Source organism: Papaver somniferum, chromosome 8 (assembly GCF_003573695.1).
Source record: "Papaver somniferum cultivar HN1 chromosome 8, ASM357369v1, whole genome shotgun sequence".
Classification (NCBI taxonomy): domain Eukaryota; kingdom Viridiplantae; phylum Streptophyta; class Magnoliopsida; order Ranunculales; family Papaveraceae; genus Papaver; species Papaver somniferum.
In genome coordinates, this window is record NC_039365.1 from 5,086,288 (window position 1) to 5,158,376 (window position 72,089).

The window sequence follows — 72,089 nt, forward strand, 5'->3', positions numbered from 1 at the left end:
ACCAAAATCAATAATTCCTGGGTGAAAAAGACATCTAGATTTTGATACCGTTTAAATGGACAAAAATGTAAAAATAGTCAGGATGGAAACAGTTTCATCCTACCCATGTTCAAATGTTTTTTCTTATTTTTAATTTACATCAGGATGCATCCAGTTTCATCCTTGATATTTTTTTGTGTGTCCATTTCACCCATACTAATTTTTACTTGTCCATTAGAACCATGTTTTAAAAGTATTTGGATAGATGACCTATTTTCCGAATTATTATTGTTTTTCAAAAATAAAAAAAATAAAAAAGAAGATAAAATCAAACCAAGAAGCCATGCTACAACCATCAAATCTTTTCATTTTTTGCATTTATTACAATTACAAGTTGTAGCGGTAGTGTTGTTTTCTAGCAACTAATTTTGCTTTGCTAGATATATCTACACACTAATAGAAGTTTGAAGACTCCAAACCGCCCAACAAATCTATATCTATAAAATCATATATATACATCGATGCATAACACCATTTATTTCCTTTTTTCCAGATTTCCTTTTCGGTTCAGTGACTTCACTCTCACCGGTTGCAACAAGTTCGTTTCATTTATTTCCTTTTATCATTTCTTGTCTTAAATTATTAAAGTTATCTTTTTTGAATTTACGTATAAGTTTTATGAAATGATAAATCATTTTCAGTTTTGTTATACGTTAACGTTATGATATATCTTTTTGCCATGAAAAAGCTATACCTTGTCTTGTTAACAATAAAACCAAAAATGAATAATGCATCCAATTTGACCCTCTTTAATTAGTCCTACTATTTGATCCCCACAGTTGCATCATGTCACTTCTCGATCTCTCTTTTAGAAAAACCAGTGGATGGACGGACGGATAAAAAATTTCTGGTTCTGAACTTCTTCTGATAAGAGTGATTGATGGATGATAAGATTAGGTGTTGTTGTCGTTGAGAAGACTAATGTCAAACGACGTGACTAATATACCTAACCTAAAGGTCCCATGCATATTCTACTCCCATGCGCAAGTGTGGTGGGTTTGATGTTTAAGTATGGGAGTCGACATATCTCTACAAAATCCTATGTTACAAAATATCTCATAATGTTCAAGAGTTACGTTTTGCAGTTTACTGCCCAATGCCCACTGTTCTATGTTTAAATGTTTCTATAAGATTCTTTTCAGTTTTCATTTATATGCAAGTGGTAAATAATAGGTGTACAAACATGGTTCATTCTCAATAACCTATATGCTACCAACCCACCACCGCCAATATCAATACTAGCATCTTTGAAATTGAAGATCTATCTCCCAATATCTAAAGTTCCTCTCAAAGTCTCTATATATATATATAGTTGCTTAATTATTTTACTGTTACAAGTTGACAAACTTCACGCAAAGAATATTTCTTTTGTGTACTAGCTTATATACAGAGTAGGTGCAGATTACACCGGCATTCTTCCACGGGCATTTGAGAATATTATTGAGAGCAGTGCATGGAACTTCTCAGCATGGCCAACAACAATAGAAATGGGATATGGAATACCATTAGCAGCATCGATATATGTATGTAGGTGTTTTACGTTTGGGAGATTATTCCTTTTTTGTCTTTTTAAACTGTCGAGTGCTGTCTCAGATCTGGTATTTCACACTAATACGTAATACTAACTAATAGGCTTATTATTGAGCCCCTCTTGTAATTTGTTCAAAAAGACATTTAGCCTATCTTATATTACTGAGCTAGGAAGCAAATAACAATGCCAGAAACCGCTGGAAGATAAATACGAGTTGGCCCCAAGTGCAAATCATGGTGGTGGGTCTTCAGGCACCGCCGACAATAAATGCAGCCAGAGCTAAAACCAAAGACAGATGACACTCATTGGACTTGTCGTTGACCCAAATTCATTATTCTTCTCTCTATGGACAATAGTACCATTTGCATTCTGAAGATCACCCGCTTAAGCGTTGCACATTAATTGGCCTTACATATTCCATTTGAGATAGTTTTTGGCATCCATTTGAGATCGTTTTTGGCATCTTCTCTGTTTTCGCAGAAATGGCATGTGATTACTATTTGTTGGTTTCGCACAACCAAAATATTATATTTCATGGATTTGTATGCACTATGGAGAAAAGAGTTGATCAGCTCAACCACAATAAGTTCATTTAGCTTGTCTGTGCAATTCATCCACTTCAAGTCTCACGACAACTCTATGAAGTAGTACGAACAGTAGCTCTCCCCCGTAAAATGCTGTAGAAGAGTCAGTGGATATAGTTGCTTCAGTTTTCGAAAGAGTAACATTCTCTTTGAGAAAACAATAAAGAGTGGGACCAAACAGAACCGTTGGATTCATTTAATTATGGATGGATGGCATTCAACAATAATTGATTAATCATACCAAAAATAAATAGGCTTTGACCCTCTGACACTTTTTGGTACTACTATTACAGTATGTGTGTAGTTATTTTAACATTATTACTTTGACTCGCAGTGAGATTTGTCAGAATCCATGGATAACAATTAAAAAGAAGAAGAAGAAAAGACAAACTAACTAAACTGTAAACTGAATCTATCTTCATTGAATGAATGAATGAGGTAATTTTTGGAGTTTGTGTGTTTTTCTTTTTGATACTATGCTTGTTGTTTGTTTTGGTTTGCTGAAAAGTCATTGCTAATGTGTTTGTCTACTTCTCTTGTTTTCACGGATCACAAGTGATAATGTTACGAACTAGATGGTCCCTCATTTTGTAACAACAAAAATACACTGGTTATTGTCGGGATGACTCATGAAATGTTCCAAGGTAATTGTGAGACTTATCTTTTTCGTCTTACGAAGTTAGACTAAAAACTCATTAACACTGCATCATATTTGTTGGAAGTTAGAGGTATTTATGAAAAACATTGAAGTAGAATTTTTTGTTTATTATCTAAAAAATCATAACAGAAGAACCAATTTAGGTATAATAACATTCCTATATACCAAGGGAGAAAGTTGGGAAAGTGTATGCTTTTTACAGCAGTACCCATACTTTTAGTGATACAGACATACTTCTAGTGATACAGTAGTACCCATACTTCTAGTTATAAGTTATCACTGATTTATCTTTTTCAGTAAGGAAGATACTAAAATCACATTTTTTGTTGATGGAAAAAGTTTATGTGCCCGCATCTAGATTGTAAAGTATGTCGTTCCAGCATGAGCACGACATAACACAACACGTTATAATTTGATCACAACAAAGTACAACATGACACCTGGAACAACAAGATAATTTAGTATCATATTTGAAAAATAGATGGTACAAAGTACGCTACCGATTAATTCTAAAACTTGAATGGACAAACTTATCTCAATCAGTAGCAAGGATCAATAGTAAAGATGCGATATGTGATATGAAGACAAGTTTAACATGGACGATTTCAAAAATCAATATCCAAGTAATAACCTAATATGTACCCGAACTGTTACAAAACCAAATTCCAACAAGAACAAATCTTGTAATCTTTATTTCAAGATACAAATTCTCAGGAATAAATCTTGTAGGTTCGTATAGTCTTTTAGGCATAAAATTTGCCTAGATTACTTAAAGAACTACTTGTGATTTTTTTTTCTTTTTCAAAATAAGCAGTATAATGTTTAAAAGAAATAACACAAGGCACGAGAAATTTTATCAACGAGGAAAACGGCAAAGCACAAAACCTCGGGACTCAGTACAGAACCTGAACACCCCACTACGTTAAGCCGCTACAGACACTACCGTACCATCAGACTTCAGACTGGAATGTAGTTGAGAACGAGTCGAACCTACGAGTAATTCAACTTTAGTTGTGGTCCTTTACGTCTCTTGGATCTCGCAAGACCTTACACAACACGATTCTCCTAGCTGACATCCTTTACAGGCATAAGAGTTGTTTTAACCTAAGTGGAAACTTTTATGAGTATTGTTCCTTTAACAAAATGCCTGTTTGATTTCCTTCAGACAGATATTTGATCAAGGTATATTTGAAAATCTATATACTTATGAGGGTTCTTCAAGACAAGAAGATATCTAAAAAACCCAGTACTAAGATGAACTTCTCTTCAAATCTTATAGAGATCCCTAATCAATTCTACCTCATAAGAAAAATCTAAACAAATCAAACAAGAAGTGATTTGGATATATCTATCTTGTGGAATTACAAAATCTGAGATGAAGAGTACTTTGTGATTTCTCTATCTATCTTGGTCCCGATATAAAGTTTGACTATAACGATCGATTAGTAAGAACAAGATCCGGACAACAAGAACTATCAGGTAAAATATAGGATGACCAGGCTTCACGATATTCTTAGTGAATTCTTTGAAAATCGTAACCTAATATAGTTTCACCATAGGAAACTCTGGTTTCAAGGAACAATTCTAGCCGCAACTAGGACACAGAAGTACTAGGATTAAGATTCTAGTGTGCAATGAGTCCCCTAGTTATATTGATGAACAATGCAAAACAAAGAAAGTTCATCATGAACTAGTTTCCATGTTGACGAATTGATTTGTTGTTAAGCAAGCTAAAATTCTCCATATAGATAATGCATGAAAGCATATGAAAAGTTTTCTTTAAATTACAAATAAGATGTGCGCAACCTTGGGCACCAAGTGGTTTTCCAAAGATCCACGGTTAAGTAGTTCTGGAACTGATAAGCATAAGTAGGGTATATATCACAAGACTAAATCAGTTGGAGAAATATCAAAACAGTTTGTGAACTCAAATTGGTCATTAACTCAGGAACCTATTGATACAAGTTCGTGAAATGTCAAAATAGTTTGTGTACTTGAAAACAAAAGGTGTACAAGAAACATATAAAATCATCTAGTTTGGAACTGTATGAATTGGTTCGTGTATTTTTGAATGAAATAATATCCAATATTATCTCAAAACCGCCTTGTTCGCGAATTGAGCAATTCAGTTCTTGCACACGAGTTAATTGGAATTTAAATGTCAAGTCTTTATACTATAAGTTCAAGTTTGTGAGTTGGTAAAACAGTTTGTGAACTTTAAGAACTAGCTTGACTATTCCTTATAGATTGAATTTTTCTTTACAATGTTCCTTATTATACTAAAGTCTTAAGACTTGTCTTACGACGTAGATAAAATGGTAGATAATACGAGCAAATAGGTCTTCACACACCTATGTCGATGAAATTTCCGTAATACCGTTTTTAGTCTTGAATATCCAAGGACGATTGGAAAATTCTCATACTCAACTATCCTGTCTATTCCTAATAGATGACTAACTGTAGAATATTATAAATCAAGTGTAGTTTTGATAAACTAAAATTGACAACAAGCTTGACATACCAAACCTTGTAAGTTTTTCCAAGCGATGCTCTAACATTATCGTCGTCCCTAATCGACACACTAGCACGACACAACACGTAACACAAATACCAAGGTACGGCATGCGGCACGAATAAGCACAACTCGCAACACGAGGTAAAACACGACATAATACATTATATCACATTATATCACATGTATGTTTCACAAATAGTATTTATCCTAGCAAATTATGGACCATTTCATTTTTAATTTGTTGTGTTAACAAATCTGTATGGCCATACATAGTACATTATAATTTATAAATAGAAGTGTTTTGTGTTTTCTCACCTCTAAAGTTGTGTAGTTTGCATTACCTTCCTTAAAGATGGCTAATCAACAAAATCTCCCGTTGTTAGGTTGTTCGTTGAGTGATTCATGATCAATTTGCACTGCCTTCCCTTTGTAGAATCTATAATGTCTATTACTTCCGACCTTAAGGCGTTAATTTTGATTTCAATCATGTAGCTAGATAGTTGGACACGAAATCATTAAAATAAGTTGAATGTTGATGTTGTTCACGTTGATGCTGATAATGTTGTTGTTGATGATAGGAAGGGTAAGCTTGTTGGTAGTTAAATTGTATGGAGATCATCGTCTGGGGTTACGGTGATGGAAGACTAACCCATAAAGAGACTACTATTATTAGGTTGCAATAGAGCTGAACCTCCCGTTTGCTTGGGATGAGGCAGAAGTGTTTGGTCATCGTCGATTGACGTGGGTGGTGATAGCATTATTGACGGGTGGTGGTGATAGCATTAGTATGGTAGAGGTTACCGTAGAATTTTGGTGTAACTAAATGTATGGTTAGCGAATCCTAGAGTTGTTCAAGTATCAGTGGTGGCACTGGCGCTGGCATTGCTGCTCTCCCATCAAGTTCATGTGAATTTTCCAGTTCCATTGGTGCATGTGGTAGCGCTGGACTTTATTGTTCGGTGTGGAATGATTAACCATGTTGTGTTGTTTTTTCTCTCGTGGCATGATTCCTTCCGATGAGGACAGGGTGACTACTCCGACTCTTTTGTATACTCGGCAAAGTGAAACTCCGCTTAAAATCAAAACAATTGCTTATGTGATCTTCTGAATGAACGAAAGATTGAAAGATAAATAGATGGGAGTGATCAAATGATATATATAAGTTAGTTGTCCTTAAAAAGATTTTTGCTCAAGCAGAGCAATTCAATAATTGAAGTATTATTACATGATAGACGCCATTCCTTATTCATGTACGTACCTCATTCATCGATCATGCTCTATATACATGTGACCATGTCCATAATCTTCTAGATAGAGCAATAAGGACTTCATATTGAAACCTTAATCTCTAACTAGCTAGGTAATATACAAATAGACGAAGCTTGAAGAGAGAAGAAATCAAACTTATCCCTGCATATTTCACCCCCTAATTCATGTTCATTTGTAGCAAGCCAAGTTCACTTTGAGAAATTGAAATACTAAGAAGCTCTAGTACTAGTACTCATCAGCTCATCAAATTGTTTACAAAACGATGATAAGACAATTGGGCATATTAAATTATATGGTTTATGTACAACTTCGTCTTCACGTGAGTAATCAAATTGTTTAAAAAAATGATGATAAGACAATTGGGCATATTAATTTATATGGTTTATGTACAACTTCACGTGAGTATGTACATGCTAGAAGTATACCTTATTTTGGTATCGATCAGTCTTGTCTTGTGGTAATCGATACTCGTTCATGATCCAACTTGTTCTGATACCTTTAGGTGCCTTACCAATTAACCAATAGACCTACCACTTTCATTTCTAATCATTCGATCGGCACCAGTAGCCTTCTAGTATCCAGAAGGGGTTACGCGGTTCGGTCTATCACCATTCCTATACTCTCGATCTCTAGGCACATAGAAAAAACATTCCTTTTCTCCGATTGCTGCTAGTGCTGCAAAGAGACAAACAAGACAATTGAAGATATCGTCAAATCGTAAAAACAGGAAGATAAAATAAGTACTATATAATTAACTTTACCAAACTATATATAATTGTTTTTGGTACTAACTGAAAGCAATCCCATGATTTCCGTATATCCGAAAATTGTACACTCATACATGATCTGAACAATAAAAGAAACATACGATTCTCTAGGTTTCTCTGTATTTATTGGTTATATACCTGGAAATTCCCAAGGGTAATGATGATACAGATCGAGAAAGGTTGTTAGTTCAATATATTAAATCGCTTCCCTTCAACTTTACGATGAAGATACAATTCGATAAGTTCTTCCTCTGTAGGGTGAAACTTAAAACTGGGCATAACCATGTCATGATCGTGTTCATCTTTATCATCGTTGTTGCAGTTTCCATATACTAGCTAAGAGATCCTTGCCTTCGACCGGATGTTGCTGGTTGCTCTTGTAGTTGCAATACCAGAACAAGCAAACAATTGAACTTTTTTGTCTGTAAATTTCTGTCTTCTATATACAAGAAAGAAGAAAAATTAGGGAAAGAAAAGAGAAGAAGAAGTAGAAGAGAAAAGAAGAGATATGGTGTTCAAGAGTTAGACAAAAATCAACATAGCTTTCGGACCCTACAAAGGGGAGGTGATGAAGGAAGGAGTTGCATTAAAGAGGTAGAAAAAAGACAGTTCAAAGGGAAGGACAGGTTGATTGTAGCCCGTTAGCGGTGGTCTTGGTCTCACACATGACACAACCCCTTGTAACCCCACACTCACTTCTCTTTCTCTTTTTGTTTTTCTGTCTGAGATTTTATGTCTTTATTTATTTTATATTGGAGGTAGGATTCATGGACACAGACAAGATTTATACCATTTTTTTTTTCCGTAAAATCCAAATGACAATGAATTTAAGTGTAATTTTTTGATGATACGTTTTTTTATAAGATTTTATATTCTTGGAAAAAAAATGAATGCAACTTGATGTATAAACGGTCATCTATCCTTTTGAATATCAGTCGTCCAAAGTTAACGGTTGAAATTAAGATTGGTAGATGGTGAGGTTTGCTATCTCGAATTGCGTTCATTTTCTTTTGTAGGAATGTAGAGTCTTATAAGAGGAATATATCATCAAAATATTACACTTAAATTTATTGTTATTTAAGTTTTGCGAAAAAAAATGACCTAAATCTATTTTGTCCATCTAAGAATGTTCATGGATCCTCTTTATATATTGAATGTTATAAATTATAATTATTGTTTTGTGATTGTGGTCACTCGTACATCACCCCCACTTTTAAGCCCCGTGGGTATAGAGCAGTAGATAGTAGTAGGGGGTAGGTACCTCTAGTCATTATCCACTAAATTAAGGCTCAAAGGAGTTCCTCCACTCATGGCTAAAGATTGAATGTTATGGTGCCTTGAGGCTTCCGGTTCCGAGTTTACTCACCGGTTTTGTTTGTTTTTATAGAATAATTGTTATACTTTATCTTGCAGTATCTCGGGTTAGAGTTGTGTTAGAATTAATTAGTTGTAATTCTATATAAGATTAGTCATGGTCTGCGGCATTATCGGATCTCAGACATGTGGTCGGCATCAGCTGGTGGTTCCGAATCTACTGTATTTCAGGCTTTCAGCTCTCTTCTGTGCAAGAGGGTCCTAAATTTTGGGTAGCTACAGTGAACTTTTGTCCCGTATAACTTTAGGTCCTAAGACCGTTGATTAGTCTATGCTGATTATTTCAAAACCTATGAACCGAGTCAAGATGTGGGTGCTCGACCTATATATATATATATAGAATGTGTTAGTTATTGAAGACTAATCATTATTTCCTAAAGTTAGCCGTGGTTATTTAGGAAAGGGATTTTCTAAAACGTCTAGAATTCTTGGTGGTCAAGTTTGTAATCTATATAAATAGGTAATTAGGCCTTGTAGAATTGTATTGTGTAGAAAACGATTAAGAGATCGGTGAGAGATTTCTTGTATAGTTTTTAGGGCTAAAGCTAGGGTTTCGTTGTGAGAGCATATTGGTGAGGAACAAGAGACAAGGTTATCGTCTCGGGTAATTGTTGCGGTGTAACCAAGGGTTGGTGGGATTCACACGACGTTGTAATCGTTTTTCTTCATAGTGGATTTGAGTTGGTGCGGCTCAAAGTGGACGTAGACAATATATACAAGTTGTATGTATTGGTCGAACCGCTATAAATCTTGTGTCTTGTGAGTTGATTTATCTTTCTCGTATTATTATAGTTGTTTGTGCTTGGTTTACTTATTATTCATCATAATATCTCAAGATCCGTTATTCCGCGGTTGTCAGTGATTCCATAAGCAAATCCTGACAACTGGTATCAGAGGTCGGGTTAGAGCTTTTGGGTTTATCGTAGTACGATTGGAGTTGGAGTTATGGGTGATAATATCGAAAGTACGGTAGATAGGGTTAAAGTTTTTAATGGGAAGAACTTTGCGTTTTGGAAGTCTCAGATGGAAGACTACCTATATGAGAAAGACCTTGATGATCCATTGGGTGGAGCGAAAAAGGGAGCACGCAAAGACGATGAATGGATAACTCTTGATCGCAAGTGTCTAGCCGTAATCCGTAGATGTCTAACGGAGGAAGTATACAATAACGTACAAGAGGAAACTAGTACGAAAGATCTTATGGATAAACTTGAAAAGTTGTATCAAAAGTTATCATCCTCGGGGAAGATTATGTTGTGTGAACAATTATTTAATCTGAAGATGCAAGAAGGCGGAGCGATTTCAGCACATCTTGGAAGTTTAAATCAATTATTTCTCAGCTTTCAAAAGTTAGTATTACTTTTGATGATGAAGTTCAAGCTTTAAGGTTGTTGTCGTCATTACCAAAGAGTTGGGAAGCCGAACGAACAACCATTAGTAATTCCGCAGGTAACGAGAAGTTGAAGCTTGATGATGTGCAACAAAGGTTAATTATTGAAGAGGAGAGAATAATAGAACAAGGTTATGTTTCTAGTTCTTCAAGTTCGGCCTTAAGTTTGCAACAAGAAGATAGAGGTAGGAGTTCAAATCGGAACAACAACAACAAATCTAGATGGAAGTCTAGAGGAAAGTCTAGGGGATGATCTCAATCCCGTACTAGAGGTGTTGTTTAGTGTTTGGCATGTAATAAATTAGGACACTTCAAGCGCGATTGTCAGGAAAACAAAGGTGCTAATAATGGTGGAAACAAAGGTAATCAAGAAGCGGTCAGCGTAGTTGCAGCTGCAGAACCGGTGAAGGTTCTTGTTGATAACAATAAGGTGATTACGGAAGGTTTTCTACTACTCTCTGAGGACAAGCAAGATGAGTCTTGGATTATAGACTCGGAAGATTCTTTCCATGCGACAGGTGATAAGAGTATTATGATCTCTTATAAAGAAGGATACTATGGCAAAGTATTCTTAGGTGACGGTGAAGCATGCGACATCATCGGTTTGGGTGATGTGATCTTGAAAATCAATGGTTCGACATGGAAAATGAAGGATGTACGACACGTTCCAAATTTGAAGAAGAACTTGGTGTCTATGGGCTAAGTTTGTGATGATGACTGTGAAGTTATGCTTACGAAACACAATTGGAAAGTGAAGAAAGGAGCTATGGTATTAGCTCGTGGAGTTAGAGTCGGTACTCTATACCGGACTTCAGATGGAACTACTTTAGCAGTAGCTAGTAGTGATGAAGACACTAACTTATGGCATAGAAGAGTAGGTCACATGAGTGAGAAGAACATGAAGATTCAATGTTTGGGAGGATATCTACCTAAGGTGAATCCTGTTGATATGAGTTTTTGTGAAGACTGTGTTCTTGGAAAGAAAAAACGGGTTAGTTTCAGCAGAGACATCAGAGCCTTGAAAAGTGAGAAACTTGATTTGGTTCATACTGATGTGTGGGGACCAATTGATGTTGCATTTCACAGCGGGTTCCAATATTGTGTCACCTTTATTGATGATCACTCAAGGAAGGTGTGGCTTTACTTCATGAAGAATAAGTTCGAGTTGTATGAAGTGTTTAAGAAGTGGAAAGCTTTGGTTGAAACAGAAACTGGTTTGAAGTTGAAGTGTCTAAGGTCAGACAACGGTGGTGAGTATGAAAAACCAGAATTCTTACAGTTATGTGCTACAAATGGAATTCGTTTGGAGAGGAAAGTTCCAAGGACGCCACAGGAGAATGGAGTAGCAGAACCTATGAATTGGACGTTGAATGCATGTGCTAGGTGCATAAGGTTGCAGTCTGGTTTTCCCGAGACCTTCTGGGCACATGCAACAGAGACGGCTGCTTATCTAATCAATAGGACACCTAGTAGTACATTAGATATGAAGATGCCAGAGGAGGTTTGGACCGGCAAAAAGGTAAATCTTTCATATTTGAAAGTTTTTGGTTGTGTTGGTTATGTTCATCTTAGTCCCGGTGAGAGGTCTAAGATAGGTACTCAAGCAAAGAAGTGTATATTTCTTGGTTACGGAAATGACGCTTTTGGGTATAAACTTTGGGACTACGAGGGTCACAAAGTTATTAGAAATAGAGATGTCACTTTTAATGAGAATGAGCTGTACAAGGACAGGAATAAAACACAAGTTGAAGATGTCGGATCAAGCAACGTCGATAAGGAGTTGTATATCGATATTGATGTTTCTGGAAAAAATGTGGTACAAGAAGGGCACGGTGTTGCTGATGGCGGAGAAGTACAAGGTGAAGAGACTTCTACTGCAGTGGGAGTTACTCCTATAGTTCCACAAGAAGTACGAAGATCATCAAGAACTCCAAAACCAAACCCAAGGTATTCTCTGAATTATCTATTACTTACGGATGGAGGTGAACCTGAAGATATTAAAGAAGCACTAGCGGCTGATGATTCAGGCAAGTAGCAACTTGCTATGGAAGATGAGATGAATTCACTTGAGGAGAATGACACTTGGGTGTTAGTAAAATTACCAAGAGGTAAGAAGGAGTTTCATAACAAGTGGGTTTATCGGATGAAATCTGAAGCAAATGGAGAAATTTGCTACAAGGCGACGTTGGTTGTGAAAGGTTTCCAGCAAAAGCCTGGTGTTGATTACAACGAGATATTTTCTCCAGTTGTGAAAATGACTACTATACGAGTAGTGTTAAGTCTAGTGGCTTCTGAAGATCTCTACCTTGAACAGTTGGATGTAAAGACAACTTTTCTTCACGGTGACCTAGATGAAGAAATTTACATGAAGCATCCAGAAGGATTCATAGTAAAAGGCAAGGAAGATACGGTGTGCAAGCTAAAGAAGAGTTTTTATGGTTTAAAACAAGCCCCGAGGAAGTGGTACAAGAAGTTTGATAACTTCATGCATAGAGGTGGTTACTCACGGTGTAATGCAGATCATTGTTGTTACTTCAAATTCTGACTACATCATATTATTACTGTATGTGGATGATATGTTGGTTGCCGGAACATCTCTACAAGAAGTTGAGAATTTGAAGAAACAATTAACAAGTGAGTTTTCTGTGAGAGATCTTGGTGAAGCAAAACAGATTCTTGGTATGAGGATCATAAGAGACAGAGCTAAGGGTGTACTTATGCTTAGTCAGGCTGAATATAATGAACGAGTGTTGAAAAGGTTCAATATGGAGAACTAAACCAGTTAGTTCTCCACTTGGAAGTCAAATTCGTCTTTCAAGTATGCAGTGTGTGAAGACAAATGAAGAAAAGGAGTACATGGCTAACGTACCATATTCTTCGGCGATTGGGAGTCTAATGTATGCTATAGTGTGCATGAAACCGGATATTGCACATGCAGTGGAGGTAGTGAGTAGATATGCAAGAAACCCAGGAAAACAACATTGAAAAGTTGTGAAGTGGATTCTCAGGTATTTGAGAGGTAACACAAACGCACCATTGTGTTATGGAAGAGGTGGTTCTATCTTGAGTGGTTATGTGGATGCATACTTCGCAGGTGATGTAGATAAAAGGCGAAGTACGACCGGTTATGTTTATACTATGGGGTCATCTGCAGTGAGTTGGAACTCACGGTTACAGAAGTTGGTAACATTGTCTACTACGGAAGCGGAGTACATAGCAGTAACAGAAGCGACAGTCAAAGCGCAAGGAGATGATTTTGTTACGAGGTTTATTAGATGAGTTGGGAAAGGAACAACGAGATAGTGTTTTGTTTACCGACAGTCAAAGCGCTATGCATTTAGCCGAGAACTCAGCCTATCATGCTAGGACGAAGCATATATATATTCGTTATCATTTCATTTGGGATCTCTTAGAAGAAGGGGAGTTGAAGCTCGAGAAGATTCTTGGTTCGAAGAATCCGGCGGATATGTTTACCAAGGGAGTTACATCAGACAAGCTAAAGCTCTGCAAGGCTTTAGTTAGTCTTTCAGAATGAGGATCTGGGAGGGCAGCCGCACTGACATGAAAATGTTTTAGCACCGTCAATCCAAAGTTGAAGAAAAGGAGAATTGAAGACAATAAATGAGTCTTCAAAGTGGGAGATTGTTAGTTATTGAAGACTAATTATTATTTCCTAAAGTTAGTCGTGGTTATTTAGGGAAGGGGTTTCCTAAAACGGCTAGAATTCTTGGTGGCCAAGTTTGTAACCTATATAAATAGGTAATTAGGCCTTGTAGAATTCTATTGTGTAGAAAACGATTAAGAGATCGGTGAGAGATTTCTTGTATAGTTTTTAGGGGTAAAGCTAGGGTTTCGTTATGAGAGTATATTGGTGAGGAACAAGAGACAAGGTTATCGTCTCGGGTAATTGTTGCGGTGTAACCAAGAGTTTGCTGGGATTCACACGACGTTGTAATCGTTTTTCTTCATAGTGGATTTGAGTTGGTGCGGCTCAAAGTGGACGTAGACAATATATACAAGTTGTATGTATTGGTCGAACCACTATAAATCTTGTGTCTTGTGAGTTAATTTATATTTCTCGTATTATTATAGTTGCTTGTGCTTGGTTTACTTATTATTCATCATGATATCTCAAAATTCGTTATCCCGCGGTTGTCAGTGATTTCATAAACAAATCCTGACAAAAGGTCATTTCCATATCCACGTCTTCTTCCCCAGTCACCGTCCGGGGCATACGTTAGTAGCGATCAAATCTTTCGTATTGGTGGTGGTGGTTAGTCGAGAATGCTAATTTTCTTTGACATTCAACGTATTTTCTAGTGATGGTGTGATAAAGGATAAATTTAACGAAGAAAAAAAAAACAATCATACTTCAGTTTGACTGATTCCTATCTTCCCATAGGGGAAGTTGAAGGTTCCAACCTGCGACTGATATTCCTGGAATGTTTTCAAACAAGAAAAAAATGAAGATAAAATCAAACCACGTCGAAGCCATGCAACACCCATCATATGTTTTCAATTTTTTGCATTACAATTACAAGTTGCAGTGGTTGATGTTGTTTTCTAGAAACTACTTGCTCAAAGAAAACAAAAACACTACAGTACTAGATATTTTAGACATATATATCCATCGATGCATAAAACCATTTAATTCCTTTTTCCAAATTTCATTTTCACTTCACTCTCATCGATCGCAACAAGTTCGTTTCATTTATTTGCTTTTATCATTTATCGTATTTAATTAATAAAGTTATTTTTACAGAATTTATCGTATAATATTTATGAAATACAAATCATATTCATTTCTGTTATATGTTAACGTCATGATATTGCTTTCTGCTATGAAAAATCTATACGTTGTCTTGTTAGTAATACAACCAAAACTGAAAAATATCTCATAATGTTGGAAAAGGTAGGTTTTTCAGTTTAGTGCCTACTGCCGTCCTATGGCAGGAAACTCGTCTGTGATTAGAGTTTGCATGTTTCTCTAAGATTTTTTATCCTTCTGGAAGATGGAATTAAAAGAGAAAGTGTTGAGACAGCACCCTTCAAAGATACAGAAGAGCCGAAAAGAGCGCTAAAGTCAGTCAACTTAATTAAAAGGACTACTCTCTAAACAGATTTACCCGATCAAAATCATCCAGCTTGATGTTTCTAAACAAATAAACATTTTTGAGACCAACCAACTAACATTACAGTTTCTCTAAGATTCTTTTCATTTTTTTTTAATCTGTATATGTCTGTAACTATTAGGTGTAACACATGGTCCATCTGGAATTTATCAACCCACCGCCAATATCATCAATATATCATCACTTTTTTTTTTGATCCGGAAATATATCATCACTACTACAACTAGCTTCTTTGAAATTGGAGATCTATCAGACTGTCTCTCAAGCCTAGAGTACGTAGTTGCTTAATCATTTTACTGTCAGATGTTGACAAACTTGAAACTGACTAAATTCTTTTGTTCTAGTTTCTACACCCTGATGGCATTACGCAACATCACAAGCCATAGCAGCTCCCATCTCTGGCGCTAGGAGACTAGGTGTGGATGATGCTTGCATAGTGGCAAACTTCCCGTGCGTCGGAAAGCAGCGTTGACAACTGTGCACGAAATAACTCGGCATGGACAACACAAGAAATGGATTCCGGCAAAGTTTGTATTACCATATATGTTAATGTTAGTAAGTTATAATGTTTTACATTTTGTGGATAAATAACTTTTTTTTTTTGAAACAGTACTCGGAGCGGTATCTCAGGCTATTGACCTAAGTATACACGATGGTTAGCACTTAGCACTAAAATGGCTAACCGAACCATTTCCAACTGGCTTAACAGTTTACTGAGTTGGGATGCCTGTTCGACAGATAGGTGGAAAATTGCAAATAACAAGAGACCGCTAAAAGATAGTAAATACGAGTTCGCCCCAAGTGCATATTATGGTGGTGGGTCTTCAGGCACCGCCGACAATAAATATAGCCAAAGCTAAAGCCAAAGATAGACGACACTCATCGGATTTGTCGTTGACCCAAATTCATTATTCTTATCTCTGCATGTGATTACTATTTGGTGGATATACAATGATTAAAGTCATTTACTGTGGACTTATATGCATCAGGGAACAAAAATATTTTGCCAACGGTGAAGTTAGTGGTTGAACTTTAGCTTGTCTGTGCAAGTTACCAGGAAGTAGGAACAGGAGCTCTCCCCGGTAAAATGCTGTAGAACAGTCAGAGGATATGGTGTACCCAGCAATTCTGCAAGACCGTAGCATTCTCTTTGAAACAACAATTACGAGCGGGACCAGATGAAACCGTTGCATTCATTTAATTTTTTGGATGGATGGCGTTCAACAATATTGATAAATATACAACAAAATGAATAGGCTTTGACCCTCGACACTGTTTGGTACTACTGTTACAACATGTCCGTATTATTTTAACATTATTACTTTGACCAGCAGTGAGATTTGTCATAAAATGTCAGAATCCATGGATACAGAAACAAACGGAAAAACTAACTGAACTGTAAACTAAATCTATCTTCTTTGAATGAATGAGGTAAAATTTGGAGCGGGTGTGTGTTTTTTGAAACTAAACTTGGTACTTTTTCGGATTTGCTGAAAAGTCGTTGTTAATTGTGTTGTCTACTTCTTTCACGGATCACAAGTGACAATGTTACCCACCAAAACCAAAACTAACTAGATGGCCATCGAAGTGTAACATAACTCGGAAACTAGATAAATGCACTGGTTGTCGGGATGACCCTGAAATGGCCACCGTAACTGTGAGACTATCTCCTTCTTCTTCCGAAATTATGCTAAAACCCATTAGTATTAAGCAGCACTATGGTTGGTCGGTTCACTTCGCTATAGTTTAGATGTAGCCAACCGAAGGGTCAGTTACATCTCACTGTGGAAGTTATATAGCGCTTAGCCTAATGCGTCCAAACAGTGTTGTAAAAAAAGTTAATTTTTCATTATTTTTTCAATTTTATTAATTGGATTCAATAAATGTTTATTATAGGTAAAAAAAATATTTAGGAGATAAGACATATAGTAACTGTAAATTTTACTAAATAAAAGAGCTAAAAGAGATGAATCATGTTATTAGGAGGGAGGAAATGGGTCTGAGGAGGGAAAAATTAAAGCCAAATTTTGGTCATTGCACGGTCAAGGTCAAATACAAAGATAATTAGTAAATGACCAAATTGCCAATGACTAATCGCAAAAATTCCTTTCCAAGCTCACAGCAGATGAAGCTTTGTTCACCGATTCCTTCGCCTAAAATCTATTGATGTTCCACTAATCACGTTTCCAATGCCATTATCACTGAACCCCTAGCTAGACCAGATATCTCTTAGTAATTTAGTTACAAATAACTTTGGGAGAATAGTATCGGGATGATTCATCAGGGTCACAAGATATCCTTCCTTCATCAGAATTCGTTGATTCATGTTGTCTGAAAAGAAACAATCCAATTCAAACCCCTTTTCTCTTCCTCATAGGTCCATGGAATTGCTTCACGAAAGATTAACAATAAAAGACCTAACAAGATCCCCAAGCAACAACTTCACCACCACATAAACAACTGATACGGATTCAGAGATCCTACTTAGAAAGATTGATCCGAAACTCAATCTCTGGAAAGAAGTTTTCAAACAAAAACTCAATTTCTGTGAAGCATCGCTTAGATTAAAAGTGGAATATATTTGTTCCACTCTTTAGCTAAGCCGAGGAGATTTCCCACATTAAAAACAATTAAATAATTATTTTAGATATGAAATCCTGACAACTATCCGCATTTTTAAACATTTAGAAACTACCGTATAGTCTTAGAAAAAATATAATTGAGTTAGTTTGCTCATGTGACCAAGTCAACTATGTGTTTGGTCCTTTTTTAAATATATATTATTGTTTGGTCCTAACTATTAATGTTTGGTCCTAAAGTGGACAATACCCACGTGGAATGACATCATCAATGATGTCATAATCTTTTAAATATATATTATTGTTTGGTTGAAAATATTACTGTTTGATCCTAGAGTGGACAATACTCACGCGGAATGACGTCATCAATGATAATTCATTATAAAAATTGAACTACTTTAATAAACTACCATACTAGCTGGTTCATTCTACCGAATGAACTTTCATGATTAATTAGTAACATACGAATTCATTCTACAAAATGAACTGGTATAATGAACTACAATTACGAGTTCATTCTACCATATGAAATATTATTAGGAGTTCATTCTACAATATGAACACCTATCACGAGTTTGTTCTACAGTATGGACTACCATTTACAAGTTCATTTTATAATATGAACTACCATAATGAATACCTATTACGAGTTCATTCTACAATATGAACTACCATACTTGCTTATCATTACGAGTTCATTTTACAACATGAATTATCAATTCTATAATATGAACAACCATTATGAGTTCATTTGACAATAAAACATCTATCACGAGTTCATTCTACACTATGAATTATTATTGCGACTTCATTCATAATAATGAACTACTTTTATGAGTTCATTCTGCAAAACAAATTGCTAGCGTATACGAGTTCATTCTACGAAATGAACTTCTATAAGTAGAATGAACTACCATGTTATAAAATAGTGTTCATTCTCGGATATGAACTACTATTACACCGAAAAAATTAAAATTTCGAAACATAGTATAATGGGTGATCGTTGTGTAGATCTCGACGAGACCTTTTCGAATATACAATTTTTAATTTTAGACTTATATGTTGAGAGATATTCATTTTTATTTTTATTTATTTATTATTGTTAAAAAGAGAGAGAAAATAAAGAAGAGAGGAAAAAAAACACGAGAGGAAGAGAAAAAATAAGAGACAAAAATGATACTTTAGATACTCTAATATTTTTGAATAAATAAGGACCAAACAAAACTCCCCTTTTGTTGGTGGACCAAATAAACTTGGGACTACCTAAAATAGGACCAAATGATAATTTCCCCATTAAACATTTGGAAAGAGATCGCTTAACTGCTAGATTTGCGCTGTCACTTTGATGAGACAGTCTTACCGTAGTTGGAGGGAGATTTGGAAAAGAATTTTCCAAAAAAAAGAAGGGAATTATCGTTGTTTGTCCCCACTTTGTCTCATATTGATTTGTGTACTCCACATGTAATTGTGACGTGAAAAAAAATTATCGATTTTCAGAATGTGAACTGATATGCATCAGTAAAGTGACAAGATCAACATACGAGATGCAAATATGCTTGTGGGGTCAGAAATCTCCATTAAGGGGTCCACCATAGAGTATAGACCAAGGTGTCGCAACTACACTTGCTGGAAGTGTGGTTAAGGTCGTGGCTCCATAAAGGAAGATGGAGAGACCACCAGGTTTGGTCAATGCTGACCTAAAAAGAAAGTAGTTGAGTAAGAGTAAGGCACAAATTAAATCACATCATCAATGAAATCATATCATTAATTTCTCTAATTATGTCCATGAATCAAACCGGAGGACGTTCCGAAGTTTAATAATTCCATAGCAAAATAAGATCCCAATGGTTTATATGAATGCACCATGGTTCAATTCAAAGATCGTACGAGTATATTAATGATTAGTTACATATACAGTTGCTCAATAAAGTAGACAACGATGAAATCAAATCATGCTCTATGTTGTTTAATGTTAATAAAGAACATATTTTGCCTACACAATCCATGTAGAACTTGGTTCTTTGAAAAATATGTAGGTATTTTGTTTAGTAGTGCTAACCAACAAAGTGTAAATCTTGTGGGACATACATAATTATTAAGAATACAACGCACAGTTTGGATAACTTAGCCTGTGTAAGTGGTGGTCCAGATTTTTCTAGGGAAAAGATAAATCAACGGCCGTGGTTTGTCCAACTTTAAGATTATAATGTTTCATTAATTGGTGTTGTCTCATTAATTGCTCATAATGAGTGGTTTATTATTATTTTTATTTCCTTTAATTAATTTAATAAATACATATTGTTTTATTAATTGGTGTTGTCTCATTAATTGTTCTTAATGATTGGTTTATTAATTTTTTTATTTCCCTTAATTAATCTAATAAAAACATATTTCATTAATAAATAATATATACAATAAAAATTACATGCGGTAGTGGAATAAGTAGGGGTGGTAGAAACGGTGGCGGGTATTAGTGAGTGATGGATGCAGTCGAGTGATGTTGGAGGTAACATTTGTGTTGGTGGAAGAAATGATGGCAATGGGTGGTTTTTATGGTGGTGGATGTGGGTGAATGATAGTCGACGATATTACTTACGTGTTTTTACAACATGGATAACATTGTATTGTGAAAGATGTAATCGTTTGTTTTTAGCACGATTGACTAAGACAGATACCAAAAAATTCAAGGATATTAACAGATCATATAATAAACAATAATCATGACAGTTGGATCACCCAAATAGTACCCTTTCTATCTTTAGTACTTGATCATATAAATCTTTGTTTTTACTGTTAAAATAAAGTTGATTATAATATATACAAAAGAGAATATTGTTTTATTAATTGGTGTTGTCTCATTAATTGTTCATAATGATTGGTTTATTAATTTTTTATTTTCCTTAATTAATCTAATAAATACATATTTCATTAATAAATAATATATACAATAAAAATTATATGTGGTAGTGGAATAAGTGGAGGTGGTAGAAACAGTGGCGGGTATTAGTGAGTGATGGATGCGGTCAAGTGGTGTTGGAGGTAACATTTGTGTTGGTGGAAGAAATGGTGGCAATGGGTGGTTTTTATGGTGGTGGATGTGGGTGAATGATAGTCGACGATATTACTTACATGTTTTTACAACATGGACAACATTGTATTGTGAAAGATGTAATCATTTGTTTTTAGCACGATTGACTAAGACAGATACCAAAAAATTCAAGGATATTAACAGATCATATAATAAACAATAATCATGACAGTTGGATCACCCAAATAGTATCCTTGCTATCTTTAGTACGTGATCATATAAATCTTTGTTTTTACTGTTAAAATAAAGTTGATTATAATATAAAAGAGAATATTGTTTTATTAATTGGTGTTGTCTCATTAATTGTTCATAATGATTGGTTTATTAATTTTTTATTTTCCTTAATTAATATAATAAATACATATTTCATTAATAAATAATATATACAATAAAAATTATATGTGGTAGTGGAATAAGTAGAGGTGGTAGAAACGGTGGCGGGTATTAGTGAGTGATGGATGCGGTCAAGTGGTGTTGGAGGTAACATTTGTGTTGGTGGAAGAAATGGCGGCAATGGGTGGTTTTTTTGGTGGTGAATGTGGGCGAATGATAGTCGACGATATTACTTACGTGTTTTTATAACATGGATAACATTGTATTGTGAAAGATGTAATCGTTTGTTTTTAGCACGATTGACTAAGACAGATACCAAAAAATTCAAGGATATTAACAGATCATAAAATAAACAATAATCATGACAGTTGGATCACCCAAATAGTACCCTTGCTATCTTTAGTACTTGATCGTATAAATCTTTGTTTTTACTGTTAAAATAAAGTTGATTACAATATAAAAGAGAATATAACAAGAAAATATATAATGGGATAAATTAATCGACAATTTAAGTTTGTTCGGTCTAAATTTTATACATGATGTTGGTGATTAAAATTAAAAGTAAGCCCAACAGCCTACGAGAGGTGGGCGAAGCTGGTGGTGGAGAAATGAGTGGTATCATGTGGTTTGTGGTAGTAGATTATGTTACTTACGTTTTGCCACAAAATGGGTAACTTTGTAAAGTTAAAAACATGGTTGATCGTCCTAATAATAAAATAAACTTGGTTAAAATACATGAACATTAAAAAAAGAATACCGGAATATCACGTTATATAATAGCTACAGATGAGCGACACAATTAAGTCACAAAATATTACTTATTATTAAGTTATATTGTTATGGCATAATTAATACCTTAGCTAGGTTCATCTTTTCTCCATATTTCTTTGTTATGTATTACAAAATGAAGCTTGACTAAGTTAGGCAAGATAAAGAGCGGTCTTGTGGTCGATTCGATGAATAAACGGTTTAATTGACAAATAATACATCAAATATTTTCCTCTTCCCACCTCAAAAGTCAATATCAAAACGGAGAAAATTTGATGGACTGAAAATAACAAACCTATCTTCCCATAAAACTGAACAATTGATTCCTCTCTCTCGCATACAAAATCTAATTCCCCAGTTTTGAATAAACAAAAATCAGAAATAAAATTGGGAAGGAGAGAGAGGAAAACTCCAAAAACATATTTCTGCTTAATCTTCTATCCATGTTCTTTCAATCTTCTTCCACCTAAACATATATCTCTGACCAATCAAACTACTCTGAGATAGGGGTGTAAATATTACCCGAAAAAACTCAGCCTGCCCGTACCCGCCCAAGCCCGCATGTACCTGAAATTGCCCAAAGCCTGTTATGACCCGTTGTGGGCTACCCGGCCCGGCCTGGTTAGTGTGAACGGGCGGGCTCAGGCTTTCTTCAAATTTTTTCTACCCGGCCTGGTGCCCGCCCAAACTACTTGACCCATTACCCGTTCTATCTGCCCGCCCAAACTACTTGACCCATTACCCGTTCTATCCGCCCGACCCAAGTGCCTGGTCATTATTTCGATATACCCAAGAATATCTTCAATTGAATCTTCCATAATTCCATTCTTCCCTAAAACTAGCCTAAACAAAAGAAGGAAACAAGTTTATCTTTCTTTCCATATCTTTGGAGAAAATCAGAAAAGATTTCATCTTATCAATCTGCAGAAATTCTACCCAAACTTGCGACAATTCTACCCAGAATTTTAGGAAGTTAGATTTCTTTATAAGCCAGTATGATTTTCTCTTTATCTATGACGGGTTTCAACAAGAGAAGAATTTTCATCAGTCAAAAATCAAAAAAAAAAAAAAATTGATCAGTGAATCGGAGGTGTCTGTGGCTGTAAGTATTTTCTTAAAACTTAATTTATATCTATCGAAGTTATGTTATCAATTTAATTTTTTAATTTCTAGTAATTTCTAGTAATAAGTTTGAAGTATGATTATTGAGATTCTGAGAAATGAATTTCATGCTTATCAACTGTTTGTAGAGTTGTCTAAAACAAGTAATATACTGTCCTCTAGATTCTGAGGAATACAGTTAGATCTGTATGGTTTAATATAATTGCATGTTATACTGTCCTCTAGATTCTGAGAAATACAGTTAGATCTATATGGTTTAATATATAGTAATCAATAGTTGTATTCACAGCTTCTTTTAATAAGTTATATCTCAAAAGCACAAGCTTTTTCAGATGCACACAGTAACTAATTAGTTAGATCTCAAAAGTACAAGTTTTTTACATTTACTTAACTATCTATGTTATGTTGTTAGCAGGAACATACAACATGGATACTACTGAAGTTCAAATGAATTCTGAAGGAGATAATGAGACTAACTTGAACGGTGATGTTGCTGCCTCCACAAATCCATCAACTATAACCACAGATGAAGGGAAGCAAAAAGAATCTAGGCTGAGATCAAAGGTGTGGGGTGATTACGAACGCTTTACAATGGCAGATCCAGAAAACCCTACCAAAGTCTTAAAGAGAGCACGTTGCAAACTATGCAGCATTGATTTTTCTGGGGATCCTGGTGCAGGAACATCACATCTCAGTAGACATATCATAAGCTGTCAAAAAAAGCAAAAAACTGATTCCGAGCAGACCTTAATAGCCAGGGATGGGGAAGGTAATATTATTTCTTTTCAGTTTAGTCAAGCTAGATCAAGAAAGAATATCATTAAACTTATTATCTTGCGTGAACTCCCTTTCCAATTCGTTGAAGATAAATTTTTTGCATGGTGTATCAACGACAGCTTTCATCCTAGTTTTGTTAGTTTTAGTCGAACTACTGCTCGAAATGATATCTTGAAGTTTTTTAGAGAAGGGAAAGAAAATTTGAAAAAAGTTCTTATGGAAAATTCAGGTAAATTTTCTTTGACTTCAGATATTTGGTTATCAAAACGTCAGAAATTAAGCTATATTTCACTCACTGGGCATTTTATTGATAAGGATTGGGTGCTAAGAAAAAGAATCTTGTCTTATTTATTAATCGATGTGTCACACACCGGAGAACAAATTGCTGAGATGATTAATCAAATGTTAGTTAATGATTGGGAAATTTCTCAAAAAGTATTTTCTCTTTCGATGGATAACGCTAGTGCAAATACATTGTCAATCAAACATTTGAAAGTGTTAATGCCTAACCTTCCATCGAAAGGGGATTTATTTCACGTGCGTTGTTGCTGCCACATACTAAATTTAGTTGTTCAAGACGGATTAAAAGTTAAGGAATTTAAGGAGATGCTTGAAAATATTAAGGATACTATAGCTTTTATATTTGCTTCTTCTGTGAGATATGGACAGTTCAGAAATGCATGTCGGTCAGTGGGTATGCGTCCTAAAAAGCTCTAAACTGATTGTGAGCACAGGTGGAACTCCACTTATATGATGTTAAAAGATGTACTTCCCTATCGTAACACAATTCAAAGGTGTCTCACAGATATGGCATGTCGTTACAGTGTAACTAATTCTGATTGGGAATATGCTGAACTGTTGTGCAATTTTTTGCAGCCTTTTTATGAAGCAACTAACTACTTTTCTGGCGTTGATTATGCAACAAGTAACTCTGTTCTTAGATTTTTGTTTGTTATCGGAAAAGTTTTTTCAGCTCACAGAAATATTCCTAGTTTGAAGGTCATTATTGCTACCATGGAAGAAAAATTCGTAAAATATTGGGGTGAGACTCCTCATTTGTTTGCGATAGCTTGCATATTGGACCCTCGACTTAACTTCAAAGGTATGGAAACTACTTTGTCTGACATTGAGGAATGCTTCGGTACTTCTGCATATACAATTCGATGTCATAAGGAGCAAAGAAGTTTAATATACCAAAAGCTGAAAAGTCTTTTTGCTGTGTACGTAACTGCCATGGAAGTGGGCGGACAAGTGAATACCGTTTCTAATACTTCTGAAACTCTCACTAGTACACATCCAACTTTACAGGGAAATTCATGGGATGCTAGCTCCTCCTCCTCAGTTGAAGACATTTTTTGGGAATCTCGAAGTAGGCATAGAAGTGACCCGCTTGATACAGCATCACAAGAACTTACAAGGTATTATGCTGAGCCACCACCAAGTTTAGAGGAGATGAAAAGTTTTGATGTATTGGCTTGGTGGAGACAAAATGAAAAGAGGTATCCAGTCCTTTCTTGCATTTCGCGTGATGTCTTAGCAGTTCAGGTGTCCACGGTGGCATCTGAATCAGCCTTTTCTCTCGGAAAGCGTGTTGTAGGTGATTATCGGAGTTGTTTAACGCCAAAAATGTTGGAGTCTTGTGTGTGTTTGAAAGATTGGTGGAAAGCTAAGTTTAAAGACTACCTTCAAACCATGGATCCATTGAACGATGATATCTCCATGGAAGATGAAGACGATCAAGTGTCCACTTGATTCAGTTTATCTTTAAGGTATGTTACTATTGACAGTCAAAACATATATGATTTCTATGTTATCATTAATTCTGGCAGATTTTCTAACTCAGTTGATAGTTTTATAAAAATGTGTAGGTAGTCTAGTACATAACATTAGTTCAGTTGATAGTTGATAATTTTATAAAAAGATAACAAAAGTAACTAGTCAGTAGGCAACCAAAATATGTTTTTCTTTTCTGGTGATAAGATTTCACTGTATATTGTATAATATAGTGTATAACTCTTTAATGTTGCTCTCTTTTTAATATGTGTAGGTAAAGGAGCATAGAGTTCCAAGTTGTTAGACTGCATGAATAAACAAGTTCTTCAAGACTTAGAGAAGCGCCTGGGAGCTCATGGATAGTCTATTTTAATTATGAACAAACAATTTTCTTAGAGTTTAGTTATTCTTTTGATAGGAATTTTATTTTTATTTTTTTCTGCATCCTCCAAGACTATAAGTATTTGTTCATTACATTGTTTAGACATTCTAAAGTTGCTTCTCTAGTTATATTGTAATTCAAACATGAATATGAGTCATATGACAGACAAGAAAAAGGTGGCCTGCCCGGCCTGCCTGGCCTGGCATGTTTAATATTTGGGCTTTGGGCAGGCTTTGGGCTTGGAAACTATTGTTACTTCCCGCCCTGCCCGGCCTGTCAGGCCTTTTGGGTAACTTAACTCATAGCCTATCCAGCCCGGCCTGATATACAAAACAGGCCAGGCAGCCCGGCCTGCCCGAATTTACACCCCTACTCTGAGATCAAAATTTTAAGATAGGCTAATTGATTAGAATAATGTCATTGTAAAAATTTAAGGGGTGTTTGTAATTTTTGATTTGCCATATTATGAAAATTTGGCTATTGAAGGACGCTGGATTTTGGCTTGCAATATATTTAGAACTTTTTGGTCTAGAATGGTGAGAATTTATTAAGTAACAATGTTTCCTTTCTATCATGCTTAAACTTTAGTGGAAATATCATTTTAGTTTTATCTTGGTAGAGATGTAGAGAAAGACTTAAAAGATTATTCTGGTTACACACTATAATTTGGAAATTGGTTGGTGTTTACAAAATGATCGCGCGTGTACAGACACGCACGAATATCTAGATATGGTATCTGATATCACTGAATAGGAATTAACTTAAAGTAGGTCGGTGTTGCATATGTAATAAGATAAACTTCACTGCATTTTCTTTTTTCACTTTTCAATTTGGTTGCTTAAGCGTTTTAAGCGCTGCAATTTTTTGTTTTCGATATTGAATTCTCTATTTGCATATCTATATGCTATATTTCAGTATTTGGTGCTCTAGGATTTTTTTATAGATTAAAAGCTAAATTGACTCTTCCAAATATATCAATTTTATTGGTTCTACAAGAGATTGGGAAGACTCGAATAGATTTAATGTGGCTCTAAATGGTAATAATTTTATTGGTCTTCTTAATAACCTAATGAATTTATCATGATCAACCCATCATTATTGTTACCTTTTGTTTAGGAAATCAATATGTGTCGTATTGGCTTTTCCACAATTTTGAAATGACTTTTGAATTATGTCCACCTAGGAAAACATAAAAAACAAGAATGAAAATTAAAGCAAAAAATGATGTATGACATAATTGATTACCATCAATACCATTAAAATATTTCTTGATCTTTAGCACGAATCCATCACAATCCTTTCATGCACGGTATATATTTCAGTTACTTGAGGTTTTTGTACGATTCTTAAGAAACACAATATTTATTACACATATTTATCCTACATTATATTGAAGATGATCATACTATTTGTTGGAGAGATGGTTTTGCCAAAAGGAATAACTCTAATCCAGGAACCATGAGTAAGCATAGATAACAACTTCATACTCAATAATGTTATATATTTTGTGTTGGATGAGAGAAGCAATATCTGAAATGCGAAAGGGATAGGTCAGTTTAGCAATCGACCTTTAAGAATAGAGAATTTTTTTTTGTGAGAGATAAGAACCATGAGCACCACATTGATTGGGTTCAGTAACATTATAACTAAAAAGGGGAACTTATACGCAGTACTGATATTTCGATTTAGCGTAAAACCGTTGTAAAATACTTTGATTTTCTTTCCCAATTTTATACTTTGCGAAGTATCATGATGAAGTGTCTATGTTCTCCAGTATAAATATATTCAATAGTAGCATCACAAAGATTTGATTACAGCGTAAAAACTGATATCCAGAATAAGAAAGTTACTTCTACGTAAAACTTTCCATTTTTTTGAGCATATAATTGTGAATTTCAGTTTCCAAAACCAATATTTCCCATACGAGAAATTATATACATTAAACAATTTGTGTCAAAGAGATGTTACTTGGGGTTAGGCGCGCGTATTGATCAGTTATTGATCCTTATAGTGTATTAGATTTTTATACTTTTGAATTGCATTTGACAATTAGTATAAATATGTAATACTAATCAATCATTAATTAATCACGATAGCTTCCATTGTAGAATGCATAGTGAAAAAATGTTAGGATTTTAAATTGCATTCACTTGCATTTGAATTCCTGTTTCAATGGACTGTCCTATTTAGACGTTAGGGTTTACAAGTGAATTTCACAGCCAAGTTCTACCATCTTTCAGTTATATGGTGAGAAAGTTTTGTGGCCTAATATGGAAATTCATAGGTAAATTGAGTTACTTTTTCGACATAACATAAATGGCTTAAACTTGGTTTCGGTTAAGCATTATTGGTTCAAGCGTCAGAATGCTCCTTTTTTCGGGCTTCGTGTAAAAATTCAGGAGGATTTAACTAGAATTCCATTATTACCGGTAAATAATCTAACATAATTATCTAGAATTTTGTATAACGCCCGTGCCATAAGACCTAGTTTGTTACAAAGCAGGGTGAGAAATATGATGTCTTAAAGTATCAATACTTGATTTGCGGCGCGAGATTTCTTATAAAGTCTGGGAATTGTTTACTTTATTTGAATGTACGTTATAGCGTTATGCTACTTTATTAGCTTGGTCTCAAATGGACTTGAAATGCAACATATGTATATGGTTATTACTTATCTTTGTAAATATTTAGGAATAAATGTATTTATGAGAGTGTCGGATAGCCTTTTTCGTTCAAATCAAATGATTCCAAACTACTAAGTGCATTTGTAATTATATTGGAATTGCCACTTATGGATTAAAACAATCACGCGGATTTGGTGCAGTCCAGTGACAGTTTGACAGGGAAAAAATAAACAAGAAAAGGTATTGTGCCATACGTACTCACAAACAAAGTACCTGAACTGAAATTATATTTATCTACGATAATGGTATGAACATGCTATGTACTCTTATTGAAATAATTCTAGTAAGTTGCTTGAAATTCGAATTTGAGATGAAAATCTAGGGAAAGTTCGATGGAACACCGAGTTTGTGGTATATTATTCCGTTAGTTTTCTATATGTTCAAATTTGTCAAGCAATTTAACAAGGACATGCTTTCCTGCTAGTAGCCTCATGATTATTTGAGGTTCAAATATAAGTAAATGACTATTTTGTCTAAAGGAAGATGACGAAGATGTGTTAGATGTTGAATTCCCATATATAGGTGCAATAGACGCATTATTGTACTTAGCATTGTACTGTACCAAAATTTTTATCCTCGGTGAATTTGTCAACTTGATATACCTCAGTGCTGATGCAACATCTTTGGAATAGTGTGATGAATATAATCATATATTTGAAAGGAACCATTGACATGATTTTTTCTTATCATGTTGTTAATTAAAGTGCAATCCAAAAGTTGTTGACTTATTTGCTAACTCATTTCCTTCATATTCACTTTCTAAAAGCATATGACAAAGGGAACTGTCTGAAAACTCCTCTGAATGGAATCCTCGTTAAACTATTATTGGACCGCACAAGGAGGAGTGTTATAAGGTCTATGTTCCAATCCTTATTCCACTCATACCATATGTCAAAACAGCTTAATCATAATTTACCACCCTTAATTATTCCTAAAAATAAGTGTCCAAAAGGTGTTGCAGATTTTAGACCTATTATTCTTTGTAATGCGTCCTACAATATCATATCTAAATTAATTTCATCTATACGAAAATATGTGCTTCATAAAATTATTTCACCTGCACAAACTACTTTTATGTCTAGTAGACTTATTCATGATAATACTATCATTCCTCATGAAATGAATGATTCCATAAAAAAGACTAAAGCTAAAGATGGTCGTGTTGCTATTAATCTTTACATGTTAAAAGAATTTGAAAGGATATAATGTGGTTTTCTCATTACTAGTCTTAGGAAACTTGGTTTTTTAAAGAATGGTGTAATATGATTAATCAACGTATGTGTCTACGTCAGTCTTGCTTAATGGTGCTCCAGGCAATGTCTATTATCCCCAAAGAAGCTTGAGATAGGGTGATCCCATGTCTTCTTATTTTTTTTCATATTATGCATGGAATATAAAAATTATAACCTCATTCATGTCTTTAAAGCAAATAATAACTTCCTTTCTAATTTATCACTTATATTTTGCCGACGATTTCTTGATATTCATTAAGGGTAGAACTAAAGATGTTAGGAACTTAGCTACATTAATATATCAGTTCAGTAAAGTTTCAGGCCACACTGTGAACTTTGAAAAATCTTCTCTAGCTTTTAGTACAAAAACTTTCAATAATGTGAAGAATAAGATCTTTAATATCCTAAGGATTAAGAAAATGCCCCTTTATGAGAAATAATTAAGAGTTCCACTTCTTTTCCGGAAAAGGATCCTTTGCCCACTTGTTACATAATATGAAAGAAATGCTAGAAAAGTTTGGAATAAATCAACCTAGAACCACTAGGAAAAACTATCATGAACCAATCCGTCATAAGGAGTTTAGCTAGTCACTATTTAATTGTTTTCGTAATGCCAAAAGGGTTAGTTAAATGATAAGATGGATGGTATCCAAATGAGATTCTGGTGGGGCAAGAAAAAAAATGAAAGAGGTTGTTATCTCAAAGGGTGGAAAGATATAGGTTTTCCTAAAGAATTATGTTGACTTATTGTAAGAAGACTGATATCATAAATCTTGCTCTCATTGCTAAACTTGCATGGAGAATGATTGAAAATCCTGATGATAAATGGGTTATTATTCTTAGAGTTAAATGCTTTGAAAATTCTAACCCCCTGATTGATAGTGTCATTAAACATGGATCATGGATATGGAATGTAATTTTCTCAGGTTTGGAGATCATTAAGAAGTTTTATGCATAGTAAAATGGTGATGGGAAGTCTGTGCATTTGTGCACATCTCGAAAGATAACTAGATTCTAAATATGCATAAACCTCCTACATCCCAATTTGTCTCGTCCAATATGACTCACATCAGTCAATTAATTGATAATGGCTTGAAGACTTGGGATATTAATACTCTTAATTCTCTTTTTAATAGTAATGTTTTTATTAAAGTTACTAAGCTTGGAATTCCTTTTACAGGTCATGATAACATCAGATGGGAACTATCCTTTTACTGTCAAATCAGCATAGAAAGTTATTTGGAAGAAGCCTTAACCTGACATTTTTTTGGAAATCCTTGTGGAAGCATAAAATTCCACCTACAATCCAACACTTCATGTGGAAGTATCTCCATAATTGTCTACCTTCCCAAACTAAATTGGATAGATCTTGTATGCATCAAAGTTCCACTTGCTCTTCGTGTGATAATGATATAGAATCTCCTCAGCATTTTTTCCTTAATTGTTCTTTTGTTAGAAGGATATGGAATAAGGTAAATGTTAGGCTTGCGGACCAGTTGCAAAATAAGATTTATTTTAGTTGGTTTGCAACTTCTTTGTTAAGGAAATGGCATTTAAGGCTTGACTTCAAGTTGTACAAAATTGCCAGTCTTTGATGTGGCATATCTGGAAAACCAGATGTGCAAAACCCTTTTTTAATACAACTGTTAATGTAGATGTTGTGGCTAATTCTATTGTTATGCAGATGAACGAATGCAAAAGAGTGCTTCATGCTCCAAGACAGCTAAATAATCCTATGAGGCAAATACAACATCAGCGGTCACCGCCTTCTAATGATGTGGAAAAAATAAATTTTGATGTTTCTCATATGGATGATAATAATCCTCAGAATGAGGATTTATCTATAGGAATTTTGCAAGAGACTATAATGGATTGCGAGGAGGCACATTATCTGGCATTAATCCAGAATAACTTGAAGCTCAATCATTTCTAAAAGAAGCAATATGGGAAAAAAAATAAAGATCAGACAAAAATTCATCTGGAGGGAGACTGCATGAAAGTCATTAAAGCTCTAAACGGAAAGCAAACTGCTGAGAAATGGACTACTTCTAATATGATAAATGATACTCTTATTGTTCTTAGTTCTTTAGATTTTCGGAGATGTATTTATGTGCACATAAACGAAAACCATATAGATGGCTCTCAAGCTAAGTTTGCAAGATCCCAATTGGTTTGTTTTAGTTGGTTAAATGATGGTCCTTACTGGATACTTCCTGGTCCAGCTGGAGAAAGAAATTTTTTAATTTTCTTTCATTCAAAATCATATTTCCAGTCACAAAACACAATCGATTTGGTGATGATGATCTGAACTAGGATTTTACACAGAACAGGCATAAATAGAAAGACACGAATTTAACGTGGTTCGGCAAGTTTTGGCTACATCCGTGGATGAATCTCCGTAGGGAGAGATATTTTATTGATGTATGGATTACAATGATTTTTGATCCCTTATAGAGTTTGTTGGTGTATTTTCGTCTATCAGGGTTTATGCGTTTAAGGTTGAGATTCCCCTCTATTTATACAGTTGAATACATTGGTTAAACCCTAATTTTGAGATAAACTTCCTCTGCAAGTAACTTGGTCAGCAAGTTATCTGGAGCATTCCAGAACTTCCCTCCAGCAACTTGGTCAGCAAGTCATCCAGAAACTTCCAAAATCTTCTTCCAAGATTCTGGCACTGGATCGATGGAAACGGTCTAATTATATTGACATAGGCTTGCGGGTTTGACCATCAACGTCGTTGACTTTGACTGACAGGGTTGACTTTTGTTGTTGACTGCGATTATCGATATTTGTCTGGAAAACCTCCTTGACTGGTGACATGGATGGAGACTGGATGGAGGCTGGCTGACAGCACAACTGACAACATGGATGGAGGCTGGCTGGCGCGCGGCAGAGTACTTAGCTGGAAACTGGTTGGCAGCACCGCTGGCAACATGGATGGCAACTGGTTCACAGCATCGCTGGCAACATGGCTGAAAGCGCGACTGGCAACATGGCTTCGGAAGTTGAATCGACGATTGATCGGTAATTGACTTTGACGGTTGACCGGTTGTTAACTTTGACCATTGACCGGTTGTTGACTTTGACCATTGATCGGCTAACAGATTCGGTTATCCTGTATACTTAGTTGGTTGGCTGAATAGCAGACTTAAACGAGACCCAAATGGTGGTTTAAGTAGCAATCTGGCCTGATATATAGCATTTCTACTCATGGTACAAACAATAATGTTATAGAACGACTTCGATATCATTTTTGACCTACCGTAAGGTAAATAAACACAGAATCCATCGCCCAACATGGCCTAATTTCAGAGCAGTCCTCCTAAAATGCGAGCAGCCCAAAAAACAAAAACAAAAAAAGAAAAAAAGAAAAAAAAGGTCTCGTATAAGAAGAAGATGGCTTTGGCGAAGACAAAATGGGCTTCACTCAACACGAAACAAACATTTCCTGGTATGCCCTGCAGCCCAAGCCACAAAGATTTAGTAGTTATGGATGCTTAGTATCGAGTGGGGATCTTTTTGTCAAGGGAAAGGAGACGAATGAAAAGAATTCTCTCAATCTTTATTATTGAAAATTTGAAATCAAATCAAAATAATACAATTATTACACATTTCACTTATTTTGGGAAACAAAAACATCACAAGAACTAAATCACTCAATTACGAGGAGTTAACAATACTGCATTTCAACCTAACTTGTCCATCACCAAGACTCTTAACACCAACATTACCAAGTTTGACCATTGAACCAGCAAATTCTTTAAAGAAGAACCATTCATCTCTAGCAAAAGATTCAACAATCCACTTTGTCCTATAATCGTTAAGCAACGCTTGATCCGATCCAAACACTCCCTTTCCGGACACAATTTGCTTGTAATAATCATTATCAAATTTCGATGAAGTAGTGTCCAAAAATGTTCCTGCACTTGGACTCCTATTATGTTGTGGACATTTTTGCCTTAGGCTCTCAGCAAATATGGCGTTTATTGTTGGATCAACGTCGAGCGTGGAAGTGAAACTACGTAGCCGTGATTGAAATGAAGAGCAATGCGAGAAACCCAAAGTATGTCCACCTGATAAAGCAACCAAGTCTTTGATTTCTAGTCCTCTTTTGGCAAAGCTTTGAATGAGTTGCGTTATGTTGAAAGATGGAGCTGGTAAATTTGCCGTAGTTTCCGATGCCTTGGAAATTTTTCCATCTTTTCTTCCTTTTAGAACATCCCATCGTGGACCTCCAGACTTCAATTGACCAATACATATACATGTTAGTTAGACAAAGATAAAAAAAAAAAAAAAAAAAAAAAAAAAAAGAAGAAGGTGGCACTTGGCCATTTCCATTGAAGCGCCATCGAGAATACGAGCAGTAAAGACGAATGAACAAAGAAAAGAGAAGTTTGGAGATTTAAGAGATTTATATATACCTGAGTTACTACATCTCGTGCTGCAATGGCAATGATATCAGCACAAGAAACAGTTCTTGGACAAGCTTTTTCTAACTTAGCTTTGGCCTGCTCAATTACGTACAATGATCGTATAGAGATGTTTGGTGGACCATCTTTCTCAGCTTTATTTCCAGGGGTCGAATCCAAAAGAATTGATGCGTCACATCCCTAGTACACATAAGGCAACATATCATGGAGACGAAACCCAATCAAAACTCATTTCACAAATTCAAAATGGCAAACAAAAAAGATATACGCGAAACCTAACGAAGGTGTTCATATATACATACCCTAACGAAACAGTCATGGAAGAACATACGAAGAAGCCGAGCAGGAACCTTAGAATCATACAATGATGCGTTACGAATTGTTTCTGATATGATATGTTCAGCTTGTGGGCATGTTTGGTCATAGTAATGACTATCGAGAACTGCAGTCGATAACGGAATCACGATCAACAAAAGAAAAACAGCTGTTGTAGATGAATAACCCATCCTTCTTGATGCTCAATGAGTAATGAAGCTGAACGGTAAAGATGGATATGAAAGAGCTAGCTAGAGAAGTTAGAAGTATTGGGGTTTGATATGAGTGATGCATGGAGCTACAGCGCTATAAATAGTAGTATACAGACATTATTATAAGGTATAATGATCTGGATAACTAGTGCTTTGAAGCTACTCAAGTACGTGTTTTGTACATTTGGTCTTTATCCTGCAAAGACACCAAAGTATGATATGAAACCATTACCTAATTTGGCAAAAAAAAATTTGAAAGAAATGTAGTGGCTTCAAAATCTGAAGTATAAAAATGCATAATGTATTTGTTAGTGGTTGGGTCTAGTGAGAGGTGCGGTTGGTGAGTCAAAAGTGTAGGGTACTGCATTTGGTACTTTGATCAAGTTTGTAGGGAAATTTGATCAAGTTGTAGGTGAATTGATGTTCGTGTCATCCATCTACACAATTTTACATGATTAGAGTTCATTTGATAGTTTGAACCTCAATAATCTTAGCAACAAAAAAAAAAAAATATTAATCTTATGAAGCAATAACATCCCCAAACAAATCAAAAATAAATGCACTCTTACTTAAACATGCAAACAATTTATTAAAGAAGTTGCACAAATTTTTGGTTCCAACAACATTAGCAAGTCGAGATCCAAGAGGAAGACGCCTGAACGGTGGTCAGTGCATGCGCTCTTAATTTATGGAGCAAATTCATTCATTCAATTCCCATTTGCACTGAACTCGATGAAGGTGTTTATAATCGCAAGTTAAAACCAGTGTTCCATCCATTCTTCGCAATGCAAACCTTTCCACCAACACAAAACAAACAAATCTTTTCCAGCCATGGTTGCCTTCTCCACCGTCGAACTTCTCCACTTTCGTAACTCTTGCGCTATCTCCTTCTCCACTCCATCCTCCTAATTCTTGAATGCGTTTCATTTTTGCAATCACCTCCACACTTAATCCGACACTTTTTCCTTCAGCATTTCCAAACCAAACAAACTTATCAGCATCATCAGCACTTCCAACTCCACCATTTGTTTCGTCTTTCGTGGCTTTCTCCCCAAACAACATAAAGGATTGTTTTCCGACAACTTGACTCACAACCACAGTATTCTTATTCCCATGGCCTTGTGAAGCGTCCTTATTGTATTCAGATTGATAAATTTCTTCCCAGTATTGTTCCAAACTCATATCATAGAACGAGGAGGGAAGAACACTATGATCATTCGAATTTCTTCGGCAAGTGCAGACGTTGACACGTATTAAGACCCGAAGCTTCGCCATAAAAGTTCAAATTATCGGAATTGTTGTAGAAGACATTCCATACTGGTTTTCTTAGAAATGAAGGGGGAACCCATCAGGCGCAACGGATTTTGCAACAAAACCACCATTTTTGTATTCGATTTTCATTTGTTGGTATATATTTCTGTGATCGAAAACACTAGGCACGATAGGGCTCTTACGCTTACCGAACCAAGTAGTGGCCATTTCCTCCTTTCTAGCACATGTCCATGCTTGCCTGTACACCAAAATCAATTCCAACTACGTACTAGAAATGCATGCTCCAAATATTTCATCATAGCGAGCAAAACATAAATCCAAATTTAATCATGTAAAAACGAAAGATATCAGTATGGTGAATGAAATCATGCTTACCCTTTGTATTTTCCGGAAGGAACTATGGCATAATATCGATTCGAAAACGGAGGTTGATCAACAACAGGTGTGAACCAAACAAGAATATGGCTTTTGACTGGACCACCAAAATCATCATAATCTCCCCCAGAATAAACGATATCCGTCAAATAATTTTGAATAAAAGGAAGCTTGTCGTGTTGGTTAGCCTTGCGGGTATTCCCCGGACATATTTCAATAACTTTCTCTAATTCTTCATGATTTGATGAAACCACAAGACAACCCGAATTCGGATTTTCTTGTGTTGAAGTGTTTGAAAGAGTACTAGCTTTTTGTTTGCACAACCAAAGTGGCCTAGTAACATACATGACTTTTCTTAGTTAATTTCTTCACTAGCTTCAAGAGTTTCACTCTTGATATAGAGGAGACACAGAAAGTTGACAATTGATGAAATGAAACTTCCAATCAATTTCTGTGCCATGGTTTGAAGGAATCCTTTTGTTGCTTGCAGCCTGATTTGTTCAATAAAATATTGTACATGACATGGACTTGATCTTGTCTCTCGATATGTTCCAAATTTTGTAAGTAAAATAGTCTTGGTCAATGAATGAAGTCCATTTCACGTTCAGGCAACCTTCTCAAAATGATTTTACCTCAGATAAATGAAGTCAACATTCTACAAACTAAACTTTGAATAACGGTTTTATTGGATCGATCTTAAAAAAGAAAAATTCTATCGAATTGGATCAAGCATGACTGCATGATTAACGATCCAAACATCATATACGTACATTATAGTCGGCCTTATTTACATTCAAATGTCTTCAGTGAGTAACATCTGCTGGGCCCATGTGGATATTTGTAAATAAATGAGGTGGTCTAGAGGTTGCTCAAAATTTCCAGGGATTTATGGAAAAATTCCATTTTCTAAATTCCATGCCACCTCACAATTTAAAATAGATCATGGAAGCAAGAGTCTAAAGACGAAACTTCCAAAGACGAAAAAGCAAATAACGGTAGGGGTCAATTGGATAGATATTCCTTGAGGTTGGTGTAAAACCAATCGGATTGCAATTACTTTAAGCTTTGGATCGATTTTGAATACTTTTACAATAAACAGTTCATAATGAGAGGCAGTTCGACTAAAGTTTTGTGAGAATTCGAATAGCATTTTTGTGATAGAATGAGCCGTATTTCGATCTTGGCGGAGCCCATTCAGATTGCCTCTCTCGTTTGGATTTCAAGTTATCTTCCATGAAATCTTAGAACATGCCTTGGAAACAGTTTGGAAGACCCTAACTTGGAACCCATCACACTTGACATTTCGTACTTTTTTTAAGCTTGAACTCTACAATAAGACTTGCTCTAATGAGATAAAATGAAGTCACGATAATATCTATTTTAGAGATGATAACCTAGATAATTATACAGACAAATATGACAAATTTTTTTAAAACCACATCAGATAGATTTCGATTATAAACCTATTACATATGATGTTTAGCTATGTTTTTGATTCCATTTAAAACTAATTTCACTTTTGAAGTACCGGAATCAACTAGGTCAAAAATAAAACCTAATTGATTCTGGTTCTTCAAATTTCTATAATGATCGTTTAAGTATCAAAATCGGTAACGTATTCTTAAATATTTAGCTGATCTTCTTCTACTACTAAAATTTCCATCCAGAATAGGTTGGCCATATTTAAATTCTCAACATATTAAAGAGAGTCGGAAAACATAACCGATTTTGGTTCTGCCTGTACAGATATGTAAAAGTTGGGAATGTGTCGGCGCCCTTTAATTCCCACGTAATGGAAAATAAATTAAGTAACACCAGAAAGTAACTTTATCATTTTGAAGTAATTCACGTATACTTTGTATAATAGTGTGGGGTAGTAAGATAATTTTAAAAATAAATAACAACTTGTTGATGGTGGTTTTTAGCTTAGGATTAAAATCGTAAAACCGCACGTCTGACATGACGTCACTATGACTATTAGCAAATTTATTGAATCGATCAGCATGCTTACGTATGAATTACCAGGGTACCTTCTTTTTTATGTGTCATGTTCCACGGCAGAACCCTTAACATTGACCGACTTCATCTATGCCAAACCCTAATTCTCATGCTATCGTGCCAAGGCATGCCAACCATGACAGCCACATCTCCGCGCCAAGGCATGCCAACCATGCCAGCCGCACCACTGTGCCAATGGAAAAGCCATGCCAGCCACATCTCCGTGCAAAGGCATGTCAACCATGCCAGCCACATCTCCGCGCCAAGGCATGCCAACCATGCCAGCCGCACCACTGTGACAATGGCAAACCATGCCAGCCACATCTCAGCGCCAAGGCATGCCAACCATGGCAGCCGCACCACTGTGCCAATGGAAAACCATGCTAGCCGCACCATGATGCGCCAATGGCATGCCAAACCCTTGGCCCCACCATGCCAAGCCAACCGCACCTTACCTTGGCCCCAACCATGCTAGCCGCACGATGCGCCAATGGCATGCCAAACTCTTGGCCCCACCATGCCAAGCCAACCGCACCTTGCCTTGGCCCCACCATGCCAAGCCGTCCGTGCCAAACCCTTGGCCCCGCTATGCCAAGCCATCCGCGCCATTTTCCTTGGCCATACCATCTGTCCTTCCCTACGCGGTTACCAAAACGAAGGAGTGCGACGATCAACGGCCACCCTTCCATCCTAGATGCAAATCCTAGCCGTCCAAGGTCGCCAAACAACGCATGGTAACTGATAGACACATTTTTGTGTCTAATTTGATCTCAATACTATATATTGTTGGCACTCGATTTTGTACTAATTTTTTTATTTTATGTATTTGTAGGTATTTTTTTGGAAATAAATATTTTTGGAAAATTCGGCTCGAAAAGTTGATTTTGGCACCCGGAGGACAAGTGTTATTCGGACTCTCGCTTTTGGATAAGGGGTAACCTAATTACTAAGGGGCACCCCCAGGTCACCCCAAGGCAGCTTCTATTCGCACCCCAGTTCAGGATAGGGGGACACCCTTTCTTCTTCGTTTGAAAACTGAAAATTGGCGGGAAACGAAGAACAGTTCTGCATGATGTTTGATCGAGAAAATGAAGAAGTTGGAATGCGATTCAATCTCTGAAAATTGGCATAAAGATGCGATATGACATAGGGAAGACATTTTGGGCATCGAATTTGATCGACATTGGCTGGAAAGCTCGTTTTAATTCACGAGCTCAAAACAGAGCAACGTGAACTGAACACGATCTCAATTGTGTTTCTGCTATGCATGGAGTGATGTGGAGGCGCGGGAAAGCTTCTGAGGCGTGGAGAAGCTGATTAGGAGCGTACAGGGAGTGAGTTAACGTGTGGAGAATCTAAATTTGGTAATTATTCCTATTTCTGGGCAGCGAGCAATTAGAGGATTAATGGGAAATTATACGCATTGATGTTAGTATTTTTGGGCTCCAAAACACTATAAATACTAGCCTAATTCGTCGAAAAGAGGTTGGAGAGTCTTGGGGAAAGTTTAGGAGTCGAGAGAATCAAAAGAAAATCACGCAGAGAAGAGAAGTTTGCTGCTGGTGCAAGGAAGAACACGAAGAACATAATATCCACAGGGACAGTTGTTTATCAACAGTGACATCGACTGTCCACTGTGGGTCGTAGTTTCCTAACGACAACAGCACTTCAGCTTTGTCGTTGACTCTGGACGCCTTCTGTGGGTCGCAGAATCCTGTTTTATATCATTTTCTTGTCTTTCTCTTCATTGTAAAACACTTTTGAGCATCAATGAAATATTTTGAGAGGTTTTCCAACATGATGAGCGGCTAAAATACCTGGTGACTGAGGCGACGGAGTAGCTATTCACTCATGTTTGATTGGTAAATTCTTTTTATAATTTCTTAATTATTTATTTTATTTAATTCACTTGGATCAATAAAAAAAAAGATAAAAATGGTTTTCTTAATTAGTTGTGAATCAGTTTGATGTTTTATGCTTAGAATTAATTCTTTGATAAATCATGCTTAAGGATTACAATTTAATATTTGGACACCTTATAGAATAATAAGTGATTTAATGGAAAAAGAGCTAGATAATAATTATGAAATATTTTTGTAACCAATCAACTTGAAGTAATAGTGAATCCGGAGCCTTAGTCCATTTTAAATCTTGACATCACTCTTTGAAAATTAATTTGCTTTATTTTTATTAAATCTAGAAAAAAAAAGAGTTACCTTCACAAGTTCGAAAAGAACCCCTTTTACCACAATCTACAACAACTTTTGAAAAAAACATCAGTAACCTTTGTCCCAAAACCCTAGTTTTGGCCACGCCAAACCGCGCCAAGATGCCATGCCACATGTGCCAATGGCATGCTATCCACCTTGTCGCGCCATACCATGGCGGCCTTCCCTACGCGGCTACCAAAATGAAGGCGTGCGACGATCAACGGCCACCCTTCCATCCCAGATGCAAATCCTAGCCGTCCAAGGTCGCCAAACCATGCATGGTAACCTTTGTTCCAAAACTCTAGTTTTGGCCACGCCAGGCATGCCATGCCACATGTGCCAATGGCATGCTAACCACCTTTCCGCCCCATACCATGTCGGTCTTCCCTACGCAGCTACCAAAACGAAGGCGTGCGACGATCAAAGGCCACCCTTCCATCCTTGATTCAAATCCTAGCCGTCCAAGGTCTCCAAACCACGCATGGTAACCTTTGGCCCAAAAATCTAGTTTTGGCCACGCCAAACCGCGCCAAGGCATGCCATGCCACATGTGCCAATGGCATGCCAACCACCTTTCCGCGCCCTACCATGCCGGCCTTCCCTATGCGGCTACCAAAACGAAGGCGTGCGACGATCAACGGCCACCCTTCCATCCTAGATGCGAATCCTATCCGTCCAAGGTTGCCAAACAACGCATGGTAACCTTTGGCTCAAAACCCTAGTTTTGGCCATGCCATACCGGCCTTCCCTATGTGGCTACCAAAACGAAGGCATGCAACAATCAACGGACACTTTTTCATCTAAGGTGCAGATCTTAGCCGTCCAAGGTTACCAGCTAACGCATGGCAACCTTTGGCCCTAGTTTGGTCGCGCCTAAACAAAGCCAAAGCCCTAACTTTTGGTCGCGCCTAAACTAGGCCATATTAAATCCATACTGATCATGCTTTCATGCCAATGGCTACCAAACTAAGAGTTGCAATAATGAATGGCTACCTTTTCTCTTAAGATGCAAAATCTCGACCGTCGAAGGTCACCACCGAGCCGACAAGTCTCCCAAGCTCAACTTGCCGGACAACAACAACGTGCTACATGTTTTCCACGAAAACACTCGAGACATCAACGCATGTCACAAACTGGGGGATGCTCATTGGGTATTGGTTTGGCGGTTTACATCGTGCAGCGTACACTACGTCCGTTATAAGAAAGTGTCATAAAAATGACGATGTTAGTAAATACAGGGAGTAATGGTGAAACGTTTTCTTTTATGGAACATCAATTCCAGGAGTTACCGGTTACCACCTCCTCTCATTTACTCACCCGTTTTCCATTTCTGAATGAGACCAGAGTACGTTTCACTTCGACTTGTATAAATAGTCATTACCTATTTCCACCGAAAACAAGTTTTTGGTCAGGAGCATACAACACTCAGAAATCACCTGTTAGCTTTCTCATCTGTTAGCTTACGCTTTCTGATACAAGTCAAAACAACTACTCTTCCAGAATCAACTATTCTGGTCTCAACACTCTCTTCGCTTCCCTCCACAAAACCAACCCTTCTCCTCCATTTTGTGACCGAAGAAAGTCTGGAACGACCATTTCTTAGTTTAGGCCGGACTTGTACAGGTTGATCTCTCGAACCTAAAGTACTCCCTTGCAGTACCTTGTTTAGGGTTTTGACTTGTTTCTCACCCACATCACACGAAATTACCGAAACCAGCAGAAACTGTTTTCACCCTCAAACAGTGATCTATACCAAACATGGAAGAAATAATAAGAGAGACATAAGATAAACAACCACATGAATACGACACATGTATATTCATAGCCAACACCACCAGAAAAACTTCTACTATAATCAAAAATCATTAGTTACATGATCTTTCCTCAACCCACAAAATAAAATTTAAACACAAGAGTTAACAACACATATCCGGGAATATCATTGAAGAAACCGTAGAATCCAACTCTCTAAACCATTCTTCAAACCATCCTAGTGTTTTCTCTTCTACATTTTTTTCACAGCTAGTAACATAGGAAAAACATGGAAACACTAAAAAAATTGGTATCCTAAATAATAGAACACTAAAATCCTCTTTCTACAAGTTTTCTCACATGACATTGACTTTCACGGTAGCATTCGACCCTCCCTAACAAAGAGATCAAAAACCTAAACACAAGGTTTTATCATTCCTCTGGGTTGGATGTATACAAACATACAATTCCAGTCCTTTGTTATAGAACAAAAACTTGGTCACCAAGTATTAGTATCCTATTGAGAAACTAAACCATATACCACCTAAATTAGGAATCCCGCACCTTCATTCGGAAACAAACCAATAACAGGAAACCCATATCAATATGGGAGATGCCCAAACAAGAAATCCACTTATTTCCTTAAGGATGCATTTCTGAAGTATTTATTTATCAAAGTGATAATAAGAACTAAGAAAAACAAGAAATATAATTGGAAGCATGTTTGATGGGAAAAGTGATTATTGGAGGAATAATTAGTCATAAAGTTGTGGAGAAGTTCGTCAAATCACTTGTCCATTCATATCCCCTGAAGGCTTGAAGGATGTCGAGATAGATCCTAATATAATTGTTTTCAAGTTTAACAATTGAATTGTCCCCGTTCCAGTCTTTGAAGAAATTCCAAGATGTGTGAACTTGTTAGTTATCCAGGATATTACATTCCTCAAAAGATATAAACCAACAGTGAATGGGGATTTCCATAATTCTGGATTCAAGTCAAAGGTTTACTTCCTGAACACATGATGTAGACTCAATCAGAAAGATGGAGAGATAATAGGTTCAGTCATTTAAAGATTTAAAGGCCTAGACAAATAAAATTCTCACTTTCAATGGTGAGGAAACCCTCGCTTCTTATTGGTCGAAATAAGCCTTTTGTGGCTTTTGTGAAATGATAATTTAGTGAAGACACTTGGCAATGTATGATTGGTTTAAAAATTATAAAATTAAAAGGAAAACTTAACTCACTGTGTTTGGATTTTATGGAAGTTCAAATTCAATACGGAAGTCGATTACCTACCATATTAGGACTCTTTTTTCCAAATTAATTTATATAACAAAAAAATGAAACCACATATTTCGCACATATTTTCTGCTAAAATAAAAGTAAAAAAATAAATAAAATCCGCATATATTTCATATCTTTTCTCCATCTATTTAACGTATTCGCCCTGCAACACCAAATCAAAAATGCATCGTCACGAGACTGGGCGAAGCCCCCCACACACCAAGTTAAAATAAAAAAAATACCTTAAGAGGCAGTCTGAAAAATCTCTTACACAAGACAGATAAAATTTCTTTACGAAAAACACCTCAAAAAACATGTCCCAATTTTTTCCATTGTCAACCATTCTAAACAATTTTGCAAGGATACAACTGCTTATCTGGTCGTTTAAAAAACTATACTTTATTGGGAAAGTTAGAGGCAGTAAAGGAAATGAATCGACGCTACCGTTCGACAAAGACTCCCGTCGTTCAATAATATTACCGTAATGTCGTGGTCTGATTGCTAGGCCACCTGGTATGGCAAATGTGTACATTAGCCACCCCCAACAGGAACCATCCTAAGGCCCAATCGATCCATGGATACCACACTTACATCTTGTTTATTTTTTCCTGATTTATCTAAGTTGTCTGAAACTGACTTGTCTGGATTTGACGGACATCACCTGACTCATCTGGATCTTCAATATCTTTGTTTTTTGAATCGGAAATAACTTAAAAATATGTGAGTCAGTGGCTTGGTCCCATGAATCAGAACGTTTTATTCTCTGACTCAAATGTGTCCGAATCAGGATAAGATCTGAGTCAGATCGCGAGTTAAATCTGATTCTAAATCAAAAACAAACAGTATAACATCTGACTCAAGCCGAGTCAGGGACTGAATCAAATATAGACGCTAAGTCAGCAAAACACAAACGCACTCTTATTAAACCTTACTTCATTCCGGTTCATTTATCTTGGGTTCTTCCGACCAGAGTTAAGGAGCACAATTATTTTGTATCCTCCTCTTACAGTTTACAGTGCACCCCTATCTACTTTCCAAATTCCAAACCCCCTCCAAAACCCTCACTCATTTCCATACTCTCCAATGGCGATTTCTTCACTTTCCCTTCCAAATTTCTCCCCTCAAACCTCCATTTCGTCCTTCCTGTCCAAAACCCAGTACCCAAAATTCAATTTTAAACCCCCAACTTTTCTCCAATTTAAAAACCATCAAAAATTCATCACATCAATTAGAGCAAACAATGGGTATCCAATGCCATCTGAAGATGATCCACCTGAAGCACCTGAAGATGATGGTCATGGTGTTTCCAAATTCCAACAGATTCATCGTCAAGCAGCTAAAGCTAGAAAATTACAAGAAGAACAGTTTTTGAAAGATCAAGCTACATTCTTATCAGCTATCGAAGATGTTGAAGATGCACCAGATACTCCAGAGAAGGAGAGTGGTGGTGGTGATGATATATTCAGTGAGATTGACAAAGCTATGTCTTTGAAAAGAAAAGAGTTTGTCAAACAAGGGTTATTGAAGCCTAATCCAAAGAAGAAAGAGGGGGGGAGTGTTAATGGAGATGAAGTGATTGATGAATTGACAGCTGAGGAAGTTGTAGATTTGGATGAGATACAGGAGCTTCAAGGACTAACTGTGGTTTCAGAGAGCCCCGAGGACGAAAATGCGGAACTTGATGAGGTAAATGGGACTCATTCTACTATAGATAGATTTGATCTTGATTTTGATAATTATGGTAAAACTAAACCTAGGATATTAGAACCTAACTTTAAGATGACTTTAGCTGAATTACTTGATGAGAGTAGGGTTGTACCGATTTCGGTTTACGGGAATTTAGAGATTGAGATTACTGGTGTTGCACATGATTCTAGAGAGGTGTGTTCGGGTGATTTGTTTGTGTGTTGTGTTGGGATGAAAACGGATGGGCATTTGTTTCTGAGTGAGGCTGATAAAAGAGGAGCCGTTGCAGTTGTTGCTAGTAAAGAGATTGATATAGATGAGACTTTGGGGTGTAAGGCTTTGGTTATTGTTGAAGACACGAATGCAGTTCTTGCTGCATTGGCAGGTTCTTTCTATGGAAGCCCGTCGAAGAGAATGTCTGTGATTGGTGTTACGGGTACGAATGGGAAAACAACTACGGCTTACTTGGTAAAAGGCGTGTATGAAGCAATGGGTTTGAGAACGGGTATGTTGAGTACTGTAGCATATTATGTTCACGGGGATAACAAATTGGAGTCTCCGAATACGACTCCTGATGCAGTTTTGGTCCAGAAAATGATGGCTAAGATGCTTCATAATGGGGCTGAGACAGTTGTTATGGAGGCTTCATCACATGGACTGTCGCTTGGAAGGTGTGATGAGGTTGATTTTGATATCGCAGTGTTCACAAACTTGACTAGGGACCATATGGATTTCCATCAAACAGAGGAGGAATATAGAGATGCAAAGGCTAAGCTTTTTGCAAAAATGGTGGACCCAGATCGGCATAGGAAGATTGTGAACATTGATGATCCAAATGCTCCTTTCTTCATTGCACAAGGGAACCCGGAAGTACCTGTCATCACATTTGCGATGGAGAATAAGAGTGCAGATGTGCATGTATTGAAATTTGAGCTCTCTCTTTTTGAGACTCAGGTTTTGGTTAATACTCCTCAAGGGATATTAGAGATATCTTCAGGGTTGCTTGGGAGGCACAATATCTACAACATTCTTGCAGCTGTGTCAGTTGGCATAGCTGTGGGAGCACCTTTGGAAGACATTGTTAGAGGGATTGAAGAAGTTGATGGCGTACCAGGCAGGTGCGAATTAATAGATGAAGAACAGGCATTTGGAGTGATTGTAGACTATGCCCATACACCTGATGCCCTATCTAGACTCTTGGATTCTGTAAGGGAGCTTGGGCCACGAAGAATTATCACAGGTGTGGTCCCTTCCTTTTTGCTGATTAATTTATATTTATATTGCATTAACTTGAGATTCTTCCTCTTAAAACAAAAAAAAAAAGAACTCATGTGTTCTATTAGATGAATAAGTCATATGTTACTCTTCATTCTTCATCAGTTACAGCATCTGGATAAAGAAATTGCAACTTTTGGATGAAGAATTAAATCAATAAATTATACTAAACTTTTAGTAAGAGTCTATTGCTTTTTAGGTTAGTTGGTTCTCTCTTCTGGTCTGGGAGTTGGAAATAAGAACACCTCATTATCGTGGAGCTTTTTTTTTCACAATACATGTTGGTGTTCCCACTCTTCTTTGCAGTCAAAATTTAAATCACATTTTATCTTGAACTTATCTGACTGCATAATCATTCTTTAAATGAAGTTATTGGATGTGGTGGTGAGAGGGACAGAGGGAAGAGACCGATGATGGCGAAGATAGCTACAGAAAAAAGTGATGTTACTCTGTTGACTTCTGACAACCCAAGGACGGAAGATCCATGTAAGTACCTAAGTATCGTTGAATATACAGATTAGACTGCCCAAATTTAAGTTCTGAACTGACATCTACCTCTAGCTTCATATCTCCATCCCTTGTAAATAATGATGAGATAACATGTGTATTTTGCTCTGGTCGGGTGTTTTGGTAATAGACCGTCAATTCCATTTTTTTTTACTTAATGATGAACAGAATATAAGGCTTAAGTGATGTTGGGTCAAATTTGGATGGTGTTAGACTAACTTATACTGTTGTGCCTACACCAGTGGATATCTTGGATGACATGTTGTCCGGTGTAGGATGGTCAATGCAGGAGTATTTGAAATATGGTGAGAACGATTATTACCCACCTCTTCCAAATGGGCATAGGCTATTCTTACATGACATCAGGCGTGTAGCTGTACGGGCCGCTGTGGCCATGGGCGAGGAAGGGGATATGGTTGTAAGTATTAAAATTCCCTTAATACTTTTTCTCCATTCATGTCGCAAACAGCAAATCAGCAATGTAAACTGCAGTTGCACCTTATGTTTTTAGTATTTTGTTTTTAACCGATACATATTACCTGTGGAGTATGAAAGTGTTTAACTCCCAGTTTGTTGTCTTAGTTTTTATTTGCACAAAGCTGTAAGCCCTTTTCACTAACGTTACTGCCCATATTTTGGCTGCAGGTGGTTGCGGGGAAAGGTCATGAATCATTTCAGATTGAGGGTGAAAAGAAAGAATTTTTTGATGATAGAGAAGAATGCCGAGAAGCACTGCAGTATGTCGACGAGCTTCACCAAGCTGGAATAGACACTAGCGAGTTCCCATGGCGGTAATTCACTTACCTTTTATTTCCTTCAAACTTCAGTTATAGGGTAGCAAATGATTCTTCACATCTCCCTGGGAAGGAGTTTGATTTGTGTATCTCAGTATTGTCCCCCAATGTTCTGTTTGGTCTGGAATGATCTCTTCGGTATTAGAAACATGCAAGATTTAGTTGCAGACGCTACAGTTGGTCTATCACTTGGTCTATCACATCCCTCTCTCTCTCTCTCTTGTAAAATCTCTATGCAAGATAAAATACAACACTCTCCCTTGATTCTTGATTCATTGTGATTATGCAGGTTGCCAGAGAGTCACTGATTTTTTACGGGGAAGAGATTGGAAGCCTTAACTCTTTTATCTTAGGTAGTTAGCGTGCGTGGAGCCAGGCTCGGCCCAAAGGGTATGCCAAGGTGCAACTGTACAGAGTCTGGCCTGGTAAAACATCAATAAGTATCAAAAGTATCACATGTTTTGTTGAGTTTTGTGGTTAGTTTTTAGTTTTTGCTCAATGTACAAGGGGATGGTGATAGTTGGGGTGCCTCTGGGGTGGGGTTGCCTTTTTGTTGATTTTGGTTTTATACTGCCTTGGGTTGTGCCCTGTTTCTGAGTGCCTTTTGTAAAGCTTTTGCCTAATTTGGCTTATTAATACTCCCAGAAATTGAAAAACCTCTATGCAGGAAACATGGAGTGGTAAAAAGGTTATGCCCATCCCAGAAACATGATCTTGTACTAAGTCCAAAACTATAAGCCAATTATATTACCTAATTCCGAACTTACAACACCAACATTATCTTTGATTCCTTTTCTTTTGTCATAATTTTGTAAACCTAATGCAATGGTTAACGGGGAGGATCTGTTGACATGGTTATTTTCAAGTTATCTTACAATTTCAGCTACAATTTTCATATAAAACCCAAATGACGACGAACGAGAAGAAGCTAGTTGTTTTTATGATATGCTCGTCTTAGAAATCTCTACATTTATACCAAAAATGAGCGCACTGAGATACTATACTGTATCATTCACTAATTCTAATTTTAACCATTAATTTACTATGGTGGATTTTCAAAGTAGTAGATGACGGTGTCATATTTTTCGGATTGTGCTCATTTTGATATGAATGCGGAACTTTTTAAGAGGAACTGTATAATAAAATTATACCTATTTTGATAAATTATGATTAATACGTGACTTACTAGTATTTTATGAACCGTTTTTTGGGGACCATGATTTTTTTTTTTGCGACAATGGTTTTATTTTGGGTAAGACATTAGAAGTAAATCTAGGTCACCCCTTATCTAGATATTTATATTAATACCTAAATTACTCTCCTGATTAATTTTGGGTTATGATTAGTTAGTGTTAATAATAGTTAGTGTAATGATTAATGAGATGATTAAATTAAAGATAATTAGTGAGATTAAAAAATCAGATGAGATTTTTTTTAAAAGAAGTGAAATTATTGAGAGAGTAAAGTTAGAGAAGATGAACAAGGAAAATATGAAAAACGATGGATTTTACCAACCACAATCGGAGGAAGGGTATTTGGGTACCCAGGTATGCTTCAAACTTAGATAATGTTGGTTGAATTGTTCCAAATTTTCAAAAAACTGTAAATTTTTAGAATAGATTTGGGCTTGTTCGGTTACCTTATGTGAAGAACAGGTTAGCGAACTCATCTGAAAGTGTAGTTCGGTTACTTTTTCCAAACACGCAGGTTACCGAACTCGCTCTTTAATGGAGGTTTTTAGTCGTTCGGTAAACAGACATGTTACCGAACTTTGTTTATAGGATTTACAGAGTAATGTTCGGTTGGTTCGCAAACTTTAACCCAACAGCATATCTAACCGGACTCCGCATGTATGCAATTAGTGAAGAGTTCGGTTTGTCAAGATTTTTTGCGAACAAACCGAACGTAGTGGGACAAGATCGGTTAAATTGAAACTCAACATAGTAGGAAAAATAGCACAGTTCGGTTACATTGGAAAATTTTTTTCTTTTTGTAATATGGGTAGAGTTCGGTTACTAGATAGTTTTAGAAATTTTTGCGAACCAACCGAACAAAGTAGGAAAAGTTCGGTTAAATCATAACTCAACATAGTGGGAAAAATAACACAGTTCGATTATATTGGTTTTTTTTTCTATTATGGGTAGAGTTCGGTACTAACTAGTTTTAGAATTTTTTGGGGACCAACCGAACACAATATATTGGTTTTCAATGAGGAGTTCGGTTAAAATTATTTTTTGCGAACCAACCGAACTCCGAGTTCGGTTACTAAAAATTAAATTCGTGATAACCAAAGTGTTCTTCGTGTTCTTGGTTTCAGAATGTTCGGTTACAAAACTAGTTTTTTTAAAACATTCCTAACCGAACATAAAACTTTAACTTCCATTTAAACCATATTTTGATGATTTCTACTCAATTTTCCCAATCAAAAAACGAATTAAAAAGATTGATGGGTTTTACAATCGAACGAGGAACGTCAAGGAAAGAGAGAAGAAGAAGAAGAAGAAGAAGAAGAAGAAGAAGAAGGAGAGAATAATTTTTTTTTTTCAAAACTAAAAAATTTCGCTTCCCTTCCTGTTTTTGTTTTTGATTTTGATTTTGTTTAATAAATTCATTTAAATTAGATGTATATGATTAGATTTATATAGTTATTAAGCTAGTTTTAATTTAAATTAAAGTAAAGGTTAAATGTGTATTTACCTAACTTTAGGACACCCATTATAAGCATAGGGAGGTTGGCCTAATAAGACCATGTTCCCCTAAAAAAATGAACGCGCGATTGGTGGATAAAAAAAACAATTGGGGGATATGCATTACTTCCCCCAACCAGTAGTGTCTGTTAAGGGGTGATTTTTGGGTATGAAAATACTAAAATACCCTTTGGTTAATTAAAAAACATTATGAAAAGACTATACTACCCTTTCCCCTAAAACTTAAAATCTAAAAACCAAATCAAATATCCCCCATTCTCTCAAATCAGTACCGGCACTCTCAGGGTTTAGGGTTTTGAATTTTTCTTCCATCTCTTCTTGTTCATCCGTTCTTCATCGAGGATTAATCATCGATTCAAAAATTTCTTCGTCGATTAACCTACCCGAATCATAACAATGCCTCCACGAAAGAAACCAAATGCCCAATCAAACTTAAAATCGGTTGGTGAACAGAAATTAAAACAAAGACTTGCTAAGATTGCTCAAGAGCAAGAAGAAGAAGAAGAAGCTAACTCGGACAATCAACCTCTTGTAAACATGGCATCTGTGAGAATATAAGTGATTTTGAACTACTTTATGAGTGTTTAAATCGATTTATAAATACGGGTTTAGATTAGAATCGCGAACCCTAACCCAAACAGTTGAGTTACGGAGAGTATCAGCACTGAAATATGTATGAATACAATGCCGGTACTGAGTTATGACATTCAATCTAGAATGAATACAGTGCCGGTATTAAGTTACGGCTTAGATGTTAGCATGAATACAATGCCGTTTTGAAACCCTGAAACTGAATGTTATGTACCGGCATAGAGATTGGGTTGAATACTATGCCGGTTTTAGGGTACGGCATTCCTTAATAATAATTCGAGTATGCCGGTAGTTGACTTAAAACTTACAGGAACACTTATGAATTTTTCACCAATACCGGCAAAGGTTTTAGGTTGCATTGTATGCCGGTTCCCAGTTACGGCATGGAATTGATTTAGAGAGTGCCGGTAGTGATCTTTTGGTATCCAGGAGAATTACATAGGACTAACGGTATTGTCGATAGTTAATGTTCATTGCCGGAATAGTGTACCGGCAAGAGTTATTTGCTAAGTTTCTATGCCGGGAGAAATGTACCGGCGTGGTTTGTTTAAGTGATTCTGTGTCGGGACTAAAACTGAAAGTGACTTGTCTTATGTTCATTTCGTGTGCTTATGATATAGGTCAAAAGCCAAGGAATCTAATAAAAGAAAAACTAAAGATGTTGTCACTAAGAGAAGAATGAAGGACGGTCTTGATACTCCTCAGTCTCTACCTCCTCGAGGAAAAGATCAAGGTTGCAAGATGCGTCTGGGGTCTGATACAAGAGGGATAATTTGGGAGAGTGGTGGTGACCATAGTCGACTTGTAATCCGTGAACCTACTGGAACTGTTGAGGACGATGAGCATGATGAAGAGGAAAGCGAGGAGGAAGATGATGAGGTTCATCCAAGTCAATTAGCAATCCAAAGCGAAGTTGGTGGGCCAAGTCAACAACCAACACAAGGAAAGGGAAAGATGGGCAAGGGCATAGTCAAAGTAAAAGTTAAAGGTTCTCACCTTCCTTACAATGATGACATGATACCTGAATTTCAACTTGGTAGAATTTGGGGTGAAGTTTCGGAACCGAAAATGTTATTTGGATACAAGGACTCGTGGGCTCGTACTATCTATCAAACCTATGTAAGCATTTTTTATCTTGTGCATTGGTATTGTTGTGTATTTATGTAAAATCTCTTAATTGTATTGTCTCCTAATTGTAGAATCATAAGAAGGCTGTGCGTGTTTGCCGAAACCAAGCCGCGGATGGTTGAAATTTGTCCGAGGAATGTGAAGAGGTCCAAACAATAGTAAGGGATTCTGGTCTATATGCTTTGGTTCAAAATTATGTGAAGCCTGATTCTGTGACTGTCAATTTATCCGTCGAAAGGTATCATGGTGAAACTGATACCATGCACTTCCCTTTTGGGGAGATGACCTTCTTCAGGTGATAGTTTGTTCTTGCGAACATCTTCCTCTAGTTGAACAATCATTCTCTTCTTAATATCCTCCTTTGTGGGTTCAAACAAGGCATGACAAGTTTTTATCACATTTTGACGTATATGGTATGTACATAGGAAATTTTGTGCATCCGGGAAGACTTCGAATATTTCATTCATTAATGCGCCATCTTGATCGATTATGATGACCCTCGGAAGTTGATTTTCCCGGAAGAACCTTTTCAATTGTCGTAATGCCCAATGATAATTATAGTCCCTCTCGTTTCCCATCAAACACCAAGCCAATGTGAATGTTACCTTGTCTGATGTGTGCCCCACGATGTTGAACAACGACATGTTGTATTTGTTTGTCTTGTAGGTGCAATATATCATAAGAACACCACAACATGTATGAGCCAATTGTGAAAGCAAAGGATGTGAAATGAATATTTGAAGGGGCTTGTTGTTCGTCCCTCTTTTAATGATACACGTGTAGTTGTGATCCCAAACTATCTTCTCAAATTCTTGCATAATGCTCCTCCCTTCCCATTCCACCCTTCTAATACTTGCTTGTGCGCTATAAATTGTACTTAGAGAAGACACGTCCGTCTTATCCTTTTCCTTGAAGCCTCTGAGAATTTGTCTCGGTTTGATAAATGCTTTGGTCAATCTCTTTACATCCTCAATTTCATGAGGTTTTAGCTTCGCAACTAGGGAGTGACCAACAAAATCTTTCGGACCTCGGTGGTTATGACGGCCGAACGAAACCTCACAATCTCATTCATTGTTCTTGTCATTTAAATGGAATACAAGCTTAAAGGGGCAATTATCCTTCCTCGTACGAGTCATGTATACCCTATTAGTCTTCTTTGGATATACATAATACTTTCTCTTGTGGATATTCTTCTCCTTGTATTTCCCACTTCTCTCGCAAACCATCTCAAAACGGCTTTTTGAACCTTGGGTATTCCTCACCAACACACACATGTTCTTAAGAGCAGTCTCTTTAGCCCAAGCAATTGCTTCCTTTGGATCTTTTATTCCCTACATAAGGACAACAATGGGAGATTATAAGGTTCATTACAAGCAATCCATTGGTAATATTCAAGATACTAGGTGAAAAGAAATCTTTGGTAACATACCGGGGGCATTTTATAGTATTCCGATGTATCCCGACCGAGCGGTTTTGCATTTGTTGGATCAATATATGTCACAACCTAAGGATCGAACGAAAATAAAATGTATTAGTTCCAAAAAAGAAAAATTTAATACTATGCCGGTATGCAGTTCCGGCATGCTCGATCACAGTCCCGGCAGAGTCTAACTGCACCGGAACTGAAGAGCAATTTTGAGATGCTTCCGACATTCTCAATATATTTAAAAACAACACCGGAAATAATGGTTCCGGCATGCTCGTAATCTAAGTGACCACGCCGATAGGAGGTTCCGGTGTGGCACATACTTACTATACCATGCCGGTATTTGGCTTTGGAAAACACTCAGTCATGTATGTTTTTTTGTAGGTACCGGCATGGTACGTTAAATTTTAACTGCGCCGTCATGTGTTCCGGCATTCTTGTTATCTATGGTTTCACGCCGGTACAAAGTTCCGGCTTCAAACTATAGATAATTTTACAAAACGGTATTTAGCTTCGGAAGACACTGCTTCCTGTATGTTTTTCATGCAGTACCGGCATGGCAACCTTAGAATTCAACCATGCCGGTAGGATATTCCGTAGAATATTCTTTGGTAGGTAAAAATTAACTTTTGTGCCGGCATAGTACTTTGGTAGCGTACTATTCCGGTTTTATTTTCAAAATGGGGGATATCAAGGTTCCGGCATGGCCGTAGTATGAATACTATGCGGTATTTGTGGTTCCGACATGGTATTCATACTTTGACCATGTCGGTACTGAGCTTTTACAGCAGCAGCAATGGTGGATTCAAAGAAAAAAAATATTTTGCAACCTATTTGCAGCTTTACCTGAGTATTGGGAGTGCTTATATGTTGAGCTAGTTTACTCTTTTGGGTTGGTTCTTCACGAAACACTTCATGCTCATAAAATTCATGTTCCAAAGGTGTTGGTTCCACAAAAAATTGCAATTGTAAGTTGTTGTCATTGGCTGAAGATTCAAGATAAGCTCCTTGTTGTAGTTGAGCTAAAGATTCAGCAGCAACAATTCTCTCTTCACAATCATCTTCCATTTTCACCAAAAAAAAGTTCCCTCTTAAATATTTTTTCCCTCCTTCTACTCTCACCTCACTCACCCAAATTCAAATAAAAATACACACTAATCATTTAACAAATACTTAAGATTTTTCCTAATTTTAATTAACCACTAAACCTGATTAGTGAGGGGTAGATTAGGAATTATATTAAATACTTAGATAAGGGGTGACCCTGATTTGATATTTGGATCCAGTTTTTGTCTTTTTCCTCTATCCCCCAATTGTTTTTTATATCCCCCAATCGCGCGTTCCAAAAAATCTATGGTCCCTAAAAATGGTTCTATTTTATTTGACAAGAAATTTAAAAGGAAAAATTAGGCGCAGGCCCAAAAAAAATAATATTTTCATTGTCATGCCCACAATTAATTTTTAGTTCCGTGACACCTATAATTATATGAAATTATTAAAAATGTCAGCATGATGGATTATGCATCCGCATGACGGGTTATGCATTAGGGGTATAATTGGCAACGCAACTTGGATATAACATATATCTAAAAATCCGCGCCTTGAAATTTTACAAATTTTATATCATTGGAAATATTTTTAAGAGATCTAGCAACGAGTACAAACAACAATATCAATTTTTTGTTTTTCACGAAAAAATCGGAGGTGATCATCGTTTTAGGGAAAATTTTCGAAAACTGACTACATATTCATTATGCAGCCTCCAAAAAAGATGCATAACACATTATGCAGACGCATAACGAATTATGCAACCATTTTAACAAAGTTATGCATTTATAACGAGTTATGTAACCATTGTTTTGGTTGATTTTAGTGCGTACATAAAAAAAATGATGCATAATTGGTTATGCAGCCATATTTAAGGATGCATATCAGGTTATGCATCCATTTTCTCGATGCATAAAACATTATGCAACAATTTTTCCGTATTTTGGATGCATATCAGGTTATGCATCCATTTTCTCGACTGCATGATGCATTATGCATCAATTTTCAATTTCACACAAAATAACAAAGATGCCGGATAATGTGTTACGCATCCATTTTTTCGACTGCATGACATGTTATGCACTCATAACAGCATCATCTTCTTCTTTTTCGTTGTTCATCATCCCAGCTCAAATAAGCTTTATTATTATTCCTTGTATTTTCTAAATCTCAAATCAACTTTTCTTCCTGTTCTACTTGATTGAAACAATTACAAACCCTATCTCCATCTCAGAACACATCTCAGATCCATCTTCTCAATCATAATACCTAATTAAAAAAAACCATCCATACATCTTTCGGAAATAACAAACAGCAAGATCTCGATTCATCTCAGAACATCACCTCAAACCCTAACTTTCAAGAAGAAGAAAAATAATTGAAGAAGAAATTCTCGTGAAGAAGAAGAAGAAGAAGAAAAGATACGAAGAAACCAAATTTTATAAATTGTGGGTTGGATATAAATTTTCTCACGAAAATTGGGTGCGCCATGAACTTTTCCCCCCGTGGGTTTCACGGTGTAGAAAATCTGTAGAATGGATCTACTTGTAGTTTTCACAATTTAAAGTTTATTTGGGCCTTGAAAATTTGAAATTTATCAAGCATTCGTTCTACACAAAAATGATTCATGTTCATTATTATCCATGCTTCAATTTCATCAGATCGAGAAAAACATTTTCATGTTTAAGACGAGGTTTAGTAGCACGGACTCCATAGATTCCAGATCCAAAAACCATGACCAAAAGCTTAATTCCCAAGTTCATTTTCCCTTTAGTGAAGTGAGCTTTGAAATTAAAGTAAGCATAACAGGAAATCATTACCATCAGAAATCTTTCTCTGCATTTTCCCTTACACTTTTCTTTGATTTTTGGTTACATTTTAGGTTTTGGTCTCACTTTTCCTTAATATTTGATTTTTTGTTCTATCTAACAAAAGTCATTACTCGTGTAGCATAGTTTAGTATAAATCTGCTAGATTTAGTAGTTCCTTCCAAAGTTTGATGTGGCACAAACTTGGTATCTTTGGAACCTGTGCCACTATACTTAGTCTAATAAAAAACATCATATGGTTGTCTACTAAAAATGTTATCAAAAGATGCTGATTGTGATTCCTTTTGCACTATGCTCATTTTTTTTCTTTCTCCTGTGTTAGTCTTTACCGAAATTTGCTTAGGGGAGAAGAAACATCTTAGGGAGAATGCTTTTCTTGTATTAACTAATCTGGACCATTGAATTAACTGGTTTTTCCTCCCATAAGATATCTTCTTCCTCCCTATAGAAAAACACGTCTTCACTCGCAACCAATCTAAAGTAATAGAGTATTTGGGTTGGAACCCACATACAATGATATGTCAAGTTTGTTGTCATAATTTAGTTTCCAAAACTATTTCTTGATTTATAATTTACTAAAGTCAACTTTTGACTAGATTATATATAGTAGAGTCCAATGATCCATCCAAGTTACCCTTGATTCCTTGAAGAAAGAAGATTAAATATCACACGAAAATATCATTTGAAGACCATCATCAAAGGTTAGTAACGGAGAAAGACTTTTGTTTCATACTCTTTTTAATTATATTTATTTATATGTCATAGCAAAGTTAAAGATTTTAATGATGGAATCGCAAGGAAGTAAACCGTCATGCACTAACAAGCGTAAAAGGAGAGGTTACCTAGTACACCACCAACTTTTTCATTAGTGAAATTGTAAAGGAAATTTCTTATATAATTAATAAATATAAATCAACAAAAAAAATCCAAACAAGGTCAACCTAATATGTACCTGAAATATACACAAACTGAATTGCAACGAGAACAAGTCTTGTAATCTATATTTCAGGACACGAATTCACAAGAACAAGTTTAGTAAGTTCTATACAGTTGATCTAAGAACTATTTAGGATGATTAGCGTACTACTTGAGATATTTCAGTTATAAAGATAAATGATATAAGAGTAAATTATTATCTTGTAAAAAAAAACCTGAAATGTTGTCCATCTTGAACACAATGTTGTATTAAACCATTAAAAACACTATCTTACTATCAAACTTCATAGTGGAATGTAGTTGGGTCCGAATCGACCCTCCGAGCAATTCAGCTTTAGTCATGCCCTTTATATCTCTTGTATCTCGTAAGACCCTAAACACTTGATTCCTAGCCGACGTCCTTTACAGCCTTAGGAGTTTCTTCAGTCGTAATAAAAATATTTTAAATATTTTTCCTCTAATAGATAGCCTATTGATTTCCTTCATAAATATATTTAATCAAGCTAATGGAATTTTGTTTTCTTATGAGGGGTCTTCAAGGATAAAGAATTGTATGAATTCCTGTTTATTGAATTATTGCATGTTAGTTGATAGACACATTTTTGTGTCTAATTTGATCTCAATATTATATATTGTTGGCACTCGATTTTGTACTAATTTTGTTATTTTATGTATTTGTAGGTATTTTTTTGGAAATAAATATTTTTGGAAAATTCGGCTCGAAAAGTTGATTTTGTCACCCGGAGGACAAGTGTTATTCGGACTCTCACTTTTGGATAAGGGGTAACCTAATTACTAAGGGGCACCCCCCAGGTCACCCCCAAGGCAGCTGCTATTCACACCCCAGTTCTGGTTAGGGGAAGGACATCTTCTTCCCAAATTCAAAAACCAAAAATTGGCGGGAAAAAAATATATCAACTGGCAGATGTTTGTTGGAATTTTTGAACGTGTTCTAGGGCGATTCAACGGATTATTTTTGGTAGGAAGTTGTGTTATGTCCTATCAAACACGTTTTGGGCTTTTGGTTCGATCAAATTTGGCCACAATTAGCTGGACAATTCACGGAAGCAAAACAGGGAAACACGGGTTGGACACGGGATTGGAGAAGATTTGAGCGTGTTCTGATCATGCATGAGGGCTCTAGCAACGTTGTGGGTCGTGTGTAAACACTTCTAGAGTGACCAGGATGGAAATCTATGCGTACCAGAGCAAGAATGGAAAGAAAATATTCCCAAGAATATTTTTCTTTACTTCCGAGTTAAAGGGAATTATATGGAGTGAATGAGCGAGATTCGATGGGTCTGTTGGCTATAAATATGTTTCTATGGTTGCCTAGAAGGGTTGTCGAGAGTTTGGGGGCTTGAGGAGAACTGAGGAGCAAGAAATCACCATAAACAGCAAGCTTCCTGCTGCTGTTTTATGCTGCTGATGAAGATGAAGAACACGAAGAACGGACTCGCAGCAGCAGTCGTTTATCAACGGTGTCTAAGACGCACACTCGTGGGTCGTAGTTCGTCGTACAACAGTAGTTATCATTTATCGTTCTTCTTGTAACAGCTGAACAGCGCCTTTGCAACAGTTATTTCTGTTGCGATTTTTCTGTTCAATTGTTTTACACCTTTTCATCATTTGTAAACCACTTTTTGAGCAATAAATAATTATTTTGAGAGCATTTTTACTATGATGAGCTAAAACCCAACACTGGGACGACGGAGGAGGCCAAACTTCATACTTGGGGTAATTTCATTAATTCTTTTTAAGACTTTTGCATTAATTTAAAATTGAAATATGATTTGAATTAATTGGTTGTTATTTAATTTGATGATGTATGCTTGGCTTAGGTGTTTTGATACATCATGCTTAGGACTTACAATCAATGTTTTGAAAATCTACTTTGGCAAAATAAGAGTCCATATAATTTATGTTTTGAGCGATTATTGTTGAGAATAAATCATTGAGCCCTATGTTATGAAAATTGGCCGAATCATTAGTCTCAGTACCTCTCGCCCATTGTGACAAATATTGTGTATATATTTTTATTTTTAAATCTTTACAAGTCCGAGCAACGAACTTTTACTACCACTTCCAAAACTATAACATTAGTCATCCCAGTCAGTCTAGCTGAATTTCTTGACTCAGTTGATCGATTCCCTTATTGACTCAGAACGTTGACCAGTTGACCTTGATCCTTTGACTTTGACCCTAATCTTTGATCTAGATTTAGACGTTGATTGTTAGTTGACCTGTGACCATTAGTTGACTCATATGGAATAGACCTTAGCTTAACGGTCCGGGTTGTTGAGCTTGGACTTAGAGCTAGTTTTTTCCATTGAACATGAATTTGACCCTTATGGTCCGAATTGACCTTTGGTTCCTTCTACAAAGTTGTAGATATTCATAAGACCTATCAAACGGACTAGAGAACCAACTAATTGAGTTAGTAACATTTATATATACTAAAGATAGATAACGAAAAGGTGTAGAACCATAAATGGGGTTAGAACCATTAGATAGTTCACTTAGCCTATAATTAGAGAATTGTATGATATTATGTTATGAGCCTTGTATGAGCCTTTTGGCTAATCTTTAGAGTGCTTGTGTGATTAAAAGTTAGTTATTATTAACAATGATCGATTAAAAAGGACGAACCAATAGATTGTGGATCTCGAGGTAGGCGAGACTTGTCATCAAATGAGATGAGAATCGATAACGAACTCTCTTGTATTCATTATTCTTTTACGAATCTATCTTTTGTGAAATTGATGCATATCTTTGTTAGTATATGATATGTGTATGCGTGTATTATATGCATCTATAATACAAAACAGAATGGGTTTTTGAGCTTGGACGGTCAGATAACATTTTGAGAGACAAACGTTGCATCCGACCATCCCAGTCTCATCCCAGCGAAAGACATCTGACGGTCGTCGTTTCTGTAACCCCTCTCATTATAAATCAAAATTTATTAATCTTTAATTATTGCATAAACTCTTAACTCAAGATATTCAAAGAAACATTAAATGAAATCATAATATATCACACATGCATTAATTGGATTTAGTGGTGGCATGATGAATCTAATGGGAAATGAGATTTATTTGTTTCATAACTCATAAGTGAGATATGCATACACACTATTACTTAAATGATTTTGTGTTCGTTTTTGTATAATGTATATGAATATTTTTACAATGTATATACATTATTTTCGCATAAAACAAAATAGAAAACTATTTTGTAAAGGAACACGACTTAAAATCCGGAAAAAAAAAGAAAAATTACACCAATCAGATATCATATTAAACCAGTGCCGTGAAGGCACGAGATATCTCTAGATACTTATTAAAACTCTCTGTTAACCTCATGTCGTGCCGTTACAGGACGGGCTCTTTCTAGTGTAATACAAACTAGTTTTATTTTACATTTTGGAATGAGAATGGATCTTTAGAAACAACTAATATATGTGGTTTGGGAGTATTTGCTTATTTTAAAAATGCGATTCTTTCCATTGACTGGAAAGCGGCTACAAGTTGTATTTATTTTTAGCATGAAAGGGAGTATTTATTTATTATTTTCATTTTGAGAATAAGTAAATGAAAGCGGTTACAAGTTTTATTTATTGTTAGCATGAAACAACTATATCTGTGTTTTGGGAGTATTTACTTATTTTCAAAATGTGATTCTTTCCATTGAATGGAAAGAAGTTACAAGTTTTATTTATTATTTTCATTTACTTATTTTCAAAATGTTATTCTTTCCATTGACCGGAAGCGGTTACAAGTTTTATTTATGGGAACGGATCCCCTAACTCAAGTTTTTGACTTAAGTTTTAACTTAAGTTTATGGCCACTGATCTTTTGAAATCTCACCGTACAATTTACAAGCCCTAATAATAAAAAGTTTTTGATGTCGCTCGGCTCAAGCCAAGCCAAGACTTACTTTCCAAATATTGTTATCTCCCAAATATTTATCTATTAAATATTCTTCGTCTTCTTTGGATCGTTTCAAAACATGGATTTTTTGGATGAAGATCAATCGATCATGGTGTTCCAATAAAGAAGAATTTCAGGAATAAAGTATTGTCTACTCCGACAGAAGGGATATATATGGATTTCAGAAACAAAATTTTGTCTTGCTGAGAAGGAAGACTACCTTCCTGTAAGATTGTCAACTGTTGGAGGTTATATTCTTCTTCTTATGTTGCCGTATAGGAATCGTAAAAGTACATCTTTAGGTCGGACACCCGATCGAATCAAAAAAAATTTTTGGAGCCAATAAGTTAGCGTCGCAGTTCAGCTTGGAAAACATAATTGAAGTGATAGTCTGGTGGGTAATAGTTCCTAGATCTGCTAGAGAGCAGTGTATTGCTACAACAAAAAAGGACTTGGTTTTATGATCCGGCTATATATCAGAATACTAAGAACAAAACCCATGTTATCCAAATCAAGCCTTGAAATATGAATTTTCAAATCATGACCCTGTTGAAGTTTGCGATAACAAGTACAACACAGTTGCTTCCTTGTACAGAAACAACTTGCAGTTCTAGCTTATTGAGTTAATATTGTAAAACAGTTGATTCTAAAATTTTATCCATGGAAATACGAGCACCAGTTGGCAATGTTTACTTCCTTCATATCCAAGGCCAAGATATGTTGTAATATATTTCTACGGGATTGAAAAGATTATAGACAGATTGTTAGGTAATAATCAGCTCGGCTTAAGCCAAGCTAAATTAAAAATTAAGGTATCTTATGGCTCATATATCCAACGGTGAAATATGATTTAATTTACGACCATAAAGTTAAGTCAAAATTTTAAGTTAGGGGATCCGCGCCCTTTATTTATTGTTAGCATAAAAGCGGTTACAAGTTTTATTTATTCTTACAAGTTTTATTTATTTAGAAACAACTAATATATGTGTTTTGGGAGTATTTACTTATTCTCAAAATGTGATTCTTTCCATTGACTGGAAAGCGGTTACAAGTTTTATTTATTGTTAGGATGAGTAAATTCCATTGACTATAAGAAGTTTTTTGTTTTGTCTTTTTGTTTTCAAGGATAAAGAAGATATCAAGCAAACCTCAACAATCATGATAACTTACTCTCTTTAAAAGTTTATAGAGATGTCTAATCAATTCTATCGCACAAGATCAATCTAACAAAAAATATGAAAATTGTGGAATTACAAAGTTTGATACGAAGAGAACTTTGTAATTTCTATAAATATCATTCCCTGATCTATAGTTATTGAATGGTAATACAACATAAGAGATAGACCTTATAATATACAAGAACTACGATGATGAACATAGGATTCCATATATCAAGAACTATTAGGTAAAAGTTGGTCGGATTGGACTAGAGTATGACGGGGAAAAGGGGGTAAAAATATGCTCCAAACTTTTAGGGAGATTCTTAAGCGACGCTAAGGTTTTGACATTAATTTCTAAAGATTTCACGCTGATTTAATGATCCTGACTTGGAAACTGCATACCATTCTTTTGGTTTTGTTATCTTTACACAAGTTGTTGCAAAACCTAAACCTAGTTTTGTTGCACTTCTCACAACATTACAAGTTTCTGAAGTAGAACTTACTCTACTTCTTAAGAATTGTATTAAAGTTAATTGTATCTCCATTCGTATCTCAAAGGATTAATATAAAAAGGGTGTTCAATATGTTAAAAATGCTTAATTGGTAAATTAACTCTACCAAAAGGAACTGTGCCATTGAAAATCTTCGAAACTCATAACAAGACTAAGTTTATATGGCATATTCAAATGCAATGGAGCATGTCACCTATAGGTAAAAGATTCTTTTGGTTTAAGTTTTATAATAATGATGATGTTCTTCGTATCCGCGCTGCTGGCGCTTTGCATTTAAAACCTGGAATGATTCATCTATGGCCATGGGTACCTAACTTCAACCTTAACAGTATGATGTAGTTTTTATAGTGGTAAAAATATTCGTTTCTCAGAATTGTGAAGGATGATTTTTAGATTCAAACTGTTAGAGCACTGCTCGGTCGAACTCGAAAGTGTTGCTATCTCAAGCTTATTGTCAAGTTTAGTTGCCAAAACTATAAGTCTTGATTTCTAGTCTACTTATAGTTATGCCTAGGATTAGGATATAATGAATAGTTGAGCTTTAGACTTCATGGTGTTCATCGATTGAAGACGAAGAACTACTAAGGGGAGCTTGTGGAACTTCATCAACAAAAGGTATGTGGAGACTTGAACTCATCTATCACTCAGAAGTCTATTTCTACTCTATCTCCTATTGATACAAAAGTCGTATAGCTATATAGACTTTATATTATACACATTTGATATTTCGAGCTGAGTTTAACTCGCTTACATATTTCTAGAAATATGTGTTGGTAAGCTTTCGCTTTAACCAAGTTCATCTTATATTCTTGACGAAAGTCAAAATATGATCATGTGAAAATCTCCTGGTAACATCTTACATGATTTGTGTGAGACAGTCATTTGATGTAGACTGAGAATGTTTTGTATTGATCTATTGATCACTTGAAAATTTCTTTGAAGCTAATAGTTTGTGTGAGACAACTATTCCCGTCTTCCAAGAATGTTTCAATGATTAAGATGAAGTTTAGAACGATTAACCATTGATTGAATATAGCACAATATGCGTACTTGTATGCTAACTGTTGCAAGTTATTCATAGTCCGGGAACCATAGTATGCATACCCGTATACGTACTGGTTGGTTAGTTGAAAGTCCGGGAACTTAGTATGCGTACCCGTATGCGTACCGGCGTAAAGTTCAAGTCCGGAAATTCAACTGAGTTTAAAGGTATGCGTACCCGTTCTCATACTGACGAACCCAAACTATGTCCGGTCACTTAAGTATGCGTACCCGTTTGCATACTTGAGTGGGTTAAGTTCTAAAATCGGTTTGTTCATGAACAAATACATTTATATATTAAGGAATGAAATCTTTTGCAAACTATGGCTATAATGTTCGTGAATTGATTCAAGTGAATCAAAATCGATTTTCTTCAATTGTGTCTTGTATACTTCTATGAGAATATAAACAATTGAACAACTCCATAATTAGTTTCATTTGAGTCATTTGAACTAGTTGTGATTAAGATGAATAAGGTTGATATGAAAGTGTTCATATGGCTAAGTTTGGTTAACTATTATTGAGACAACTATGTGCATACATTTGGGTACGGTTACTCATACCTAAATGAAGTCACATTTCATTTGTGTATAACAAGATAAATTCGATCTAACGGTTGAAAGATATTAGCTTTACTCTAATCAGGTAATGGTGAATATTGAATGCTTTGTTACCAAGGAAACATTGATTGCGAGCCCTGATTTCAAGACTATGTAGGGGAGAACTCTAGCAACTGGGTAACCTAATCCCCATATCTCATGTGTGATACTAGTTGCGGCTAGAGTCGATTCTCCTTTAACCTAGGTTTTTCCTAAAACCATTATAGGTTAACGACTTAAATACTTCATTGGGATTCTGATTAAGCCAGACCCAACTATTTTCTCTATATTTGTGTGTTCTGATCTTACTTTACTCTATCGTATTGAGTACTATCTTCTCTAAGATTTGCTCGAGATTTAATCTCCGATATGTAAGATAAAAAGTAGTCACAAACATCTTCGTCTCATCGTTTGTGATTCCAAAATATCTTGTTTTGCTTCCATACGATTAAGATTATTGTGAGTTGATTGATATTACTAGGTTGTTCTCCGGGAATATAAGAACGGTGTATCAATTGGTTCCTGTTCACCTTGATTTATCAAAAGACGGAACAAAACTCGTAGGTATCTCTGTGGGAGACAGATTTATTTATTCAACAGACTTTTCTGTGTGATACAGATTTGTTTATCAAGTCTTCGACTTTGAGTTGTAGCAACTCTTAGTTGTGGGTGAGATCATCTAAGGGAATCAAGTGCGCAGAATCCGGCGTGGTTCAAGAGGCGTAAGGAACGCGACTGTACCTTAATCAGTGTGAGATGGGTTAGGGATCAACTACATTCCAGTCTAAAGTTAATTGGTAGTAGGATAGAGTCTGTAGCGTCTTAATACAGTGTGGTGTTCAAATCTGGACTAGGTCCCGGGGTTTTTCTGCATTTGCGGTTTCCTCGTTAACAAAATTTCTGGTGTGTATGTTATTTCTTTTCCACATTATATTTTTATATAATTGAAATATCACAGGTTGTGCGTAGTTCAATCAATTAGATAATCCAACCTTTTTTGTTGATATAAATTGATTGACACTTGCATATTGTTCTTTGGTACCATCCAAGTTATTTCTCATATTAATCCAGCTCACATATTTCTATCTGTCCGATTGCAGATTGATTTGAGAAATTGAGATATAACTCTTGGATGTATTTTCCTTGATTGAGTCTGAATGTCTAGTTGATTCTCTTGGAAATATATTGGAGTTAGTCCATACAGATTGCCTAAACAAAATATTGGGTGTGGTTGTTAGACCCCCGGTTTTTCACAAACTCTAATTAGAAAACTAGATAATTCAAAACAAATTGTTTGATATCAAGATTGTAAAAAGCAGCGAGACTCAAGATTCCACTATTAACCAATTAAAGTGATTCAATCTAATTAATACTCATGCAATAATTTACGTTTAAAGTTATTCTAATATGTTGCAAAAATAGATTTTCAAAATAGCAATTGTAGTGTATCTGTGATTTAGCTCATAAGTATTGGAGGAAGAAGACCCTTCTTGAAATTAAAAATGTTACTAGTGCTCCTATACGAATTTATGATGTTACATTGACAAAAAAAAAATTGATACTTTTCAAGGGCATTGGTGGAAGTGGACTTGGCTGAATCTTCCAAAGAAAATTTTGGTGGAACGTGAAGGATATAATTTTCTTATGTCTTTGATGCATGAGAGACATCCTGCTTTTTGCAAGGATTGTAAGGTTATTGGACGTAAAAAAAAATTAGTGAACGTAAGTGTCACGGACCATAAAATTTGTGCTCCAGACGGGTTACGACCGCTTGGCAATCTCTAATTCCTTATACATCACCCGATAAATACGACTTTCAAAATTTTCGGATTCTCTGAGCATATGTCTCATACCATAGTACTCAGAAATCCCAAGAGATTTTCCAACTTCACAAAGGTCACCGAATCGGATAAATAATTTTCATCTTTCTACTATGAGGATAGATTGTATCTCTTGCCAGAGTAGTTGGATACCAACCACCGCTACATCTAACAGTCTTCCGAGTTACCACCCGTAGGTGGGGGGCCAATTAAGGCCTGACAGATGGCCAGTTTCCAATGTCAGGATAGTCAGATACCACATACCGTTACATCTAACGGTCTTCCGGGTTTCCACCCGCAGGTGGGGGGCCCCAGTGGGCCTGGAAAACTCACAGTACTCAGTCAATCTCAACAGACTTTCTTCCTCAGATGATATGAAGTCCTCAAAAGAGTTAGTAATCATTTCCAAATGGATAGTATGAACTTCCACTATAGACAGTAACCATCCCTTCTCTAGTACTGAGATAAATGATATGAATTACCTCGATTGGTAATAATCATCTCTTATCTCATGGTAGGAGTTACCTAGGTAACAATCATCCTTATCGCACGTGTTGATCAGACAGATGATATGAATTACCTAGGATGGTAGTAATCATCTCTTACTAGGTAGTATGAATAACCAGTAAACTAGCTACAACTACCTCGAGAGGGTTGCAATCATCTCTGATGGTATGACCTGCCAAGCAACAACCACCCCTTTTAGACGATATGAACAACCTTGTGCTGAACCCAGAGAAGCTGCCTACGTACCACGAAGGGATCAAGCACGACCGTAGTTCATCTAATTAAATTAAAGATATCATTAAAACTAAAAACAGAGATTTTAGGGTTCACAAAGTTGAATTATAATCAAATCATGCAATTTATTACCAAGAGCTTGATAAACTCAAATTAAGCAAGAAATCAAAATACCCAATCCATATTTTCATTAAAAAAATGGTTTGTATTGAAAACCCAAAAATTCATGAAAAACCCTAAAATTTCAAAATTTTCAAATCAAAGCATTTATACATGTGATGTTCCTTATGAAAATCAAAGCATTACCTATTGTCCTTTGCTTGAAAACCAATAACATCAGCTCCTTTCACGATTCTCCAAATAACCCCTAGTCTCACCAATCTCCCGAAAGGTTTATCCATGATTTTGGTTTGAGAAAGATGAATAAAAAACCATTCGAGAGAAAAAAAGAATAGAGGAAAGGAGAAATTTCATATTCATACAACTCTTCATGCTATAATATCATAATCATTCCAAGCTATCCTCTTCTCTAGTTCTAATGTTTCTCTTCATTGTAAGAGAAAGGATTAACAGTCTCCCGGGAGAAAAATGAAGAATAAAACAAGGGTTTGCTATTTTCTAACATTTGGTTAGACGAATGACCAGTTTACCCTCATTCAAAATAATTTAACACATGTATAGTGACGTGGAAGGCTGCATGCCCATCTATTTTGGCACCCTTACATATGGTTGAGGCTATAAGTAGTCATATAAAACACATATTTTGTAACTTGGGCAGACTCAGAGTGTTAAAAACACTCCAACTTAGGCTTCTTGAGTTATTCTAAGTGAAATATTTATGATTTCTAACTCTAGTGGGTTGAATTAAACCGGAGAAAAACTTTGGGCCCTTACAGTAAGAGTGGTATTGCTAACATCCATACTTTTGTTAGTGATAAAGATCCCAATGGTGCTGGTTTCAAACAAAAGAAGTCGATGAAATAAGTTCACAAGGATCTGCAGACATCTAAAGCAGCTAGTGAGAAAACTAGCCAAGACCTCACATTGTGGTGTATGTAAGGAAAGTGTCAATTTTTCCCTTTTACTAGTGATACAAATGCTAATGTGATAACATTAATACTGAATCATCATATGTTAATGGAATGATTGAATTAAATACTGAAAAGACGAGGGTACCCAAATACAACACAATCTTTTTCTTTCATCCTATAAGTCCTCTACCGAATATGATCATCTATGGATGGAGTCGATATAATACGATAATTCGGTTCACACTTCGTGTGATCGTCTAGGGATACAAGATCAAGACAATACAACAACAAGATAACTTGTGTGATTGACTATGGATACAAGATCGAGACAATACAACAACGAAGTATGTTAATTAATAATAGGTTTTGTTAACGAGGAAACCGCAAATGAAGAAAAACCTCGAGACCTAGTCCAGTTTTGAATAGTCTCAGAATTAAGCCACTATAAAAAATCCAAACCAACTTCGTATAGTTGAGACCAAGCAGACTACCCCTATCTACTTAGTTCCCTCAGTATCCCTGCGCCTTCGACTTCTAGAATTACGCACGTGAATAGCAAGTCCTTTGGATCGTATTCCAAACAGCAAAGGAAGAATCTTTTTCGTAACCACTCTAATCAATCTTTTCTACAAGATATAGTTGAGTTTTTGACAAAGGCTCTTCCGTTTAATCTAATAAACTCCTTTGTCTGGTTATGTCAATCTATCCAATAACTATCAATGTAGTCAAGTTTAGATTCGCACTCAATCAAAATAAATCTCAAAGAGATATATTGAGAATGCCGATCTCACGCAACTAATCAATCGAATAAATCTGATTCTAGTTGGATCCCATCCGATCAAGGTTTGTGCACACAAATTCATAATATACGAAAACTAATAAGAATCTTCTTCATCTTCAAATCATCTTTAACACCACTTGAATCTCTTGTGATCAATCACGCACATAATGGAGTCTGTTAACAATGGATTATCACAAGATGTCTTTAGATCTACAAACAGTTCTAAAGATACCGTCGATACTTCGATCTAGTTTGAGTGAATCTTATATCAGAAGAGAAGATTCTAAAGAATAAACAAACTAGGTTCAATCAAAGTTTCAACAATCGTTAGTCAATCAAATCAATCGAAAACTAATAACACTGCAATTATCTAGTTTCCCACCAACGGTACTCGTAGAGCTTCTTAATCCCACATAAGTCTTTAAACAAGCGATCTAAGAGATTTCACCTAATTAGGATACTTTCCTCTCCGAATAGACGGCTCCACCAGAAGCAACAAGAATTGAAGTTTGCCTGGATCTTAGGATAGTTGCTAGAAATGCAATCTTAGGTATTTATAGACCAGGGATGTTTGGACACCAAGTAATTTCCAAAACCGAAAATATTTTCAAGATATGCAATAAATGGAAAAATTCGGTTTTTCATAATTCCAACAAATGCTTGTCCAATATTTCCGAAATCTCTCAATAGAAAATCTCCAACTAGTAATGCACATTACTAACTTTTATTTTCTAGAGCTACACATTAAATTGCTGGTAATTAATATATATAAAATCAAAAATCTTAATCAAAAGATTCTTAATTTATTTCGGCACAGGATCACCTTGAGTACTAAGTAATATCTTTGGACAATAAATGTTAAGAGTTACTGCTGGTGTTCAAAGTATGTTGACATATTTTCACTGCAAATCCTTATTTCATATTTACATGGATTTGTATTCTTAGAATCGGTTATACCACACTTCCAAACAAGTATAGAATTGGTTCACATGTATTCCAAGACTATTATGTGATTGATCAAATACCAAATCACATATATGGGTTCTACCAATCACTATGATCGGTTATACCTACATATGGAAACACTTGTGATCGGTCACACCAGTCACTAGAATCAGTTACACCTGTTACAACGATCGGTTCCATCTGTGCATGGTATTACTTGTTATCGGTCATAACAGTTACCAGGACCGATTACACCAGTTACCAGGATCGGTTACCAATTACAAGGATCGGTCGCACAACATTCGTGATCGGTCACACAACATTCGTGATCGGTCACACTAATTACTAGGATCGGTCACACCAGTTACAAGGATCGATCATACCATTGCATGGTGATTACTTAGGATCGGTTACACCAATTAATAAAAACTAGTCACACCAAATCATAAGTCAGGCATTGTGATTAGTTATACTAAGATATATAACCTAAGTTAAGATCGGTTCTACCATATCACAGATATTGGTCATCCAAAGATTTACAATGAATAGCCGGACCAATAAGCGTAATGATTTCCATTTCGATTCACGAAACAAGTTCATGAATGTACTTCCTTTAAAAAAATGTAAAACATTGTTTCCTAGGATGAAGTCTTCACCATAACCCTTTCACATAATCATAACAATGTATACAAGATTATGTCGATGTCATATCTACGAAGTTCAAAAGATAAGGGTTATACTTCATAGTCTAATTCCCTAATACTATGATCATATTATTATGATCATGTCACATTACTAGAGTATTATACAATATGTACAATATATACAGCTTCGCAGTTATCTTTTCAATATAGCACGACTTGAAAGATACGTTGGGAATGAAACAGTCCAAGTCAATATTACTATCCTCAAGTGGAAGGATGATGTCGTCGTTGTAGTTCGCTACTTCTTCACATTCTTCAAGTCTTCATAGTAATACTTGTATGTCTCAATATTCCTAGATTTTCTAGTCTAACCTAAACGAAGTTGACTCTAGTATTTAATCAAGCGACTCTAGATGAGTTTTGATACTAAAATATGACAATCAAACTGACATACCAACACTTGGTGAGTTCAAACCGAGCTATTCTCTAACAAATACAAACGAAGACAACATGTTAAAGATGGGTCCTAAGCTCTCCCAAAAGGATAAGAAAGACATGCATGCAGTTGGCTCCATTTCTCTTGTTCCTTGTGACTTAGTAAACAATGTGATTTTCCTAGTACACTCCCCGAAAAGTAAAGCTGCAACCAGCGAAAGTATTATTTTTGTTGAAAGTCCTGATTCTTTAAAGGAAGCTAGTTCGCCGGACTTATTTGAGGAAGAAGGTAAAATTTATTCACAAAAACAAAGAAATAGATAATATATATCTTCTCATAAATTTTCCATATCAACTAATTTAGATGCTAATATAATTTAGTAGAATTCCCCGGGTGTACATATAATGTATATTGATTATGATAACTATCCAATACTTTTATAATCACCGATATTGGAGAACACAGTGGTAAAAGACACTCATTCTCCCACATCAGATGTGTTTCACGTACTTTTAAGAGGCGAAGATCTAAACAAAAACATGAAATTTACTTAAAAGCTCCTGAAGATAATTTTCGGTTGAAACGTTGTGGATGAGCTTATTGAAGTAATTTTTCACTTTTCTTATCTTTTTACTTTTATTTTTATGTTTCTTCTTTTGGAGATCATGTAT

General features: G+C 35.9%; 2 protein-coding genes and 1 pseudogene across 2 annotated transcripts; 1 reads left to right on the top strand and 2 right to left on the bottom strand.

Moving 5' to 3' along the window:
• Positions 1-33,660: 33,660 nt before the first annotated feature.
• Positions 33,661-35,003, bottom strand: LOC113304968 (peroxidase 66-like). Its single transcript, XM_026554085.1, has 3 exons — positions 34,733-35,003; positions 34,422-34,610; positions 33,661-34,239 (listed from the first exon to the last, which is right to left on the bottom strand). Exons 1-3 carry the CDS (start codon positions 34,934-34,936, stop codon positions 33,661-33,663), a joined length of 972 nt encoding a protein of 323 aa, XP_026409870.1. The 5' UTR covers positions 34,937-35,003.
• A 450-nt stretch (positions 35,004-35,453) lies between these two features.
• Positions 35,454-37,025, bottom strand: LOC113306707 (annotated as a pseudogene).
• Positions 37,026-44,831: 7,806 nt separating this feature from the next.
• On the top strand, positions 44,832-48,877 carry LOC113306787 (UDP-N-acetylmuramoyl-L-alanyl-D-glutamate--2,6-diaminopimelate ligase MurE homolog, chloroplastic-like). Its single transcript, XM_026555709.1, has 5 exons — positions 44,832-46,775; positions 47,180-47,296; positions 47,560-47,735; positions 47,963-48,108; positions 48,401-48,877. The coding sequence occupies exons 1-5, from the start codon at positions 44,933-44,935 to the stop codon at positions 48,417-48,419; spliced, it is 2,301 nt and encodes a 766-aa protein (XP_026411494.1). The 5' UTR covers positions 44,832-44,932; the 3' UTR covers positions 48,420-48,877.
• The last annotated feature ends 23,212 nt before the right edge of the window (positions 48,878-72,089 follow it).

Coding starts and splice junctions, on each gene's coding strand:
- LOC113304968 (XM_026554085.1), bottom strand. CDS start 34,936: ATGGGTTATTCATCTACAACAGCTGTTTTTCTTTTGTTGATCGTGATT. Junction 34,611..34,732: donor TCCATGACTGTTTCGTTAGG/GTATGTATATAT, acceptor TATGTGTACTAG/GGATGTGACGCATCAATTCT. Junction 34,240..34,421: donor CACGAGATGTAGTAACTCAG/GTATATATAAAT, acceptor GGTCAATTGAAG/TCTGGAGGTCCACGATGGGA.
- LOC113306787 (XM_026555709.1), top strand. CDS start 44,933: ATGGCGATTTCTTCACTTTCCCTTCCAAATTTCTCCCCTCAAACCTCC. Junction 46,776..47,179: donor GCCACGAAGAATTATCACAG/GTGTGGTCCCTT, acceptor CTTTAAATGAAG/TTATTGGATGTGGTGGTGAG. Junction 47,297..47,559: donor CCCAAGGACGGAAGATCCAT/GTAAGTACCTAA, acceptor TGCCTACACCAG/TGGATATCTTGGATGACATG.